A 72,089-nucleotide genomic window follows, 5' to 3' on the forward strand; every position below is an offset into this window, starting at 1 on the left:
TTCCTTTTGTAGAGTATTCATTGCTTCAGCTGTGTTATCCAATTTGTTTAAACAGGTGCATTTAAAACTTAAGAGTTCAAAGGGAAAAAATAAAAGAAAAAATTATCCTCCACTAGCAGGGGTCAGCATTTGCTCATTTTTCATGTCTTTCTGGTTATTTCCCTTCTCTAAAATAGCAAATTTCACCACCCAAGTGTGGGAGAAGAAACAAAGTCCCCCTCCCCCTTTTCTTCTTCAGAGAACTCTTATTTTGGGGATTTTCTTCTTCAGGAAAGTAGGTAGGATAGAGAAAAACAACATTCTTACCCAGATTCAAGCATGCTGCTTTGTTCACTTAGTTTAATCGCTTGTGACTTCCCTTTGGTTCAGCTATGACTGGACAGGGCATTGGCCAGCCTTTTCTTCCATTGGTTTCTGGGAGGCGTCTCCTGGAGTGTTCGGAGAGACTGCCATCTCTCCTAAGTCCCTGGGATTTCCTTCCTTCAGTCCACCCCTCCAGGGTGGATTCTGGTCCCTTAGGGTCCCCAACAAAAAGAAATTTCAGCCAGAAGATCCGACGTTTCGGATTCTCCAACTGCTATGCTGAAAAACGGAACAGGAAGTTGCTCTTTTATTGTTTAATCCAGCCTTACCCAAACTAATGTCTTCTGGGTGTCATGGACCACAGTTCCCATCATCCTGTGGCTATGCTGGTTAGAAATTGAATGCCTTATTTTCTCTGCAGTATGCACCTAGGAGGTGGTGGGTCTGTGGGATTTAAATGTATTTAAACATTTGTTTCTTTTGCCTAATTTATTAAATCAATGTCTAATTCAAAATTCAACATTTCTGAGAAATCCAGGGTGATTTACAAGAAAACCCTCAAATACAGCTATTGTAAAGCATCACCAGCACTGCTTAAAACTATTAAAAGTGTATATGTTAAGAAAGAAATGTATTAGTAATAATTTCTTTTTTTTATTGAAAAGTTTTACAGTACATTTTTAAAGCCTGGGCGCTCACCCCCTCCTCTTCTCCCAAGGAGCGGGCTTCCGAGCCGTCAAAACAGCTGATAGGCACTGTTTTCGGCGGCTCCACGGAGACGGCGGGGCTGACAGCCAGAATGGCTGCTGGCGGCGGAGCCTTGCCACCCGGAACTTAGTAATAATTTCATTAGAGCTGTTTGACCATGAAATTTGTTGTTGTTCTACATATGCTTGGCTGAACAGTGTGTTTGGAGTTGCCTCTAAATGGGTGAGGGATGCATTGTTCATATTTTCCTTGAGAGAAAGTTCTATTATTGGGGTGCTGTCTCTGAGAAGGCTCTGCTCTTGGCCATTGTTCTATAAACAAAACCAGTGGGACCATATGATCTTAATGGATAGTAAACAAAGATGATTAGGGGGATGGAGGCTAAAACATATGACAAACATTTGTGGGAATTGGGTATGTCTAACCTAGTGAAAAAGACCAGGGGTGGTGACATGATAGCACTGTTCCAATATTTGAGAGTCTGCCACAAAGAAGGGGCCAATCTATTTTCCAAAGCACCAGAAGGCAACACAAGAAACACTAGATGGAAACTAATCAAGGAGGAAACCAGCCTAGAACTAAGGAGTGAAAACAACTAACCTAGGGGTATCCAACCTTTCTTGGTTGGTGGGCCAGAGGGAAAGGGAGGGGGAAGAATTTTACTCATGTGTGTACACAAACACAAACAGGGCCGCAAGTATGCATGATGCAAATGGAGCAGTACTAGCCCCCGCATGACGCTGCCCTATTTTTGCCACGTGGTGCCCCATTTTCACCATGACAGAGGCACTAGTGTGAATGGGGGTGAGCACGCATACACACGTGTGTGCCCTGGCCAGCCTTTTGTGTCGCCTGATGGCCAGCAAGCCATGGTCCAGTAGTGGGCCACGGCCCACAGGTTGGGGACCCCGAACTAACCAATGGAAGGCTTGTCTTCAGAAGTTGTAGGTGCTCCTTCACTGGAGGCTTTTAAGAAGAGATTGGACATTTCATTGTCTGGATGGTATCGGTCTCCTGGTTGAGCAGGGGGTTGGTCTAGATAGAAGACCTCTAATGGCTCTGTCATTCTTTGAGTGAAGTGCTGCCAACCTCTCTCCCTCCCCTCGGCCCTTCCTTGGCAGGGTTGAATATATTATAGAAGATTCTCAAAATGAACATGATAATACAGTATATTATTTCTTTGGTTTGTCACAAGTTCACCAAAGATAGTAAAAACTTCCTATTTTATATTTACATTTACATTTCCAACATGCATCTGAAATACCTTTATACATGCTTGACAATTTATCAGGTATTAAGGACCAAACGTACATCATATTATAAATTTTTTCTTTCAGATTGTAATTAAGTGTAATTAAACCCTTTAGCCACATGTTTTCCCATTGTACAAGTTTTATAGTATACCCTGAATTTTTTGTCCATTTAATCATATACTGTTTCATATATTCATTTTCCAAATTCAATTTAAGTCACACTTTATAAACCTTGGCAATAGCATGTTCATCATTACCACATAATACAATTTCAAATTCATTTTTACAAAGTCAAACCCAAAATTTTTTGTCTACTTTCTTTCTATTGTAAGTATGTAAACCAGTGACAGACAAATCCTCCTGACTCCAACTCTTCTTTGGACTTCAGAGTAAGTTCACTTATTTAACCATAGATCCACCAGTCTGGCCTCACTATCATTTCTTTTCTAAAAGAAAGCTTCCTAAGGTGACACCCAAAGCGTTAACTTCATAGAGAACTTTATTTTAGATTTATTCCAGAACCTTAGGATGGCACACCTAACAAAAAGATTCTTAAAGTCAACATTTATTTTAATCTTGTCATATCATAAGTAAGCATGCCATCCAAATCTTAGTTCATGACCTTCTAATTTGAGTAATCTCTTATTTTGGAGAGTCACCCACTCTTTCATCCAGATCCAACAGCAAGTATCAAAATACAGTTTCAAATATGGCAAACCCAAAGCTCCTCTTCCTTTACCATTTTGCAGTAGTTTACCTAACCCTAACCCTAACCCTAATTCTCATTTTCTCCCCTTGCCATCTGAATTTAGATTTATTCTTTTGCCATTGGTTAACTGCAGTGTTACTTGTCAATATCAGTAAAGTCTGGAATAAAAATAACATATTTGATAAGACATTCATCTTACTTACACAGATTTATCCAGTAGGAATAACTGCAAATTCTCCATCATGAGAAATCTTTTCTAGTATCATTCCAAACAGGTACATTTTTTAGTTCTTTTTAAATTTTATTCATTTATAATGTAAAATATGAAAATACAAAAGCAAATAGTAAAGGACAACAATAGGAAAAGGGAAAATGAAAAAGTGTGGAAAAGTGGAGCAGGAGAAGGAAAAAAAAGGTATTGACTCCCTGTTGCAATAAAATAAGATATTAAAATCGAATCTCAACTTTTTACATTTCTATAGTATTATTATTATTATTATTATTATTATTATTATTATTATTATTATTATTATTATTATTATTATTATTATTATTTGGATTTACTCGCCATTTCTGTATCAACAAATCAGTCTAATAAGTAAAACCCAAAATCATCGTATCATTTTTTCCACCTCAAGCAGAAAGTCAGGAAGTGGTTTCCCAGTAGAAACAAAAGTACTTATATTCTTCTCAAAACAGTCAATTGGGCCATCTTTGCTAATTCCATCAGCTTTTGTAAACATTCGTCCATGGTGAGAATGGAAGCCTCCTTTCATTTTTGTGCATAGAGCAGTTTTGTTGCTGTCACCATATATAAAATCAGAGTTCCAAATTACTTTTCCAAGTACAAATTGTTTTGAAACAACTTAGACTTTGTACTTGTAAATGTAACCCCAGATATTTAACCTTTTTCTTTGCCATGAAACCCTAGTTTCTTGCCAATGTTTTTTTTTTGTTAGCTGCGAAGTCGTGTCCAACCCAATCGCAACCACATGGCCTTCCTGTCCTCTACCATCTTCTGGAGTCTATTTAGGCTCACGTCTACTGCTTCAGTGACTCTATCCAGCCACCTCATTCTCTGTCATTCTCTTCTTCTTTTGCCCTCAATCTCTCCCAGCATTAGGCTCTTGGTACTGTCCATAGGGTTTTCATGGCAAAGTTAATGGAGTGGGTTGCCATTTCCTTCTCCAGTGGATCACGTTTTGTCAGAACTCTCTGCTATGACCTGTCCATCTTGGGTGGCCCTGCAAGGCATAGCTCAGGGGTCAGCAACCTGAAACAGTGAAAGAGCCACTCGGAACCGGTTCCCTCACAAAAGGAAAAACTGGGAGCTGCAAAAAAATGTGTGCACATGCGCGTACATGCGCGCATGCACAGAACAGGGTTTGACTGAAGAGTGGAGCCAAGGTGAGATATGCACCTACCCTACATATTTGAATTGATTGGTTGAACTTTTTTAGTCCCACTTATTTTTTTTTGACTGCACATGGCAGAGGACTGGGAGCCAAAGGAGATGGCTGAAAGAGCTGCATGCGGCTCCGGAGCCGCGGGTTGCAGACCTGTGACATAGCTCATAGCTTCATTGAATTACGCAAGCCCCTTCACCATGACAAGGCAGTAATCCATGAAGGGGGCCAATGTTTTATAATCTTGAAAATTGAAATTCTTAACAAATATTTTTGTTTTCTGTTTATCCAATCAGGAACTGACATCTGCTTTGTGTATTTAACTTTCTTTCCCAATTTCCCTGCACCCACTTCATTCACTCTGTCAATATGCATAGTTTTCGTTCCATTTACCCCTCTCTGTACAATTATCAAAATAACAATGATTACTTCATCTTCCACTAAAGCCTAGGGGACTTCTTTCACCCACAGTTATTTTGAAATAAGGTAGGTGTTAGAAACCCTCATCAATGGATTTCACAAATATTTAGTAATTCTTATAAAAATCTGAAAATCTGGTCCACAAGGACCTCAAGGTTGATGAAGAACACACAGACTCCTGTAGGCACAAATGTACAGGTCAGAATTTTAATGCTGTCCTTTTAATGTGCCAGATTAAACATTACCTTGCTTGATCAAGTCAGTGGAACTGTGTTCTTTGGCAAGAGAAGTGTGCTTCTCCTTAGACAGATCTGAGCCCAAAGACAGTGGGCATGTGTCTCACAGAACTACAGAAGATCTTCATCATGATATCTGAAATACTGCTGACGCTGCTTCTCCTGGTATCCCATTTTCCATGTGGGATGCAGATGACCAAATGTCCATTGAACGTAGAAAAAGAGGGAGGTAACATATTTAATTATTACAAGTTAGGAGATTTCCTGATTAGTGGAATCATTTCTACATCAAGCACAGTATTTAAATCATACCTCTTCTTCAAAACTCCATATCACAGATTTCAAAGGTAATTCCTGACATGTACTTAACACTAGTGATTAATTTTATCTTTTCCACTATTTTCCATTTAATAGGGATGGTTAGCTGATATGAATGCTACAATTTTATGTTTTAATTTTTAACATTGATATCTATGATTCTAGTGGTCTATTGTTAAAAACTATTCTGAATTTTGCAAGCTGATCCACAAAGTTCAGAAATATGATAAGGTATTGTTGGAAAACATTCTGAAAGAAATAAAAAGGCGTAAAAGACATCAGAATTGGTTGGCGATCTAGTGAACCTTGGAGAGATGAGAGTTATATAATCGTGCTATTAATTGAATGTTTGATGTGGTGGTTAATGTTTCAACTTAGAAACCAGGAAAGCATGACCTCTAGTCCTTCCTTGGATAGAAATTAAACTGGCTGGCACGGGGCCAGTCACTTTCTCTTAATCCTAGGAAGGAGACAATAGGAAACCACTTCTGGAAAACCTTGCCAGGAAAACTGCAGGAACTTGTCCAGGCATTCTCTGAGAATCGGACATAATCAAACAGAAGGAAAAAAAATGTAAGCGAGTAATAAAGAGAGACAATGTTGGAGATTTTCCAAGATGCATACTATTATTCAGGAAGAATCTGCTGCATTTCCCAGGTTATTATTCCAGAAGAGAACTCTTCCTTTTTTCCCCATCAAACACAGTCAAAGAAGAACTTTATATCTCCCAAGTTGAAGCTCCCCTTAGCCTTTGAAACTTCTAGCTGTCTTAGATGGGGCACTGGTGTCACTAGATACTTTGGATGATATTGTTGTTATTAAGGGCTATGATGTCACTGCTGACTTATAGCGACCACAAGGATAAAATTTCTCCAGGAAAAGTCTTTTAGTTCTTCCTCTAAGGACATAAGAAATTCTATTAAAAGCAAACAAACACTTAGAAGTGCAATCCATCCAAAACCAAAGACAATTAACTCATGGAATTTAAGGTACCCTTTCAACTAAACTGAGTCATCAAGGCAGAAACAATAAATAACAAGGAAATACCTACACTTTTGCCAGAATAATTCCACTTAAATATTCCTCCAATTAGGAATCAAATTAACATAAACAGACTTATTTCACAGAACCCTGTTTTTTAATATGGAAATGATTTTCCAAAGTGAATTTTTTTAAAAAATGTATCCAATTGCTAAGACAGTTGATCCATTACTATAAAATGCATCTCTAAGTTGCCATTTGGAGAAAATAATGGTTGGGATCAGGTATAGAGTTTCCATTTGATGTTTTTGAGCTTGAAGAAAACCATTGGAAAGAAAGTCATTTGTGGCCAATAGGACTGTGCTTCTAATACCCAGATCCAAAGAAGTCCATCACCTGGCAAGGTCCAAAAAATGAAGGATATAGGCATCTCACATTATTTTTTTGAGGAATTAATTTCTGAGAATATTTCCTGCATTACAATATAGGGAGTGAGCTTTTGGTCTGATCTTTTCCTGCTTTCCCCTTCACGGGGTCAACCAGAATCCAAAGCTGTTACCAAAGATCACCCTGGGCTATAGCATTAGAGATACATTGCATTCCATAACTGACTTCAGATTGTTAGATTGTCAAATTTGTGCACTAGACATATAATACAGCAATCCAAGTGATTAGTTATAAATGTCCTTAAAGGAACAGCTTCAGGAAATATGATGTGATTTTATGAATTGAAGATGAAAACCAACTGCAGTCTCTTATCTTGCAGTATACAGAGTATGAGCTTCTGGCACGTCCTGCCCTTCTTCTTTGCCACTCATGAGATCAACCAGAATCCAAAGCTGCTACCCAACATCACCCTGGGCTACAGCATCTATGAGAACTTTTTCAATGCAAGGATAACATACGAGGTCATGATGGACTTGCTGTCTACAGGACAGGAGAATGTCCCAAACTACAGTTGTGGAAGACCAAATAACCTTCTGGCTGTGCTTGAAGGGACCGATTCGGAGCTCTTTCCTTCCATTTCAACTATGCTGGGCATCTACAAAATTCCACAAGTAGGAATGAACACTGAAGCTAATTTCATTTTGTAAAGTCTAATGATAGTCTAAAAGGGGTCAGATCATAAATAAAATGATTTAGATGACAGAGCTTAAAGGACGCCTGAACTATTCTATTTTCATCAGGCGTTCAAATACCTTTCTTCATTCTTACATCATTGTACATCTTGATTTTTTAAAAAGATACACAGGTTACAAAGAGATTTTTCAACTGAACGAACCTCCACCCATAGCTCAAATGAAGTGCTGTCAATCATCCTTTGCATGAAATTTGCATCCTCTTTTCCCACCCTTCTGCCTCTTCTCCCTGTCTTCTGGTCACTGCAGTCTTGGGAGAAAAAAAAATCTTTTCACCCTTATTCCAACCGATTCCAAATAAAATCTCTAAGGATTGGAATGAAAATAACATAGGCAAATGTTAAGAGAGTTTTTTTTTCCTATTTGCACCTAAAGACAATGAAAATATACCCAGTTGTCACTTTTCTTCCTGCTGCGTTCACATGACGTTCCATTTTCCCCAATCTACGATCAAAGCAAATCAAATTATATATATTTTTAAAGCCTTTACAATAAAAGAGCACAGCAAAAAGAGAAACAGTGTAATACAGCAATTTGTTATTGGGGAAAGGAAAAAAAAGAATAGGACAAGAAAACAGCATATCTAATGAATAGTTCTGTGCAGTTGTATAACTTGGTGAATATAATTGACCAGCTGATAATGTGAGTAGTGGGTTAGGATCAGAAAAAAAAATCCCTTAGAGGTAAGGGCTTATTTTTGTCCTTAAGAGCAAAGCAATCAACCATCTCCTCTGTTTCACCTTAGATCAACTATGGGGTCATCAGCCACATTCCAGAGCAGAAATATAATTTCCCTTTTTTCTACCGGGTGAGTCCAAAACAAGAGCCTCCTCACTTGGCAATTATCAAGTTGCTTCTGCATTTCCGATGGACATGGATCGGCCTCGTTGCTCCGGACAATGAAAATGGAGAAAAGTTCAGAAGAGCCTTTGTGCCAGAAGCCTTAAGAAAAGGTGTCTGCGTTGCCTTTTCAATAAGATTACCCACGGTTCTTAGAGCAGGGTGGTTAACGGACATCCTTGAATATTTTAGTGACACTAAAGTGAAAAGTATTGTTTGTCAGCTGGACTCTCAATCCTCATTAGTACTAGCATTAATAATACAAACCATTGAAAAGACAAAAATCCTGTTTGAGGGAAAAGTATGGATTGCTACAGCTTTGTCAGATTTAAATGTGAGATTATTTTACCGATTGGTTAATCTCCAGCATAACCATCTTTTATTATCCTTCTCAACTAAGGCAAAGAAATGGACACAATATCATGATTTTAATTCACATTATTCTGCTACAGGGAAGTTTGGGAAGGAAGCATTTCAGTGTTCTTATTCAAGCCCTTTGTTGTCTAAGAAAGTTTGGATCACATGCCTGGAAAAAGAGACCTGGGAAATCCCATCCCCAGATCTGGTTGCAAGAATCTTGTCTGAGGATGGCTCCAGTATTTCCACAACAATCCAGGTTGTGGCCTCGGTCTCCAATGCTGCCTTTTCCTCCCAAATGAGTAAGAGGAGGATGCCTTCTGGGGACCACCAGACACTCCAGATGGTTCAACCGTGGCATGTAATGCTTCTTCAATATTTTAATAATGGTTCCCTTTCAATTCTTACAAGTTATCATAAAGATAAGCAGAGATGATGGGGATAAGCCAAGAACAATTGCTTGTTTTTAATATTTGTTCTGATGAGACATTTTAGAGAGAGAGAAACAGATAGATTGTGCTGCTGAATCTTCTAGATTAAGCCTGGTGTGCTGATTGAGGATGCTTGTGAGAATAGGTTATGATTTCTGAAGAGACTGGAAGGTTCTTTTCACAATTGCTGAATAAATAAGCAGTAGGATGGGACAATAACCATCATGTTCTACTGAACTTCCATCATTGTTGCACAACATGTTTGGGATCTGAGATTACCAATTTCATCAAGCAGAACAGGCTAAAATAATAAACTAAAAAGATCTGTATGTGTGTGAGAGGGAGAGACAGACAGACATAGACAGAGAGACAGAAAGAGTGAAAAGAGCCTGGGAGAAACAATGGGAGTGGGAAAGAAAGAGAGGGAGAGAGGTAATTAGAGAGAAAAATAGAATCTTCCTACCACATTTGCATACAGAAGCACTGCGATAAAGTACCTCTGTTTTGACTTAGTGCTCAAATGAGAATGTATACATTGCAAGGATGATTCTCCATGTCTTTTCAGCTCCATCCATTTCTAAGAAACTTCCAGATTTACAATTCTTCTGTAAATGATGTTTATTTGGATGAGTATGGAATTTCCACTGCTGACTTTAATATCATGGACTGGGCAGTATTTCCCAACAAATCTGCTTCTGGGGTGATAATTGGGAATATTGAAAAAGAAGTCTCTTCAGACATCAAGATCTCAGTCGATGAGAGCGCCATCATATGGCCAACATCTTTTAACAAGGTAACCAAGTCTATGTATCCATGTGATTTTGTGGTTTATCAGTCTTTTAACTTATATGGAGAGTCACCACATCTAAAAGGACAGGTTGAAGGAGACACTATTTTTCCTGTTCCTATCAAAAGATCTATTCTTATGATAAGGGATATCTGGTTTGATGTCATAGCAATATAGATGTGGGAAGAGCAGAGCTTCATACTCCACAGCTAATTTCCTTCTGCTAGAGAGCCTCAAAGGGCCAAAGGTCACACCAGAGAGGCAACAACAAAGGAGGAAACCCTCATTGATCATGGGCAGATGTCAGTTAGCCCATCTGATCCAAGAAAATCCCTCCAAACCGACGGAAGAAGCAGTCTGTCCAAGAGCTACTGACAGCATGGAAGGATGAGGACTAGCCCAACGAGAGGATCAATAACAGCATGTCGTGGAACTGGGTGAGAAGATCCTCTTTCTATCTACTATTTTTGAACACTATTCCCTGGAATAGGTAACAGGAAAATATTGGAAAGGGAACATCAAAACATTTGCTTGATAGGAGATTTTAATACAATTGTAGATAGAAAATTAGATTATAGAAGGAGCAAAGGATGAAAAAAGGGAAGAAAGACAGAACGACAGAAGAAATTTCCATACAGGATACTTGGAGAGAAAGAAACCCCCCAAAGACCCAGTACACATTTTATTTGAATAGACATAAATCTTGGCCTAGAATTGACATGATATGGATGTCCCCTGAGCTAAGTACTAATATATATATGAGATTGAGGTAAAACCTAACATTTGGGCAGACCATAATCCAATAAAGCTGACCCAGAAAGAGATAAAGAAGAAATCAAGATGGAGTTTGAATCAATCCTTGTTAAAAGAGAAACACTTTGTAGAGTTATCAATAAAGGAAACAGAGTTTTTCTTTAAAAGAAATAAAAAGGAAGAGATTTAAATTCAGAATACATGGGACACAGCCAAAGCATATTTTAGAGCAGACATGTCAAACACAAGGCCCGGGGGCCAGATCCGGCCCGCGAAGTGGTTTCATGCGGCCCGCGAAGCCATCCTGGAAACAGTGAGGGAACGGCCCCCACTGCCTTGGCCCTGGCCCAGAAACCCTCCTCCTGCCAGAGACCCTCAGATCTGTCCCACTCCTGCCCAGGCCCCCATAGGCACCCTTGATGCGAACGATGTAGAGCTGGCCATGCCCATCCAGTAGGCCACGCCCACCCAGGCCATATCCACCTGGCCCCTTGAGGGCAACCGCAATGCTGATGCGGCCCTCAATGAAATTGAGTTTGACACCCCTGTTTTAGAGGATTAGCTATAATATATATGGCTAAAAAGAACAAAGAAAAACAACAACAATTTACAGCACTAAGAGAAGAATTGAAGAAACTGGAATTAGAATTACAAATACATCAAGAAAAGAAAATTGTGAAAAGACAAATGGAGACAGTGAAACATAAATTAAATTTAATACAGTCAGAAGAATTGGCTCTACAAATAAAAAGGGTAAAACAAAACTTTTTTGAAAATGCAAACAAGCCAAGAAGGTGGTTGGCATATAAACTGAAAAAAGAAAGAGAGAAGAAACTGATAATAAACTACAAGATGAGAAGGGTGACTTACAATTTCAAACTGATGCAATTAAAAAAAGAAAGACTTTTATGAAAAATTATATAGAAGGAATTTCTCGAGAAAAAATGATACAATACTTTGAAAATGCAAACCTACCAAAAATACTAGAAAACCTAAAAAATATATTAAATGAAAAAATTACAATGATGGAAGTGATAAAAGCTATTAAAAAACCAGAAAAACGATAAAACCCCAGGACCGGATGGGCTACCCACAGAGGTTTACAAATGTCTGCAAGATACATTAAGTCTACCAATGAAGGAAGTGTGTAACGAGGTATTATTAGAAGCCAAACTACCAAACACATGGATGGAAGCAAGTATTACTTTAATATCAAGAGAAGATTCAGATTTGACACAGATAAAAAATTATAGTCCAAAATCATTATTAAATGTGGATTATAATTTTTTTGCCTCAATAATAGCAGAGAGATTGAAAAGATTCTTGACTGAAATTACTACTGTTAGTTTAGCAAAAATGTTTAAAAATATGTCTAGCAAATGTTGGAAATGTAATCAAAATCCCGGTAAATATTATCACTGGTGGTGGACATGTGTAAAATAAAAAAAAAGTTGGACTAAAATACATACTTGGTGAGAAAAGATGTTAGGAAAACATGTAGATTTTAAACCTGATTTTTTTTTACTAGGCATAATGCCAGAAAAGTTTGATAAACAAAATGTATATTTAACATTATATGTATTAACCGCAGCAAGGATTGTATTTTCACAGCAGTGGAAAAATGAGATAACACCATCGAAGGAAGCAATAATTAAGAAAATATTGGACTGTGCAGAAATGGACAGACGCACATTGAGAATCAAAGGGAAAAAAAAGATACAGAATACTTTCAGATATAGAACTTATTTTATCAATGATTGGGAAAGCAGGACAGAGACTAAGAATTTAACCGTTATGATTAGGCAAAAATCAACCCAGACATGTTGTTCATTCAGCACAAATGAATTGTAATGATAGAAAACTAATAAAATACTATAAATACTATAAATACTATTTTATACAATAAAATCTATTGTTTATGATGAGAATACCAGCATTGTTCTGATGTTGAATGGAAAACATGTTGTTGGCTAGCCCAAAGCTGCCTGTAGCATGTAAGGAAACTTAGGAGCATCACAAACCAGGGAATTGGCCTTTGACACTGAGGGACTTATAGGTAAAGGTTCCCCCGCACGTGCGTGCTAGTCATTTCCGACTCTAGGGGCCGATGCTCATCTCCGTTTCAAAGCCGAAGAGCCAGCGCTTGTCCGAGGACGTCTCCGTTGTCATGTGGCCGGCATGACTAGACGCCAAAGGCGCACAGAATGCTGTTACCTTCCCAGCGTAGTGGTCCCTATTTTTCTACTTGCATTTTTACGTGCTTTTGAACTGCTAGGTTGGCAGAAGCTGGGACAAATAACAGGCGCTCACTCTGTTATGCGGCACTCGGGATTCGACCCGCCAAACTGCCGACCTTCTGATCGACAAGCTCAGTGTCCTAACCCACTGAGCCACTGCGTCCCAGGAGGGACTTACAGTAGGGCATTTTATTCAGCGCAATCTTTGATGTTCTCTGAGCTTGTTTACTTGTTTGCAGGTAATTTCATTGGTTAATTTCCCAACTAAGCAACATCTTCAATGCTGATGATAGCACTGATAATGTTATCTATTCAAGTAATGAAATATCTGCAAACAGGCAGTCAAAACCAGAGAGTATCAAGGAGTTTACAATTCAACCCTGAGTTACACAGATTTTCTTCTATTGAATCATTCAATGTTTTTTTCAGAACTGGAGTCTTCTTTGAGACTGAAATTGATAGTAAATTGAGATCTAAGAAATACATATTGTCAGAGGAAATGTTGTGACAGATGGTGTTCTAGCAATTGCTAAGATAAGACAAAGTAACCCTTTGCTTTCCATATTTTGGACTAAACTTTCCACAATTTTGTATCATTGACTAGTTGGCTGAAGCTGAAGTCCAAATGCAGAAAAATCCCAGGATAGTGATGCCTGGATGGGAGAGTCATCAGCTTTTTCTGAACATTGAGTGGACTCTGGAATCATAGCCTGCTGAAATGAAACTGCTAGTGGAAACTTTTCACTAAAACAAAAATATTTTCATTGTATTTGGAAAAAGATCTTGAAAGTACCCTCTTGAATTCATGAACCCACTTTGTTGCTCACTTCCATTTTTAGAAGTAATCCCCTCATTCATACATTTCTCTGATTTTTTCCCCTGTTCAGAAGGCCCCCTTTTCTAGGTGTACAGAAAGTTGCCTCCCAGGATATACCAAGCTGATGAGAGAGGGAGAACCAGTTTGTTGCTATGACTGTTCTTCATGCATGGAAGGAACTATCTCTGTGCAGGAAGGTAGGTAATTGAAGAATAAAGAAGCAGCACCAGTCTTTTATTCTAAGGATAATATAGTAGCAATAGGAATTTCATTTAGCCTTATATATTGCTTCAGAGTGCTTTACAGCATGCTCTAAGCAGTTTACAGAGTCAGCATATTTAATTTAATTTTAATTTATTGAGATTTCTATACCGCCCTTCTCCCTAAGGGACTCAGGGCGGTTCACAGGGCATATATAAATAACAATACAAAAATTAAAAGACAATTAAATCAATGCACAAGTTAAAACAAGAATGATAAAATGCCCCTCAACAATCTGGGTCCTCATTTTACTGACCTTAAAAGAATGGAAGACTGATTCAACCTTGAGCTGGTCAGTATCAAACTCCAGGCAGTGGGCTGATTTAGCCTACAATACTGCATTCTAATCACTTTGCCACCACAGCTCTAGTATTAGCAAGATTTGTTCTCATATACCAATATACCATCTAGATTCATGCTATAACTAGACTCAGGAAACAGACTAAAAACACTGCAAGAACTGTTCAGTGAAGGTAAAATTCACCATGGTGCATGTTTCACAAGTTGCTGAAACAATAGCAAGCAAACTTGAAAAACATTGAGAGACCTTAAGAAACACGACAGCATTTGAAACACATATACAAAACAAGATATATGATTAACAACCATATATAATTTTTTTTGAAATACAACATGGAGATGGAAAAAAATAAACATTTTTATGATAAAATGGATGCAAAATGTCAAACAATCACAATACAAAAATGAGAAGAGCTTTCAAAAAGAGAAATACAGAAAATTCATTTCAAGTTATAATTTAAGGGTTAGCTCTTGGCTACTTGAAAAACGCGTGTTTTTCAATTGTTCTACAACTACATCAACAATTGCAAAATAAACAAATAATAGAACATTTAATGTTGGAAAAGCCATGAGAAGAAGGAATAGTTTATCATCTGTAGTGGATATGCAAAATAACCTCAAAAGCATTGGAATGAAATACATCAAATTATTCAGAAAAATCCTATACAAAATGAACTGAAATCACAAATATTCTTTATAGGTATAGTTTCAAAAAGCAAAGAAAATGCTAACCCTAACCCTAACATCAGACTCTACTAAGATATTTTTTCTGGCAGTTTCAAGAACAATTTAGGAGAGAATTGGAAAAATAGAAATTTTGTCAGTGATGTCAGATTGGGAGGTGAATTTGGAGAATATGCAGCAATGACACAACTGACAATATATACAGATTCTTGGCAACATTAAGTAATGTGGACATGAACTCCCAGAATTTCTCAGGAGCCATGGAATTCAGGGAATTAGGGAATTCTGGCTGAGGAATTCTGGGAATTGAAGAACATGTCTTAATGCTATGAAGGCTGAGAAACACTGATCTACAGGATCTGTGATGAAGTTTAAGCAACTGTTAAGAAGAATAGCTCTCGTATGTGGAACACATTGCACAGTAGGATATATTTAAAGCTTTAGAACATGATTTTTTACCAGAAAGTTGTGAAATGAATAAAAACTAATATCAGATGCAAGCAAGAATCTTCATACTTTAAAGTTAAAAAACACACACAGAGAGAAACAAATAGATTATGTGTGGAAATGGTGTGTTTGTTTGTCTCTCTCTGTGTGTTTATTCTACTCATAACTTGGGGAAAACAAAAGGTGGGAGAGGAATGTTTTCCATAAACATAATTATCTACTTTATTCATGCTTAGTAATTAAGCATTTTCCCTTGTATTTCATTATTCTAATAATATCATTTTTAAAAAAAATAGAGAGAGAGAGAGAGAGAGAGAAATCTTCATTGCTCTGTCTACATCCTGCTTCTGGTCAGTTGGTCATGATGTGCTGAATGTCATTGAATCACTATTTAAAAGCAGTTGTGTTTTCCAGATGTTGCCCAATGTGCAAAATGTCCAGATGACCACTTCTCCAACAAGAACCGGGATCAGTGTGTCCCCAAAGTTATAACTTTCCTGTCCTACAAAGAAAACCTAGGTCTCATCCTGGCTGCCTTTGCCCTTTTTTTGTCTCTTACCACTGCCTTAGTTCTAGGAATTTTTATTAAATATCGAGAAACTCCCATAGTCAAAGCTAACAACCGTGATCTCACCTACATTCTGCTGATCTTTCTTCTGCTTTCCTTCTTGACTTCCCTTCTATTCATTGGTCAACCCAAGAAAGTGACCTGCCTTCTTCGACAAACTGCCTTCAGTGTTGTTTTCTCACTTGCTGTGTCATCCTTGCTGGCCAAGACTATCATGGTGGTGATGGCATTTCTGGCCACAAAGCCAGGCAGCAAAATGAGGAAATGGCTGGGGAAGTCTTTGGCCAATTTCATCATCTTCTCCTGCTCTGGTGTTCAGGTGGGCATCTGTTTCATATGGCTGGGAATCTTTCCCCCATTCCCAGATTCTGATTTATATTCCCAAAAAGGGCAGATCGTACTGCAATGCAATGAAGGTTCAGTCATCATGTTCTATTCTGCCCTTGGCTACTTGGGCTTTCTGGCTTTCATTTGTTTCTTGGTGGCTTTTCTAGCCCGAAAACTACCAGGGGGCTTCAACGAAGCCAAGTGGATCACCTTCAGTATGCTGCTTTTCTGCAGTGTTTGGGTTTCTTTTGTCCCTGCCTACCTGAGCACCAAAGGAAAATACATGGTGGCTGTGCAGATCTTCTCCATCCTGACCTCCAGCCTGGGCTTACTTGGCTGCATCTTTGTCCCCAAATGTTACATCATCATTCTGAGACCTGAGATGAACTTGAAGGAGCATCTAATGAAGAAAAACAATGAGTGAACGTGATTTTGGGAGTTATATTTTATCCAAATTATTGCTAAGTTAAAATAAGACATTGCAAACAGTTATTTGTTCAAATAATTTTTCTTCCTCCCATGTGATTAGTCTTATTATCAATAAATAGCATAGTGAAAGTTATTGATGTTTTTTCCACTAATTTAAAACCATGTTATTTGTCTCCTAATCTACATTTCTTCAATATCCATTTAATGTACAAGATGAATAAATAAGCAAGGAGAGCACAGTGTTGCTGATTTCTTTACTGATCTGGAATCATACTGTTTAATGGTGAAAAACTGTGAACTTGATTTTGGCAGTTATGTTTTTATTCAAAATATTGCTAAGATAAAATAAGACATTGAAAACTCTTTGTTATTTGTTCAAAGATTTTTTTTCTTTCTCCCATGTGATTAAACTTACTATCAATAAATAGCATAGTGAAGGTTATTGATCTTTCCTCCACCCTTTTAAAACCATGTTATTTGGCTTCTCATCTACCGTACATTTCTTTAATATCCATTCAATGTATGAGATGAATAAATAAGAAGTGAATGTACAATGTTGTCCCATTTCTTTACTGATCTGGAATCATACTGTTTAACTCTGTTTTGTTCAGATTTTGGCTTCAAGTCCTTGTATAATTTTTTTTAAAAGGACATAGAGATATTGTCAGATTGTCATTTCTTAAAAACATTCCATAGCTCAACATAATTTCTTTTAATTATTCATTTATTTTAAAAGATTTGTATGACCACCTATCTTAAGACATATTTTATGTTTTAATCAGGAAGTGACATCTACTTTGGGTACTTCTTATCCTTTCAATTTCCCTCCACTCTCTTTCTGCTGTCTCTCCAAATTTTAAGCTAGAGCAGCCAAATGCATTTCCCTCAGGGTTCTAGTCCTTAACAGCATCATGAGGATATGAGTCCCCTAACATCTATATACTAGGCTGGCCCAGTGGGACTGCTTTCTCCAAAATCAGCAAGCCCTCATGACAACTGAACTGACCTTCAAAAATAAAGACTGAATTGCTTTTTTTCCTTTTACTGACTACAAAGGTTGGCTCATAGAAGCAAAATAACGAAAATGCCAGGCAAATAAAATGTAAGTGCCACAAGTTTCTGAAACCAATTTAGAGATGTTTTATCAAGATTTGCTCATAATAATTTTTAGATGAGATGCAAATCTCTTGCCAATGAAAACAATGATAAAAAAACAGACCCAGGAAACTACAGACTAATCAGTCTGATATCAATATCTGAGAATATCATGGAAAAGATAAAACAGATCTGTGAATATCTCAATGCAAATAAAGTTATAACTAGGAGCCAGCATGGGTTTATTAAAAACAGTTCATGCCAAACCAATCTAATTTCATTCTTTGACAAAGTCACTAAATTAGTAGACCAGCATAACGCTTTGGACATAGTATACTTAGATTTCAGTAAGGCACTCGACAAAGTAGATCACAACCTACTTCTTGGTAAGCTAGAAAAAGATGGGACAGACATCATCCTCACCAGATGGATTTGTAACTGGCTGATAAACAGATCAATGAGTAAACCTTAATGGTATTGTAGCTATATCAGTGGTGGGATTCAAATAATGTAACCACCAGTTCTCTGCCCTAATGACTGTTTTAAGTATTAAAAACGATATGCCAAAATGTAGTTTATTATTTCATGCATTTAATACAAATAAGAACAATAAAAGAGGTACACAAAACTAGATTATGTTATAAGAAAGTGTTTTAAAATATTAATGAAAAATATTAATACTTGACAAAAACAATATAACTCTTATTTAAGATATTTCCATACTGCTTCTTGATTGCCCTCCTCAAATGCAATTTTCTTTGCTTTTATCCCAGCATCATCAGATGTGTGATTTATCCTTAACCATCTTTTCACTGTAGGAGTAGGATCCCATTCCTTTAGAGGTAGGCTAATAATAATAATAATAATAATAATAATAATAATAATAATAATAATAATAATAATGATGATGATGATGATGATGATGATGATGATGATGATGATGATGATGATGATGTTGGAAGGGACCTTGGAGTTCATCTAGTCTAATTCCCTGCTCGGGCAGGAAACCCTATACCATTTCAGACAAATGGCTGTCCAGTCCCTTCTTAAAAACTTGTTCCACTGGTTAATTGTTCTAACTGTCAGGAAATTTCTCCTTAGTTCTAGGTTGCTTCTCTCTATGGTTAGTTTCTATCCATCAATTCTTGTCCTGCCTTCAGGCGCTTTGGAGAATAGCTTGACTCCCTCTTCTTTGTGGCAACCTCTGATATATTGCGACACTGCTATTGTGTCACCCCTAGTCCTTCTTTTCATTAAACCAGACATACTGAATTCCAGCTACCATTTTTTATAAGTTTTAGCCTCCAGTCTGCTGATCATCTTTGTTGCTCTTCTCTTGTAAAGTGGTTGTCAGTGCTGCTAACATTGGATTGTCTTGCTTTGACAAAAGATGAAGAAGCAGCTATTTTATATTTCTAACTGTGTATCACTTTTAGAGTTAAAGTTAGATGAAGAAGGGAGCGGGAAGCAAGAATGCATGGGGGGATTAGTTAGACATAATATCACAGTAGCAGAGCATTTTCAAGGTTGAATGTAATAAGAGGCGTTAAGAAACAACTGGGGGTTAAGCTAAGAAGGGAGAAATTTCTCTTCAAACTAATTGGAGAATGTGATTTATGACGGCAACAAAAGGAGGGAACTATGTTTTAATATTATTGTGCTTAGGGAAGGGAATCCAGATTTCGGCTTTACCCAAGCACTGCCAATGTTATATTGCTCTAATAAAAGGTAAACAATGTTATATTGCTCTTTTAAGGTAAACAATACCTCAGAGTTCTTTGAAGAGCTCATCCGTCAGAAACTTGACATTGGTAGTAACACTTCATGTGATCTTGATTCTATCCCTCTGTTAATGCAGCTGGAGCACACTTCTGGCTCATTGTTGTTGTTAGTTGCAAAGTCATGTCCGACCCATCGCGACCCTATGGACAACGTTCCTCCAGGCCTTCCTGTCCTCTACCATCTGCTGGAGTCCATTTAAGCTCACGCCTACTGCTTCAGTGACTCCATCCAGCCACCTCATTCTCTGTTGTCCCCTTCTTCTATTGGCCTCAATCTTTCCCAGCATTAGGTTCTTCTCCAGTGAGTCCTTCCTTCTCATTAGGTGGCCAAAGTATTTGAGTTTCAGCTTCAGGATCTGGCCTTCTAAAGAGCGGTCAGGGTTGATCTCCTCTAGGACTGACCGGTTTGATCGCCTTGCAGTCCAAGGGACTCACAGGAGTCTTCTCCAGCACCATAGTTCAAAGGCCTCAATTCTTTTGCCCTCAGCCTTTCTTATGGTCCAACTTTCACTGCCATACATTGCAACTGGGAAGACCATAGACTTGACTATACACACTTTTGTTGACAGGGATGTGTGAGATAGAGATAGTGAAAGTTGGAGCTTCAAAAAAATTAAAGTATAGCCTCAGAAATGGCAAAGTCCTCAGGTTAGAACACTGGTTGTACAACAAAATGTTTGTATTTTCAAGTTGTCATGGGTACTAAACTTATCATTGACAAAAGGTGAACTATTCAAGTATTTCACAAGGCATATCTAGATCTAGGTTTTCTTGGAGAAGTAAGGAGAGACATTTCCTTGAGCTGCTTTCCAGACAGAAGCACAAAGCTGAGGAAAATGAGTTATTCAGACTATCCCAATCCATAATAATACAGGCAATCAACTTACGACCAGAACTGAGCCCAAAATTTCTGTTGCTAAGCAAGACAGTTAAGTGAGTTATGCCCCATTTTATGACCTTTTACCACAGCTGGCAACTGAATCTCTGCAGTTGTTAAGTGAATCAGGCTTCCTCCATTGATTTTGCTTGCCAGAAGCGAGCTGGGAAGGTTACAAAGTGGTGGTCACATGACCCTGGGACAGTGCAACTGTCATAAATTCAGTTGCCAAGAGCCCACCCAAATTTTAACCTCTTGTGACCATGAGGATGCTGCAACGGTCTTAAGTGTAATACCAGTCATATGTCAGTTTTTCAATGCCATTGTTCCTTTGAATGGACAGTAAATTAATGGTCGTAAATCAAGGATTACCCATAGTTGTGAAAACAGTAGATTAAGGCTCAAATTGGAATGTGTAAATTACAGGTCTGATTTTATGTGTCATTACAGCTTCATCTGTTCCTGAAAAACTTCCAGCTTTCCAATTTTATTGTGGGAAGAGGATATTTTGAGAAGAATCAAGATCCTGCTATTGGCTTTGATATCATGCAGTGGGCGGTGTTTCCCAAAGCATCTACCTCTGGGGTGAAAGTTGGAAGTGTAGAAAATTAGGGTCCTCAGAAGTCAAGGTCTCCATAAATCAAAGTGTCATTATGTGGCCAACATTATTTAACAAGGTACTTGGTACTGCTTTGCTTGTTTTTTTATTTATGTATCTGTACATCTTGTGTACATCTGCTTAAAAATAAGTCCCACTGAATTCAGTGGGGATTAGCTATCCTTAATTCATTTTAAAATTTCATTAATACATTTGACATTATGTAGAAATACAGTTTCTTAGCTACTATGAATAAATACATCAGTTGAAATCTATGTAAGCTAAGACTGGAAACACAATAAAGTTGTGAAGGGTTGCCTCTTTTATACCAAATACAAAGAAATATTCATAATAGGAACACTATAGAGGTGTTTCCCTTTGCCAATTATTCATCATGCAAAACAAGCATCTTTACATTATGAGATATTTTTCCTGATTTATTCTCAGAGATTTGGTTTTCAGAACAATTTCATGCAAGTAAGGAAGACACACCCACCCACAGAGAGAGAGAGAGACAGAGAGAGTTTAATGAGAGATAGTACGGTGTTAAGGCTAATAAGAGGAAGACCATGAAGACCATTGGGCACAATGCCAGGTGAGTGACCTTGGGCTGATTGATCTCTTTCAGCCCTAGAAAGGAGAGAAGGAGAAACCACTTCCAAAATCTTATCAAGAAAACTTGATAAGGAATAAGGGATTTTTCCAGACAGTCTCTGAGAATTGAGCAGAACTTGATGAAACTTGATGAACCTTCATTCTCTCCTGAACTTTAAGAGGACTATGGGAAAAAATCCTGCTGGAATGGAAGTACTTCTGGAGAGCTTTCTGTAAAGGAGTATGATGTTAAAAATGAGTTTCTGAAGAAAGAAAATATCCATATTAAACTTGGAAATAAACCTTGAAATATATTCTTGAGTTTTGTGATAGAGGCATAACTGGCATATAAGATCAAGAGATTTGGCAAGTATAGTTCCTTTACCATTTTTGGATTAAGAAGGAGTCAAGAATGAGCTGGGATGCTATGCTGAACTGAGACCATGGGACGACCTGATGAATTGGACGAATTCACGCCAGAAGTGAGCTGTGAACTGCACCCCCTGGTCCGAGATGATTCTTCAGGGTATTCCATGCAGGTGGTATACATGTGTGATGAACAACCTGGCCAGCCTTTGGGAAGATGGCAGCCCCTTGCAGGGCATGAAGTGTGCCTGCTTGGAGAAAAGATCGACCACTGTCCAAATAACGTTGTAGCCACAGCTCTCTGGCAACTCAATGATACAATCCATCACAATGTCCTCCCAGGGCCTGGTAGGATCTGCCACTGGTTGGAACAACCCCAAGGGCTTCCCCATATGGGGATTTGCGGTGGCACAGACGTTACATCCGCTTTCATTCGCAGCCACCAAAACTGCCACCTTGCCAGATGTAGAGTCTTCAGGAACCCAAAGTGGCCTGCCTGTTTTGGGTTGTGGCACCATTGAAGCACCTCTTGCCGCATAGTTTGTGGGACATAAAGTTTATCCCCATAACCAGGGAATGTCTGTGAGTGCTGTCTGCAACTCTTGCACCAGATCTCCCATTACAACACGGGATACCGCTCTCGCCACAACCTGCTGGTAAGGGGGAAAAATCACCTGCACCACCTCCTCCCTCTTGCTATTATATTGTGGCAATCTCAAGAGGGCATCGGCCAGAAAGTTCTTTTCCCCTGGCACATATTTCAGTTGGAAACAGAACTTTTGGAAGTACTGCACCCATCTAATGTGTTTTGGGGACAGGCGTATTGGTATCTGTAGTACTTCCAGGTTTTTGTGGTCCATCCATACTTTGAATCGTTCCTTCACCCCTTCCAGGAGGTGTCGCCATGTCACGAGCGCCCATCGCACAGCGAACGCGTCCTCCCAGATGGCCCATACACGTTCAGTGTCTGTTAGCTTCCTCGACATTTAGGCACAGGGTTGCAAGGAGCCCCGACTGCAATGTCGCTGGCATCAACCTGCATCACAAATGGTGTGTCAGGGTCTGGGTGAAGTAGGACAGACTCCCTTGCAAACAAGGCCTTCAGGGTCTACGGCTGACATGCCCTAGACCATGCCAGTGGCTGACCAGGATGTGGCTTCATCGTGGCCTGTCAGGTGCATAGCAGGTCCATAAGGGGCAAAGGTATTGCAGCAAAGGATGGGATAAATTGCCGATAGAAATTGGCAAACCCCAAGAAACTCTGTAGCTGATGGTGGGTCTAGCACCATTTCCTTTGTTTTGCCGATGTTCAGGTGCAAGTTGTTCTCTAAACACCATAAGGATAGTTTTTGTACCTCCCCCCTGTATGCTGCTTCATCTCCACCTGCAATACCCTGCTATACCCTGGCCTTTTCCTTTTTGCTCCTTATATAAAGGTAAAACCTCTGAAAAAGTAAGCCTACAGCCTAGACTGCTACGTTCCTGCCTAAGCTCTGGAAATCATTCTGCACAGAAAGTAAATCTTTTGGGGACTGATCATTAGTACCAAGATGTACAGCAACATCAACATCACAAAACCTAACAACATGCCTCTTTTCTCTGTAAAAGATGTCCAAAATTGACATCTTTTACAACTGAATCATCAACCAGAGGGTGACTTCGCTTTTTAGATATCTTGCTCTTCTTGCATGACTGATGTGTAATACCTGATTCACACCTTCCTCTATCCAAAACAACTTCTTCATCTTGCATTACTAACTGCTTGTTTAAGTTGTCATTGTCATCACAACCAGCTTGACCTGCCACTTTTGTACCCCTATTAAGGACAGAAAGGGCACTGCATCTGTTATGCAGATACACAGTGAAAGCTTTATGTTTATGGTTCACAGCTCTCCCTCACAGCCAGGTCCCACAGTTGTCCATATTGCCCTTCTCCTGCAGGATCTTTGTGGTAGAGGGGGTTGATAGCAGACAGCTCAATAGAACAGAATGGCTGAACTGGACTCCAAAACTTATTTTGGAGATGCTACTTTGTAATTTGTTAAGAAAACCGATGCTTGCTTCTAACTAGTTAGAACAATACATTTCCTCCCTTCCCTGTCCTTGTAGGGATGATACTCCTTGCTACCTTCAGGTTAAATAGCCATCAAAGTTTAACCAGAAAATGAGATTTTATTGTGGTCAAACATCAGAGGTACCTATCATGAAATCTTCTCACTTCTGCAAAAGAGAAGACCAGTAACAGCCACATTTATGATCATCATAAAATCAGGTCATTTCTCCCAGATGTTCCTTTATTTATTTATTTATTTATTTATTTTTGGGACTTATATGCCGCCCTATCTCCCGAAGGACTCAGGGCAGCTAACAACAATAAAAACAACAATATAAAAGTTAAAAGAAATTAAATAAACAGCCCCAATAAATAAGTTAAACTAAACAATTAAAATCAAAAACATTTTAAAAAAACCCTGTCGTCATATCACAGGATATGCATGATTTTGACTCAGTGGTAAATTTAGAAGTTTGTAAGCTTTTTATGGCCATCACAAAATGACTGCTATGGAGGATATAGCAAGGCAGAAATCTGTTTCCCAGAAAACTAAAAATTTTCTCTAAATGTATATGGAGATTCTCAGTCATCCAGGTCATAGTTATCCCAAAGATGCTTTTTCACAAGGCAACTGGACTTTCTTGTTTTTCTTTGAAGATGTTTCATTTCTCATCCAAGAAGCTTCTTCAGCTCTGACTGGATGGTGGGGAATGGCAGGATTTATACTCCTTGCAGACAACTGGTCATTTGCATTCTTTTGGGGAGTTATTAATGCTACCTGGAGGCTTATCTGAGTCTTCAGGGTCACCTGAGTAGTGCAAATGTGTGTGTGGAGCCTTCTTGGAACTGTTGAAAGGCTGTATTCTAGACTGGAGATAGATGATATTGTATCCCTCCCCCTCTGCTGAGAGAGGGCTGTTCAATTTTTCAAAAAAATATTGATTCTTTTTCAATTTCTCAAAAGTTTTCTCCAGTTTTGACTAACTAGAGCAGAAGCATGCACTGGCAACCCTATTTTTTCCTCTTGTCCCTTGTAATAATGCATGTAGTTTGCATATATGGGAAGCACATGTGTAACATCAAGAATCCTACAAATGTAGTGACCTCTTGTTCATTGAATTTATTTACATACAGGTTGGGCAAACATCTATCTGAGATTTTCTTTGATTTATTCTGAAAGGCTTTAATCCAGCCACAGCAAAAATCCCATTAAATAATCTTCAGCTGTTCTTCCAAACAGGTTATGTTACATCTCAAGGGGCCATGTCAAAAGAGCTGCAATTGGGGGAATGTAATGGGGAGAGTGACATTCCCCCATTCCATTCATAGTGAAATCTGTAGGAAATTTATACTTTCCCCAGGCTATCTCTCAATTGCTTGGGAGAAGAATAAGACCTGCATGCTGTTTAGAGGACTAAAGAGGGAAATTACACACTTCAGCTACAGTAGAATGAGGCACACATTTTCTCCATCCACCCTGTGTGTATGAAATACTGTAAATGTATATATCCACTGCATCCTTAATAGAGCATCAGAGCAACTCATATATATGTGGGACTTTTCACAGATAACTGAGCTGTGTATGCTTCTTTAGTGGGAATCATTGTGTATATCAAAATAGATCTGCAGCTAGGAAGGCTCTATTCTTCTGCCAACTCTCAAATATATAAAGGGAAAAAAACATTTCCCCCCCTTTGGGTTTTTCCTGCAGTGTTTCTTTCCCTAAGGATCTTAATATGGGTCTGAAGAAGGCAAGAGGTAGACACATTTTCCCCTACTAGAAGGCACACTGAATACAGAATGGGAGAACTCACCGTGGCCAACTCGCCATGGCCAACTCATCACAGCCAACTTGCCATGGCCAGCTAGCTTACCACAGGATAACTCACCACAGTCAACTCACCATGGGACAACTCACTGCAGAACAATTCAATAATTCAATTTAATTATTTAAAATAATTTTTTAAAAAATCTTTTAATTTTTATTATTCACATTTTATTTTGTTCCTTATTTGGCATCCTTTTTAAAAACGATTCTATTCCATCGTTTCTTCAATATTAGTGTAACTCTTATCCCATGGCAAGTTGTCCCATGGTGAGTTGGCCATGGTGAGTTGCCCTAGACCCCACTGAATGTTCCACTGTAGAATGATCTGCAAAATATTTGTCTTACTCTCAACATTGATACTACTTCTCTTCAGTGTGATGATCCACAGGACATGCCAGTTGAGGAACATATTTCCCATACTGAAAACATTGCATGGTCAATCCAGTTGGATTTTCTTCTCAACTAAGCAGTTTGGCATGATAGAAATACTGTTCTTGCATTCCAGGCCTCTCAAGAATCAGAAATATTTATTAGAACACATAAAAAGAATTTTATTTCCAAACTATTTTATTTTATATTACAGTAATTATTTAGGAAAAAGTACTATTAATCAATACTTCTCACAGTTTTTCATCCTTAAGTGCTGTTTGGTATTCATGTGAGGGTTCAGAATAATGATGTAGCATTTGGGAACAAAAATGCAGACCAGTAAACCCAAGCTGGAGGCCAGGATGGAGAAAATCTGCACAGCCACCATATATTTCCCTTTGGTACTCAAGTAGGTGGGGACAAAGGAGATCCAAACACTACAGAAAACCAACATGCTGAAGGTGATCCACTTGGCTTCATTGAAAGTCCCTGGCAGTTTTCGGGCTAGGAAAGCCATTAAGAAGCAGATGGTAGCCAAAAAGCCAAGGTAGCCCAGTGTGGTATAGAACATGGTGACAGATCCTTCATTGCATTTTAGAAGAATCTGTCCTGGTTGGGAATGCAGGTCAGAATCTGGGAAAGGAGGAGAGATTCCCAGCCATATTATACATATACCAATCTGAATACCAGTGTAAGTTAAGACAATCGAGTTGGGAAGACTTTTCCCCAGCCATTTCCTCATCCTGCTGCCAGGCTTTGTGGCCAGAAATGCTACCACCACCATGACAGTCTTTGCCAGCAAAGAAGACACTGCCACTGAAAAGACAACACTGAAGGCGGTTTGTTGAAGGAGACAGGTCACTTTCTTGGGGAGACCAATGAATAGAAGGGAAGTCAAGAAGGACAGAAGAAGAGAGACCAGGAGAATATATGTGATGTCCCGGTTGTTGGCTCTGACTATAGGAGTTTCTCTGTTTTTAATAAAGATTCCCAGGACAAAGGCAGTGGTAAAAGACAAAAAAGAGGCAATCAGAGCCAGACTGGAACCTAATGTTTCTTGATAAGACAGGAAACTAAAAACCTTGGGGACACATTGATCTCCATTCTTGTTGGAATACTGCTCATCTGGACATTTTTCACAGTGGGGTCTATCTGAGAAACATAAGTAATTGCTGTGTAAGTAGTGAATCCAGTAATGTTTAACACATCATAACATATTTACCAAAAAAGACAGTGAAGTATAGGTAGAACATTAATTATTTATCCTAGGTTCCCTGTTTGTCATGCTGCCAATTCTGAACCTAAATGATTTCTATGTTTTGCCTAAACATATATTTCCTATAATTAAATATTTGTCTTATGCTGACAGAACATATTTCAATAATCACAAGAAAGACCAAATACCTAGTTTTAGGAAGACCTATCTGCATCCACAATTATCTGGATCATGGGGCATTTAGAGAGAGAAATAGTTTGATAGGCACAAGTAGGTTATGTCTTTCAGCAGGTGGCAGGATTTAACAAACTTGATTCAGTTTGTGAGATAAGCAGGGTCATGTGTGGTTTATACTTGAATGGGATGTCTTCTTTGGTCTTGAGCCACCCACCTTCCTGTCTGGAAATTGTTCCTTCAATGCAAGGAGAGCAGTCATAGCAACAAACCGGTGCTCCCTCTCTCATCACCTTGCTGTATCCTGGGAGACAACTTTCAGTACACCTAGAAAAAGGTGCCTTCTAAATATAAAATTAGAGAAGTATAAAAATTAGGGTATTGCTTATGAAAATAATTCAGAAGATTCCAATTTAGAAAACTCAAGTATGTATTTTTAATGTTTGTTTCAAAATACAGTGAAAATACCTTTGTCACAAAGTCACTGAAAATATCATCCTTTTTCCCCAAGAGCTTGAAGTTCAGCATGATTTTTAGAATAGAATAGAGCTGGAAGGGGTCTTGGAGGTCTTCTAATCCAGCCCCCTGCTCAAGCAAGAAAACCTATTCCATTTTGTCCCAGAGTCCACTCAAAGTTCAGATGGAACTCTGAACATATGCTATGGATACCACCTCATCATCTTCGGCATGAATGAGCAACAATAAAAAAAGTGGGGAGTGTAATACAAAGCAGGTAATGCAAAAGGTTGCTTGCTCGTATCTCAGCAACTGCTAGGACAACATCCACTATAACTTGTTGTATCTGTCTCCTGAATTCAAGTCTTAAAGCAGGATCCAGCATGGAAGAAGCCATCTGCCTTAAAATGGCTTTATTGGCCTGCTTAACTTCCTTACATACAAGTAGTATTGGACTAACCAACCACATGATTTCCATCCTGCCCAAGAACAATTCTGGCATCCACACACTTAACAATAGGGATTTTGTGAGTCCTTCAACCCAACCCTCTTTCAACACGGACCCTCCATCAGAGTGGTAGGACTTCAATTTCAATCTATAGGAGCAGATAAATAATAAAATGACAACAATAATAACAGTTTAGCCACCTGGTTAAATGATGTTGGCCATTTGATGGCACTCTGATTGATGGAGATCTTGACTTCTGAAGAGGCCTCTCTTTCTATATTCCCAATTTTCATTCCAACAGTAGACTTGTTGGGAAACATTGCCCAGTTTATGATATCCAAGTTAGCAACAGGATTTCCATCCTCATCCAAATAAATATTATCCATGGACAGATTGTAAAGCTGAAAGTTTCTTAGGAAAGGATGAAGCTAAAAAGACAGATATTACCTTATGAATCCTAATTCAAAATAATCTGCTTCAACTCAGTGCCTCTGTTTGTAAATGTTGGCAGAAAGAATTCAAATAAGGGTTAACTCTCTCTCCCCTTTTGCTTTATCACTCTGGCCTGATCCCTTTTATAAAGTTGCTAGTTTTAGGTCACAAACATATTTTGACTCCAGCTAGCTGACTCTGGGTAAGCTGGCCATCTAACTATGGCTGGTTCCCCAATACTGATTTAAAGTGCCAACCATCTTTGGTGATAGATTTGGCTAAAACACCAATATCTGAAATTTCTTTACCTGGATCATTGATTCCACTCTGTCTTTGAATCATCTTCAGCAACCTGATGCTGAATTGTTCTATCTTTGTTGGTAGGTATGCCAAAGCAATCTTTCCACTTCATCCCTCTCTTACCTAACTTTCCCTTCTTCCTCCTCTGCTTGGAGATTGTTCTTCATCCCCTTGTCTATGTCCTCTGAAACAAAACCCTCTCTCCCACATCAATTCTCTGTATTGTAAGAAGGAAGAGGAGAACTTCAGCAATTGACCTGGTTGTTCCCTGAAGATATTGAGAAGATGCACAAATTTGAGATGCCCAGATCTTCACAGAAGACAAAGTCAAGTTTGGATTATCAAGGAGAATTTGAAGGTTATTGTGACATCCTGGTGGTTATTTAATCTACAGATGTGAATGGGACTCTCTATTGAGGCATCATTCCTTTTTCTTACAGCATTGTAAACCAGCAAAAGTATTCAGTTTAAAAGATGTAGACATAGGAAATCTCTCTCTCTCATTCTTCTCACCCTACATAGAACACACATGAAAAACTGGGAAACTGTACAGCACTCCACCCCATGTCCTGGTCATTTTTTCCCCATCATGAAACTGAAGAATTGAATGGTTTGTCACTAGAACTTTAAATAAGGAAAATCTTACCTGCCATGGCTGTACTACCTGAGATACCAGATGATTGCCAACCTGCATCTTTCTCTGACTCAGGTGAGAAGAAAAGACAACATGAAGGATCCAGGAGACAGCCTGGATTGCAGTGGAGATACTATGGCCATCCTCAGATAAAATGTCTGCAACCACATCATGGGATGGGATTTCCAAGTTCTCTTTTTCTGTGCATCTTCCCCAAATTCTCTTTGACAATTTTGGGCTTGAATAGGAACACTGAAATGCTGTCTTCACAAACGTTTTTAGAATAGAGAAAAATGAGTTTAAATCATAAGATCGTGTCCTTTTGTTTGTCTGGGTTAAGAAGGATAACAAGAAGTGTTTATGCTGGAGATTAACAAATTGATAAAAATATCTCACACCTATGTCTGTCAATGCTGTTGTAATCCACACTTTTCCCCCAAACATTTCATTAGTCTTTTCAATGTCATGTATTATTATTGTTAGTAAAAATGAGGCCTGAAAATCTAATTGACAAACAATAACATTTACTTGGCTATTGGTAAAATATTGAAGAAGGTTCTTTGTTTTCTTTTTATTTAACACAGGGAGGATTTCTGAGAATGCAACACAGATCCCTTTCTTGGTAGCCACAACTGTAAACGTTCTTCTGAACATTTCTCCATTTTCATTGTCTGGTGCAGCAAGACCAATCCACATCCATTGGAAATGGAGGAGAAGTTTCACAATTGCCAAGTGAGGAGGTTCTTGTTTTGGACTCATCCGGTAGAAAAAAGGCAAATGATGTTTCTGTTCAGGAATGTGGCTGATGACCCCATAGTTGATCTAAGATGAAATAGAAAATATGAGTGTTTATCTAGCTCTTGGGAACAAATATGAGTACTAATTTAAAGTTATTTCCAAGTGCAAAGGTGTGCTTTTCATGTGTCATTGAGAACCATGCAGTTAATATATGGATAGTCTGAATCCAGTTCAGCGCTATAGTTGAAGTACGGCTAGCCTGAGTCTATTTCAGCAGTAAAAAGGGGAACTCTGAAAAATCAATCTATCTTTCAAATGCTGTAAACTGACCCCAGAGTGAAGAAAAAAATATTTAGGTGTATAATGGAAAAGCATTATTTTTAAAAATGTAGCTTGAACTTTCATTCATACCTGAGGTACTTTGTAGATGCCCAGCATGCCTGAAACATGACTGAAGAGATCAGAATCAGTCCCTTCAAGCACAGCCAACAGATTTTTTGGTCTTCCACAACTGTAGTTTGGGACATTCTCCTGTCCCATGGACAGCAGATCCATAATGGAATCATATGTTATCCTTGCATTGAAAAGTATCTCATAAATGTTGTAGCCCAAAGTGATGTTTGGTAAGAGCCTTGGATTCTGGTTGATCTCATGAATGGCAAAGACAAAGGGCAGGACATGAACAAAACTCACAAACTTACTGCAAGATAAGATGTATTAATAGATCTTCACTTTTTTATATGATTTTTTTTATCTTTGGGTCATAAAGGCATATCTTTTTTGGGTGACCTTTTAAGGGAATCTATGAATCATCAGCTATATTTCTATCTTTTACATGTACAGTTGAAATCTACTCTGAAGTCAATGGAAGAGTGATGGGATGGGTCATTCTAAAAGCTCATCTGTGTCATCTCATAAAGGGCTGAAGAGGTTAATAGGTTATGAGATCCTCACTCTCACTACATTGCAATGTAGGAAATATAGTCAGATGTTTATTGCTGTAAATTGCCCCATGATTTAATATGCAAAATAAATTTACAAGTGAACAGTTGAGGACTACGTCCAGGAGAAGAGAGACAGACAGACAGACAGATAGACAGACAGACAGGCAGAGACTGAAGTGTATCATAGAAAACATTGTAGGGAATAAGAAGATGTGGTGGAAAGGACCTCCTCTTTGCCTTCAGCTACCCTTCAACTATTTTGTGAGAGTGACAGTGGCTGTCAGGAGTTTTTTTAAAAAAACCTGTCAAAATGCGTGATAATGCCTTAGAATAAGTGTTTTCTTTAAAGCACATGGGGAGAAAAAAGGGTGACAGTGATATTGTACTAGAAAGCAGGAATCTGTACTAAAAAGATGATCAATTCACCAGAATTCAGTGCACATCAGTAATTACCTTACAAATCTGTTGGTGGGAGGCATGCAGAAACTATATGGTTGAACTACAGAACTGGATGTAGATATGATTCCACCAATCAGATAATCTCCTGGAATGTAATAATTTAACATGTATTTTTCCCCTTCCAACACATTTAGTTGACATCTGATCATAAGTGCTGCACAGGGAAAATGGGATACCAGGAAAAGCAGCAGCAGCAGCATTTCCCATACCAGGAGGGAAATCTGCTATATTCTTTGAGAGAGAAGCCACTGTCTTTGGTCTCAGAGTAGGAGAAGCAATATTCTCTCACCAAAGATGATTGACATGGGAGACATCCTGATAGCAAATATGAGGAGAGAAGCATAAAATGTCATGCTAGCATAGGCCTGTGACTACATAAATCCCATCTGACATTCTTAAAGGAATGGAATTATTTTCAGGATTTTTATATGAAAAGTTACCAAATATTGGTTAAGTACTGTTGCAGGGAAATTGTTGAGGATTCTCAGTTTGCTTTCTGAGCAGGTGAATTCCAGGGGATTTTCTGTAAACAGAATAAATCACCATCATTTTGTTAATCATAAAGAGAGAATTGATCACAGTGGGTTCTCTGTAAGAAATCTCTGTGACCCATGGGCATAGTTTCAATTTAAGTGTTTATGTGTTCCCTCAAGGGACCAGCTCTGGAAAAATTGACTGCTTCTTACTCACCAAAGTGATTCTTGATATACTAAATGTTGCAATATGCTAAGACAAGTGAACAGTTTTTAACTGAAAACATTACATTCTTTGCTAGCTACTTCTGGTATGGATGAGGCCTCTTCCTGCATTTAGGACAACTCCCTGGAATATCTATGTTCAGGAGGTGATATTTTAGTCTAATTATCGGATTAAACTAAAATATCACCTTTAAATACCTCCTTTTTTGAATTCTACAAAAAACCCCAAACCAGTCACATTGATGTGTGTAGTCACCATGAAGGCTTGGCCCATTGCAGAAGTATTATGTGTTATGACATGATAGAAAATTACTTAACTAACTTGCAAAAAAGATAAAACTCTGGCTTATGCCTATGTAATTGTCTAGAAACAGTATGGAAGTACTTTGTCTCTCTCCAATATGTTTTTCTCAACTTCCTAGTCTAGCATATAGCCCTAGTCTTTTCTGCTAACATCCTTTGAAGTAGTCTCCATGCTTGCTTCTGACAAATCAGTATTTCAATTGGGTAATAAAACATCTGCAAAAATACAACCAAGCTCAGAGAGCACCAACTATCCCTCATTTCTTTTTTAATTTTTGTATTCTCTATTTTTATGTGCCCTGTTCACCGCCCTGAGTCCCTCGGGAGAAGGGCGGTATATAAATATAATAAAGATAAAGATAAAGATTTCAACTCTGGGCTATAAATATGCTCCTTTGTTGGTAAAATTTTGAAATCAATTATATAAAAATAATGAAATAATATTCAAACAATAAATTTGATGGGGTCAGATATACAAAACAATATTTCAATTCTACCTATAAAGTAATCAAATAAGGAGTAATAATCTATGAGAAATTAACACGTTTGTCTATTCAATGAAAAAAAAAATCCATAAGAAGTAGCATCATATGGACTGGGATCGGAGTTTAGGAAAGTTCTGAAGCTGAAATTCTGGATTTAGCCATAACTAACAATCTGAATGGGATTCTCTCTGTGTGTGTGTGTTTGTAATTGTGTGTGTGTCCCTGGTAAACAATGTGAGTTTTTTGTTCCAAAGTATTAAGATGTTCATATCTATTTGGATTATATGCTGACTATTTACTATGTGGGTGACCCTTAGAGTGTTAGGGCAAATGTGAGCCTTAGTTGTTGGCAGCAAATTTGCTCCACTGCATCCACTATATTAGTTGCATGGGTAGAGTTTCACCAGAAGGATGTACTTGCATGAGGTTCATCCATGAGGATCACTGACAAATTAGGAGAGAGCTCCCTAGCATCAAAGGGAGGGAACAGGACAAGAGATGAAAAAAACCAAGGGAACTAAAAAGTTTCATGTAGATATGGTTTTCTGTAAACTTCTCTCAGCAGTGGCTCTTACATTTAAACATCTGATTTTATCATTAAAAGTGACACAAACTACCAAACTACCAGAGCCTTGGTGGAGCAGTGGGCTAATGCCTCCTTCAGTAACACCAGCTGCCTGCAATTAGTGCAGGTTCGCATCCCACCAGGCTCAAGGTTGACTCAGCCTTCCATCCTTCCGAGGTAGGTAAAATGAGGACCCAGATTGTTGGGGGCAATAAGCTGACTTTGCAATAATGCCGCTTGGGGGGGACCGAAAGCCCTAATAAGCAGGCATATACATAGAATGAAGGCTACTGCTAAGCTTGTAAGCTGCCCTGAGTCTTCGGAGAAGGGCGGGATATAAATGGAATAAAAATAAAAAAATAAAATAAATATACATAGAATGAAGGCTACTGCTAAGCTTGTAAGCCGCCCTGAGTCTTCGGAGAAGGGCGGGATATAAATGGAATTAAAATAAAATAAAAATAAATATATTCTCTTTCATCTTAGATCAGCTATGGTGTTATCAGCCACATTCCTGAGAAAAATCATCATTTTCCTTTTTTCTACCGGATGACCCCAAAACAAGAACCTCCTTGCTCAGCCATTGTCCAGCTGCTCCTGCATTTCCAGTGGACATGGATTGGCCTTCTTTCTCAGGACAATGAAAGAGGAGAAAACTTTAAAAGAAGCTTGGCAACTGTAGCTATAAAAAATGGGGTTTGCATTGTCCTCTCAGAAACAATCCCTGCAACAAATAAGGATATAAGTGTCGGAAAAATGTTTATGAAAAGAAAAAGGCAAAAGCTTTTTTTTCTTATCAATAGTCAAATAAAAATTATAGTTTGTCAATTGGATTTTCAGGCCACAGCAATACTATCAGGACTAATACAAACTTCTGGAAGGAAGAATGCATCCGCTGGGGGGAAAGTGTGGATTGCAACAACTTTGACAGATATAAGTATAACAATGTTTTACTATGGGGTGGATCTTCAACATAAACATGCTTTGTTTTCCTTCCTCACCCAAAAAAAGGCAAAAAAACAATACTATGACTTTAATTCATATTCTTCTGCAGTCTTTCAATTTGGAAAGGAAGCATTCCAGTGTTCCTACTCAAAGGCTGTGAAGTCTAAGAAAGTTTGGGAAAGATGCAAAGAAAAAGAGAACTGGGAATTCCCACTCCATGATGTGGTTGCAAGAATGCAGTCTGAGGATGCCTCCTCTATTTCCAAAGCTATCCAAGCTGTGGCCTTGGTCCTCAATGCTGCCTCTTCTTCCCAACTTAGTAAAAGGAAGATGCAAGTTGGAGGCTATCAGTTGCTCCAAATTGTAGAACCATGGCAGGTAAGACTTCTTCAAGGTTCTACTGATGCTCCCCTTTCAATACCTTAGTATTAAATTGTAAATAGAAAGGATGAGAGATTCTAAATACCATTGCCCTGTTTGCAGTATTTGAGAGTGTTGAGAAAGAGATTATGGGGATAAATCTTCTAAATTTAAACTACCTGTCTGATCTGGGATGCTATAATAAAAGTGATACTTCCATAATGACAAAGCAATTTTTTTCATTTACAAATTAAATATGCATCAGGATGCTTCATCAATCTTCAGTTCTCATCCCAAGATAGCACATGCTGATCTTATCTAGTTGTCAAACCAAGGAGTTAATTCTAACTTTTTATTTTGGATTACTTCAGATGCCTCAATAGTTAGTCTTTGAAAGAGACAACTTGCTATGAAACCTTTGTCCCATTCATAGCCCAAAGCTAAGCCCCTCTAACTTCTTATAGATATGAACTAGAGGGCTTCCAAGGTCCATGCCATCTCTGTTATTCTATGTTCTGTGTTTTAAACTTTCAAATATCTCAGATTGTCCTGTCTCAAATGGGGTTGTGGTGGTGAAGCAGCAGAAGCTTGGAATTCTATTATCCCCTCTCAAATCTGATGGACAGTGTCTTCTGTATATGATTTTCTAGGTTTAGACAACAAGAGAATCTGACACTCAGTGTCTCCCAATTGAAATTAGTATTAGTAGTAGTAGTAGTAGTAGTAGTAATAATAATAATAATAATAATAATAATAATAATAATAATAATAATAATAAATGAAGAAATTGCAGCTTCCTGCAATAACTCCAGCAAAGCTACAAAAAAGTGCACTACTCGGAACATCTTATATTTTAAGGAGATACCTGGTTGATACCTAGGATGCTGGCAGCAACCCGTGTCAACCATTAGTGCCAGTCAATTTGAGTGTTCAGTTGACTGAAGTTCATGTTTAATGAATAAAAGTTTAATAATAATAATGTGGTTGTGGGGTTTGTGTACTCTGAGGAAGATGAGAGCTACACCAGAGGTTCAACCATACTGGACAGATCTCATCAGAGCAGTCAGAGTGTCTCTCCTGTAAAAAATATACGTAAATTTCAGAAAGCCATACCGGCTTGGAAGTTGCCCAGGTTAACAAGGTTCGCGCTAGATGTTGGAATTCCTGGATATCTGGTGAAAAATGGTTACAGGACTCAGGACTGTTGGCTGAGCAACTAGGACCAGCAGCTGCAGAATTACTGAAAGAAAAGGTGTTGACCCATTGCAAATACACAGTCATTGAAAACAAAGAAATAATGAACTGTTATTGCAGATGAAGTCCAAGAAGAAGAGGATATCTAAAACAAATGTGCCAGTTCTGGAAAGAACAACATCCAGAATCAGAAATAACAAAACAGAGACTAGCAGATCAACACCGATTTATAATACAAAATAAAGTATTCACAAAGACAGAATTGGATGAACTGCAAAGGTTTTACCAAGGGCAAAGAAATCAAAGCCTTGCCAGAAGTAATTCAGAATGTAGAGGCAAACCAGGGGGAGTTGGCAGTGAAGGAATCCAGCAGAGACATACAACTGTTCTCATTTGGAAACCAGTCACCTCTTCCTCTAACTAAACAACTAAAGAACAAAACCCCCTAACTAAAGAAATAAAAGAATTGAAACAAAGAATAACTGAGCATCTAGAAAAGGACAAAAACAACAGAATAAGGCTGCCTGCATTGAAGCTTGTTCCAAAGAAACAGCTAGCACAAGGATTAAAAGATGCAAATACCGCAATATCAAGTATAAGCACCAAATCACTACAAGAAACAAAGTAACTAATGTACAGCACAGCTGCAGTTATAACTGAATACCTGGGGTGCAAAATCAACAAAGAAGAAAAACAAACAAATAGTGCACCACAAAAATGGAAGGTTAGACTAGAAAATAAGATCAGTAAGTTAAGATCATATGTAAGCAAGCTAGAATAGATGAAAGAAAAGAAACTGAAGAACAAGAAGACCAAAGAATACCTAATCAAGAAATACCACTTAGAAACAAGGAAGATCAAGCAAGCCCTGGAAATAATAAAGCAGAAAATAACAGTTATACTTGCCAGGAAAATCAATAGATATTAAGCTTGAATTGCAAATTATAGGATGAACCTCCAATTTCAATCCAATCAGAAACATTTCTACCAATCCATCAATAGAGAAACCGCAATGAATCAGTCAATACCTGATAAGGAAGAAACAGTGCAGTTCTGGAAGCAGATATGGGATAACCCAAAGAAATACAACAAGGATGCAGTTTGGTTAAAAGAGTTGGATGCAAATAAAACAGAAGTTCAAATGGAAGAACTGATAATAACAATAAACATGGTAAATAAAAAAAAAGCAAGAAAGATCAAAAATTTGTCAGCACCAGGTGAAGATGAATTGCATGGGTTTGGTTGAAACATCTAACTGTTATATATCCACTCATTGCTAAGTAGTTGAACAATATACTACAAGGAGGAGAAATTGAAAAGTGGCTAACAACAGGGAAAAACTACTTAATAATGAAAAATCCAGCAAACATCAGGCAACTACAGACTAATTATCTGCCTACCAACAACTTTCAAATTGTTAACTGGTGTGGTAGCTGATGCAGTACAACAGCATCTAGCTGAAAACAATCTCTTTCCCCCAAGCAGAAAGGAAACCGCCCAAATAAGAGAGGAACAAAAGATCAACTAATAGACAAAATGATTTTGGAAAACTGCAAGAAAAGGAAAACCAACCTGAATGTGGCATGGATGGACTACAAAAAGGCATTTGACTCTCTGCCACATGACTGGATAATCAAGTGCCTACAAATAACAAGAGTTAGTAGAAATATCAGAAAATTTGTGCCAAGATTGATGGCACAATGGAAGACACAGTTGCAGGTCAATGGTGAGAGACTGAAAGAGGTTAATATGAAGAGAGGAATATTTCAAGGAGATTCATTATCACCACTATTTGTTATTGCACTGTTTCCTCTGTCAACAATACTGAATAATGCAGGACATGACTATCAAACATCAAGAACATCTGCCAGACTATCCTATCAAGATGCCCCATGAAAATAACATAAAGAGTCTGGATGAGGAAGATTACAAATACTTGGGTATCCTTCAAGCTGACAACATCAAGCACACTGAAATCAAGAAAAAGATTAGAGGTGAGTACATCAAGAGAGTGAAGAAGATTTTAAAGTCCAAACTCAATGGAGGAAATACCATGAAGGCAATCAACACCTGGGCAATTCCAGTCATTAGATACATAGCTGGAATAGTGGACTGGACTCAAGCATAACTAAAAGCAATTGGTAGGAAGACCAGAAAAAATAATAACAATGAATCATGCCCTTCATCCATGCAGTGACATTGACAGACTCTATCTACCAAGGCAAATAGGTGGGCGTGGAATGCTACAAGTACATTAGATGGTTGAAGAAGAAAAAATGGCTTTGGAAGAATATCTGAAAGACAATGATGAAAATACACTAAAATTAGTATATCAGGAATGCTTACTGACTACTGGAGCGACCAAACTGGCCTACAAGAAAGACCAAATGAAGAACAGAATAGAGGCATGGAAAGACAATGGCCAGTACATTAAAAAAAATAGCTGGGGAAGCAGATAATAACAAGACCTGGCAATGGCTAAGAGCAGGAAAATGGAAGAAAGAGACTGAGGGACTAATTCTGGCTGCACAAGACCAAGCCTTAAGGACAAATGCATACAAAGTCAAAATTAAGAAGACAGCAACAGAGAGTAAGTGTTGACTATGCAAAGAAGCTAAAGAAACAGTAGACCACCTGTTAAGCTGCTGCAAGAAGATTGCACAGACTGACTACAAGCAGCAGCATGACAAAGTAGCAACAATGGTGCATTGGAAGATCTGCAAGAAATATCATTTGCCTGTAAGCAAGAACTGGTGGATCATAAAATAGAGAAAGTCATAGAAAATGATAAAATTAAACTGCTCTGGGACTTCAGAATACAAACAGACAAGCATCTGCAACATAACACCCCGGACTTAACAATTGTCAGTAAGAAAGACAAAAATTCTGGATAGTGGACATGGCAGTGCCTGGAGACAGAATAGATGAGAAAGAACTGAAGAAGATAACAAAATACAAAGACGTACAAATAGAGATAGAAAGACTGTGGCAAAGGCAAGCAAGGGTAGTACCAATAGTAATAGACGCCTTGGGTGCAGTCCCAAAACAACTGGAGGACCACTTGAACACCATTGGCATTGACAAATTTGCCATTAGTTAATTGCAAAAGGCGGCCATACTAGGAACTGCTTCTATCCTGCAATGATATCTGTAATACCATCAAACATCTACATCTGCATATCCCAGGTACTTGGTAAGGACTCAATAAAAAGACAAAAATGCCAAATCCAATGTGAACATCTGGCTAACTGTACAATGATCAATAATGATGATGATGATGATGATGATGATGATGATGATGATGTTTGAAGCGACCTTGGAGGTTATCTAGTCCAAACCTCTGCTCAGGCAGGAAACCTATACCATTTCAGACAAATGGCTGTCCACTCTCTTCTTAAAAACTTCCAGCATTGGAGTATTCACAGTTTCTGGAGGCAGCTTGTTCCACTGATTAATTGTTCTGTCAGGAAATTTCTCATTTCTAGGATGCTTCTCTCCATCCATTGCTTCTTGTCTTGCCTTCAGGTGCTTTGGAGAATAGCTTGGTGGGATTCATCTCATTTGCATCAGTTTGGCAAAATTGGTAGCTGATTTTTTGTTACCCAAACCCAGAATGGACTTTCTGAAAGTGGCATCCACACAGAGAACCAGTTGTTCACATATCTGAATCCCACCATTCGCTTGACTCCCTCTTCTTTGTGGTAACCACTGAGATATTGGAACACTGCTATCATGTCACCCCTCATCCTTCTCTTTATTAAACTAGACATACCCAATTCCAGCAACCGTTCCTTATCTGTTTTAGTCTCCAGTCCCCTAATCATCTTTGTTGCTCTTCTCTGTATTCTTTATAGAGTCTCAACATCTGTTTTACATCATGGTGACCAAAACTGAATGCAGTATTCTAAGTGTGGCCTTACCAAGACATTGTAAAGTAGTATTAACACTTCACGTGATCTTGAGTCTATCTCTCTGTTAATGTAGCCTAGAACTGTCTTGGCTTTTTTGGTAACTGCAGTACAGTGCTACCTCATACTTAAGTGATTGTCCATTAGGACTCCAAGATCCTTCTCACAGTTACTACTATTGAGCAAGGTACCACCTAGTATACACCTATGGCAATGTCATTTCCCCCCACCTTTTATATTGACCCAAATGCATTCAAGACAGTTTTCATCATTGTTGTAGTCTATTTCTGTAGAGATGTAGTTATTTCTTATAGAGAGGTGTCCACCTTATAGAGAGGTGTCCACCTCCACTTTTATTTGGTCTGTTTAAATTAATAGGCCCTTCAGAAATCACTGGCCAGGTATTTTGTAGGCTTTTCACACACAGTTCTAAGTGTCAAGCAGGAATGCCAGATGCACATAAAAAGGAAAATGCCCTTACTTCACCTGCAAGCTTGTATATTGGAGTAGCAGTGGTTGAAGTGGGATGTAGCCATGTTATCACCCATGAACAGTCCTTTGAAAAGGAACCAGCATGACTGCCAGTGTGTGGGAGAAAAATGAGAGGCAAAGACCAGGAAGACAGAGACAATCCAGGAGACAATATGTACAGAACAGAACAGAACAGAATAGAATAGATCTGAAAGGGACCTTGGAGGTCTTCTAGTCCAGCCCCCTGCTAGAGCAGGAGAACCAATACCATCTCAGACAAGTGACTGTCCAGTCTCTTCTTAAAAGCCTCCAGTGATGGAGTGCCTACGGTTTCTGAAGGCAAGCTGTTCCACTGGTTAATTGTCCTCACTGTTAGGAAGTTTCTCCTTAATTCCAAGTTGCTTCTATCTTTGACCAGTTTTCAACCATTGTTTCTTATCCTGCCCTCTGGTGCTTTGGAGAATAATTTGACCCCCCTCTTCTTTGTGGCAGCCCCTCAAATACTGGAATACTGCTATTGTAATGTATTGGCCACAACTGTTTTAATCACTTGCTTAATGTCTGACCTAGACTGCTGTATTTCTGACAGCCAGACTGGCTGTCTCCAAGCTGATAATTAGGCTTGGCGTGGGAAACTGTTACTTTAAACCTATCAGTTGCCACCTAGAGGCCAACAGTATAAATAGCTGTGCAGCAGCTCTTAGGGCTGCTTCTGTTCTGAGTTAATAAACTTGTTGCTGTTGCAACGCTTCTGTCTCATTCAATGCTGAACTGAAGATATAACAGCTATAATGTCACCCCTATTCTTTCTTTTCTTTAGATTAGCCAAACCCAAGTCCTGTAGCCATTCTTCATATGTTTTAGTCTCCAGGCCTTTGATCATCTTAGTTGCTCTTCTCTGTACTTTTTCCAAGGTCTCAACATCTTTTTTTGTAGTATGGTGACCAAAATTGGTTGCAGTATTCCAGGTGTGAGCAAGGGAAACAGAAGGAGAACAGGAGAGAAAGAGGACTGAGAAATGAGAGAAAACAAGAAACAGAAGACAATGAGACACTTGATAGAGACAGAAAAAGAGACAAGTGAGAAACAGCCATAGAGTTAAAGAGCAAAAGAGTGAATGACAATGTGAGATACCAAGGCAAAAGGCATCTGGAAGGGAGAATAATAAAGACCATGTGAATGAGCAAATCCTACAAGAAAGATAATCAGCCTGACCTCAATACCTGGGAAGATTCTGGAAAAGATAATCAAACAACAAATCAGCGAACACCTTGATGCAAACAAAGTCATCACTAAAAGTCAACATGGGTTTGTCAAAAACAGATCATGCCAGACAAATCTTATTACATTCTTTGACCAAGTGACAAAACTAGTGGACCAGAGGAATGCTGTAGATATAATTTACTTGGACTTCAGTAAGGCATTCGATAAAGTAGATCACAACCTACTACTTGATAAGATAGAAAAATGTGGGTTAGATAGCATTACCACCAGATGGATTCGTAGCTGGCTGACAGGCCGTACTCAGCGTGTGGGCCTCAATGGAACCGCATCTACATGGAAGGAAGTGTGTAGTGGGGTGCCCCAGGGCTCTGTTCTGGGCCCAGTGCTCTTCAATGTCTTCATTAATGATTTGGATGAGGGGATAGATGGGGAACTCATCAAATTTGCAGACGACACCAAGCTGGCAGGAATAGCCAATACTCCAGAAGATAGGCTTAAGATACAGAAGGATCTGGACAGACTCGAACACTGGGCACTATCTAACAAAATGAAATTCAATGGTGAAAAAAGTAAGGTTCTACATTTAGGCAGGAAAAATCAAATGCATAGGTATAGGTGGTACCTTGCTCAATAGTAGTAACTGTGAGAGGGATCTCGGAGTCCTAGTAGACAATCACTTCAATATGAGCCAGCAGTGTGCCTGCAGCTGCCAAAAAAGCCAACACAGTGCTAGGCTGCATTAACAGAGGGATAGAATCAAGATCAAGTGAAGTACTAATACCACTTTACAATGCTTTGGTAAGGCCACACCTGGAATACTGCATCCAGTTTTGGTTACCACGATGTAAAAAAGATGTCGAGACTCTAGAAAGAGTACAGAGAAGAGAAACAAAGATGATTAGGGGGCTGGAGGCTAAAACATATAGGGAACGGTTGCTGGAATTGGGTATGTGTAGTTTAATGAAGAGAAGGATGAGGGGTGACATGATAGCAGTGTTCTAATATCTCAGGGGCTACCACAAAGAAGAGGGAGTCAAGCTATTCTCCAAAGCACCTGAAAGCAGGACAAGAAGCAACGGATGGAAACTAGTCAAAGAGAGAAGCAACCTAGAACTAAGGAGAAACTTCCTGACAGTTAGAACAATTAACCAGTGGAACAACCTGCCTCCAGAGGTGGTGAATGCTCCAACACTGGAGGTTTTTAAGAAGAGACTGGACAGCCATTTGTCTGAAATGGTATAAGGTTTCCTGCCTGAGCAGGGGGTTGGACTAGATGACCTCCAAGGTCCCTTCCAACTTTATTATTATTATTATTATTATTATTATTATTATTATTATTATTATTATTATTATTATTATTATTATCTGAACATTATCTATGGAATGAGCAGATATCAGGAAAAATAGGCCAGGAGAGTGGTTGTGTCTGGCTTTGGGAGTGGGGTGTGGGGAATTTCCTACTAAACAAACAGAAATAAAGACTTAATCCACTACACAGGTCATATTTTGACAGGTTGCTAAAATTTGTTGCTTTTAGTTGCAAAGTTATGTCTGACCCATCGTGACCCCATGGACAATGTTCCTCCAGGCCTTCCTGTCCTCTACCATCTTCTGGCGTCCATTTAAGCTCACAGCTAAAATTTAGGTTTCGTCCTCTGTGAAGACTCTCCTCCATTGCCACTTTTCCTTCCTGCAGCACACAGGTCTATGCATGTTTCCTTCTCTCAGACATTGTAATCAAAAAGGGAAGTGAGATGGATGCACTGACAGGTTCATTGAAGGAGATAGCACAATTCATGGCCCAACAGATGCCCCAAAGTTGAAATGGGGTTAATGATCCACACAATAAAATTTAGGGCATCAATGGTTTTGCTGATACAAGGAGTGGTGACAAGAAACCCTATTTCTTTATCACTAATCTCTATGTTCCCAGATTCTGGGATCTGTTCTCCTTCCCAATCAAGTTCATTCTGTCTTTTATATCTTTAGATTTGCTTTGTTCCTCCACTCCACCCAAGCCTCTGCTATTTGAACAATGACCAAAGATCATCTCTTTCATCCTTCCCTATTTCCTGCTAGGCTTGCCACATTCAGAGCTGTGTCATCTGAAGGTCAGGGGAGAACTGAAATAGGATGCAATGTGTAAGCCATTTACAGTTGGTTTGATCTCCAGAAAGGAACCATTTCAGAGAATAGGAAAAAGAGTATGATTTTGTGCTGTCTGAGTTATATACACATACAAACACACATAAGCAGGATCCTTCTAAAAAAGTAAAGCATAAGAAATCAAGAAAATCTCATACAGTATCACTAAAAAACATGGATCTGATGACATTCAATTAACTCTTGAAATTTCAGCATTGTGTAATTTTGTTTTGTTGTTGTTGTTGCTGTTAACATTGTGGTGCTAAACTATGTAATGATTCCTTCAAGAAAGTAGAAGATATAATATATGTGAAAAAGATCTGGTATTCCACAGAAAAGTAGGGACAGAAGCTTAAAATCTGGAATCAACCTCTTGCAGACCAAAGTGCTGAGTCAAAGAAGTTGAATTATTCAAAGTAATTCCAGTCCAGAATTATAGCCATAAAAACATTGAATAAGAACTCAGTGTATATGTGATTTTCTTTGTCATTCAGCTTCATCAGTTCATGAGAAACTTCCAGCTTCAGAATATTTCCAGGGATGGAATTTATTTGGATGAAAATGGAGTGCCTGCTGCTGACTTTCATGTCATCCACTGGACAGTTTTTCCTAACAAGTCTACTGCTGGGGTGGAAGTTGGGAGTGTAGAAAGAGAAGCCTCTTCTGAAGTCTATGTCTCTATCAATCACAGTGCTATCCAATGGCCAACATCATTTAACAAGGTAGCTGATGCTGTTTGGTTTTGAGACTTCTATTTACCTCCACATATGAAAACCTTTCTGCTCAGAAATAACTCTCACTGAAGATAATTGAGATAACCTCCAAATAAAGGAACCTAAAGTCCCATTAATTCATTAGCTATCATATGTCTTTAGGTGTATTTCAGTAGTTATCACAATCTGCTATACCACTAATTGTTAAACTGGAATATAGCACTATAATTAATGGCCTATCATACATTCTTACTGTCAATTAGAAAAAATCCAGAATTTAAAGAGAGCAGCCCACTGAATTGCACAAGAGAAAAGTATCAAGTTGAGAATGTGATGGGGTAAATGGGGACAGTCGAAAAAAAGACAATTCATAATACAATGTTCAGCCCCAGGGGAGAAACATAGGGACTTTTGCAGAGATAAAGTCAGAGTTTGGGGTTTCCTGCCCAAGCAAAGAGAGAGAGAATGACAGAAGATATAGCATTCCCACCCTACGTACGGTCACTCATGCGCTCGTTACCTCCCGTATATACTACTGCAATGCTCTCTACATGGGGCTGCCCTTGAAGACCACCCGAAGGCTTCAACTGGTGCAGAATGCGGCTGCGTGGGTTGTGATGGGAGCGTCCCGATACTCCCATATTACACCCCTCCTGCGTGAGCTGCATTGGTTACCAGTTGTCCTCTGGGTGAGATTTAAGGTGCTGGTTCTTACCTATAAAGCCCTACATGGCTTAGGTCTGGGATATTTGCAGGACCGTCTGCTGCCAGGAACGACTGCCCATCGCCCTGTGTGCTCACACAGGGAGGGCCTCCTCAGGGTGCCGTCAGCCAGACAATGTCAACTGGTGACACCCAGGGGGAGGGCTTTCTCTGTGGGGGCACCTGCCCTTTGGAATCAACTCCCCTTGGAGCTCCGGATGGCCCCGGAACTCCATGCCTTTCGTCGCAATCTTAAACCATGGCTTTTTCAACAGGCTGACCTGGACTGATGGAAGGGAGGTTTTCTTAATTTTGTTTTATTGTGTTTTTAATTGGACTATTTATGGGACAATTTGATTTAATACCGTTTAATGTTTGTATTTTGTGTTTTTATCGTTGTTAGCTGCCCTGAGTTTTATAGATATCTCTTTGGTCATTCGGGTTTTTTCCCGTGTAGAGTTGAAGGTGTAGGAGCAACGTTTCGACGGAATCCCATCCGTCATCCTCAGGCTGGTGGCTTCAGCTTCCTTCTTCTGCGAGAAGCATGTGGTAGTGGCTGTTTGTTCCTCTTTTTTAAACTGCCAGAGGGGGTGTGTTCTGTGGGTGGAGGTGTGCTCTGATTGGGTGGGGGATTAAGTGTGTTCTGATTGGGTGGGAGTGTGTTTTGAATGGTGGGTGTCTTCTGATTGGGTGGGGGTGTGTTTTGAGTGGATGGGCTGGTCTCAGCTGCCAGCCTTAGACCTGAGCTGGTGAGTTGTGCTGCCTTTGTTCGGCTTCGTGTTTGTGGTGGTGCTATGTTTTTATAGTGGGTGTCAGTTTGCTTATTGTGTGGTTTGGAGGGGTTTAAAGTGGCTGATGTTGCAGCTGTAGTTAGGTTTCTGTTTTGTGGTTGTGCATCGTTATTATTGTGGGTTCGGATTTGCTTTTTGAATGGTTGTGTGGTGGTGGTGTCATGTGATGTTATCATGAGTTTGGGTCTGGTATCATTCTTGGTGGTTGGGACTCGTCTGTCAATCAAGGCAGGTTTCCAAATGGCTGGTAGGCAAGAGGTATCATCTCGTTTGTTCATGCTGTGGGGGTGTTTTTCTATCTCAATGGCTTCTCTGATTATTCTGTTGTTAAAATGTTCAATTTTGGTGATAGTTTTGTTTTTTTTAAAATCAATCTCATGTCCCGTGGCTTCAAAGTGTTGGACCAGGGATGAAGTTTGTTCTCCCTTTCTGAGTGAGTTTTTGTGCTCTTCAATGCATGCACTTATTCTTCTGTTGGTCTGTCCGATGTTTGTGGTGGGGCAGGTGGTGCATGGGATTTCGTATACTCCTTGGTTTTCTAACCCAATTATGTCTTTGGGGTTTCTTAGGATGGTGGATATTTTTCTGTCTGTGTAGAATGCTGTTTTGATGTTGTGTTTTTGGAGGATCTTGCTGATTCTGTCTGTGGTCCCTTTTAAGTATGGGAGGAGGGCTTTGCCATTTTCTTGTTCTCTGTCTTGGGTTTTTGTGGGTGTCTCTCTTCGGATTAAGTTGGTAATCGTGTTTCTTTGGAATCCATTGGCTGTAGTACATTAGTGAGAGTGTGTAGTTCGGTTTTTAGGTGTTGTTCGTCAGCTAGGTGTTTTGTTCTGGAGATGAGTGTCTTGGCTACGGAGTTGATCTGTGCTGGGTGGTGGTGTGAGAGTGCGTTCAGATAGCGGTTTTTGTGTGTTTTTTTATGGTAGATAGTGTGTCCTAGGGAGCCGTTGGATTTCTTGTAGACTAAGACATCAAGGAAGGGAAGCTGATTGTTAGCTTCTGTTTCCATGGTGAATTGTATTTTGGGGTGTAGGCTATTGAGGTTTGTGAGGAAGTTTTCTGAGGTTTTCGCGGGTGTTTGTATGTGGGTCTTTGGTCATTCGGGTTTTTTCCTGCATAGAATTGAAGGTGTAGGAGCAACGTTTCGACGGAATCCCATCTGTCATCCTCAGGCTGGTGGCTTCAGCTTCCTTCTTCTGGGAGAAGTATATATATATATATGCCATAAGGAGGAACACCTTTTGCAATGGAACCACTTTCCTATGAATGGAGAAGTAAGACAAAAGGAATGTTTCTAGATTGAAACAGATTGAACTAGAAAGAGAATAATCTTTATTTGCTACTGGCACACAATGTCATTTTCCATAAAGGTTCATGTTAAATGGTGTGAGATACGCAATAAATGTACATGTTGTAATTTTCCATTTTTGCTTAAGGAATAGGCATGCAGAGGCACTTAGCTAAGGCACTTTTAGAAAAGGAGATGTAGTAAGCTGGAGGAACAGAAAGGTTATACACTGACTCAAAGCATACTTTTAGAATAGTGCATATTATTATAGAATAGCATATAGTTTATGAATGACATATTATCCAATTTATATAAGGTTTATTCTTTATTCAAACTACCTAAAGCTAGTATTTTAAAGTATTATATTAGCCAAAGAACAACCATGTTTAACTGAAGCATGAACTCTGTTACATACATAGCTTCTGGATGAAAAAATATGCCCTCTTACAGGAAACAAATAATTTGTAATTGTCGAAATTGTCTAGTTTACACAAACAGGCTCACTTTATAGATAAGCTATATCCTGTGTTAGCAGGATGTCATGAATCATGCCATAGACAAAGAAGGGGAGATAAGACATGAGCAAAGTGACTTTTGATCATATAATTGGAGGGTCTGGTTACTAGGCAGTCAAAAAGCATGTAATTAATCCAGACCTATCAAGTAGGTTGGGAAAGGAAGGATGTGGCATAATTCTATGGGACAGGGTATAATAGTTTATGCTGAAATGATTCCGGGATATTCAGAATATTCCCTCTCTTTCTATGGGGGGTGAACTATTAAACCCCCCCCCCGTAGATAGGGCTCGCAACTTGGGAGTCCTCCTAGATTCACAGCTTTCTTTAGAAGACCATATAATAACTGTGACTAGGGGGGCCTTCGCCCAGGTTCGCCTGGTGCGCCAGTTGCGACCCTATCTAGACCGGGATGCCCTGCGTACGGTCACTCATGCGCTCATGACCTCTCGTTTAGACTACTGCAACGCTCTCCACATGGGGCTGCCCTTGAGGACCACTCGGAGGCTCCAACTGGTACAGAATGCAGCCGCAAGAGTTGTGCTGGGAGTCTCCCAATACTCCCATGTTACACCTCTGCTCCGTGAGCTGCATTGGCTCCCAGTTGTCTTCCGGGTGAGATTCAAGGTGCTGGTAATGGTCTTTAAAGCCCTACATGGCATGGGTCCGGTGTACCTTAGGGATCACCTGCTGCCGGCATCAACTTCCCTCCGCCCTGTGCGCTCCCACAGAGAGGGCCTCCTCAGGGTGCCACCGGTCAGAGAATGTCATCTGGTGGCCCCCAGGGGGAGGTCCTTCTGTGTGGGCCCGCCGGATTTGTGGAACCGTTTGCCGGTTGAGCTCCGGATGGCGCCCGACCTTCGCTCCTTCCGACGCGATCTGAAGACCTACTTGTTTGAACAAGCCGGCCTGGCCTGATGGGTGATGGGTTTGGATTTGGATTTTAATATTGTTTTAATGTATTTTAACTTATTGTTGTTAGTTTCTGGGCACCTTGTTTAATCTCTTTTAATATTTGTATTCTTGTATTTTTATATGTTTGCCCTGTTCACTGCCCTGAGTCCTTCGGGAGAAGGGCGGTATACAAATAAAATTATTATTATTATTATTATTATTATTATTATTATTATTATTATTATTATTATTATTATTATTATTATTCAAGTGTGGCTTCTTGTGCATATAGTGGTACAGCAGCCTTTGCAAACACTTTTAATAAAACTTGCTTTCCAACAACTTTGGAGTTGAATTTTATTCCTCACAAATGATATCTCCAAAACCTAGAATGGAAAGGAATGGTGGTCCCCATCAGTAACTGCTAAGCCACTAATCCTTGGCTGAGCTGTCTCACTGTGCTACCTGGCTACCAGAAACCTGTTCCTTGAAATAAAACCCACTCAACCCCAATTCATAGGTTGCCCTAACTGATCTTTATTTTTATGTTTAGATGGTGCCTTCTTCTAGATGTTCAGAAAGTTGTTATCCAGGATATGCCAAGCTCATGAGAGAGGGAGCACCAATTTGCTGCTATGACTGTTCTCTGTGTATGGAAGGAACATATTCTATGCAAGAAGGCAAGTAGCTCTGGGAAAAAAGTGAAATTGCAGATGCAATCAATATTCACTCTTGTTTTTCTGGGCAACAGTTACTAAAGTTGTTTACTTTCCTACCAGCTGTAGATCTAATTAGGAACATAGTAGTTTCATAATTCTACAAAGCAATACAATTTAAATTTCTGAACAGAATCCACAGCCTTTTCAAGGATTGGGTACCAACCATCCAATTTTGTGTAATGATGTGGCTTTTAAAATACATAATGAAAGGGAGATGAAATTTATCAAGTTGTTACCTTCTTACCTGGTTTCAGGAAAGAAGAAAGATTTTGCGAGAGTTGATAATCTCATTGGTCCCTTAGTTTTTAAAACAAGCATTTATTATTTCTAATTAATGTTGAGACCTACAAATTTTCATGATTCTACAGCTGCAGAACTTGACAGGTGATTTTTTTTTCAGATGCAGGCCATTGTGAAAAGTGTCCAGATGACCAGTATTCCAATAATAAGCGAGATCAGTGTCTCTCCAAAAGTATAAGCTTCTTATCCTATGAAGAATTGTTGGGATTCATTTTGGCTTTCTTTGCCATTGCTTTGTCCCTAACCACTGCCTTAATTCTGGGAATCTTCATTAAATACCAAGAAACTCCCATAGTCAAAGCTAATAATCAGGACCTCACCTACATTCTTCTGATCTCCCTCTTGCTTGCTTTCTTGACCTCCCTTCTGTTTATTGGTAATCCTAAGAAAGTGACTTGTCTTCTTCGGCAAGTCACTTTCAGTTTTGTTTTCTCAGTTGCTGTGTCTTCCTTGCTTGCAAAGACTATCATGGTGATAGTTGCATTTTTGGCCACAAAGCCAGGAAGCAGGATGAGAAAATGGCTGGGAAAAACTCTGGCCAACTCCATTGTCTTGTCCTGTTCTGGGTGTCAAGTGGGAATCTGCATGATATGGCTAGGATTCTTTCCCCCATTCCCAGATTCTGACTTTCATTCCCAACCAAGACACATCCTGCTGCAATGCAATGAAGGCTCTGTCACCATGTTCTATTCTGTCCTTGGCTACATGGGCTTTTTAGCTGCTATCTGTTTCTTGGTGGCTTTCTTGGCCCGAAAGCTTCCAGGGACTTTCAATGAAGCCAAGTGGATCACCTTCAGCATGCTGGTCTTCTGCTGTGTTTGGATCTCCTTTGTCCCCACCTACCTGAGCACCAAAGGGAAATACATGGTGGCTGTGCAGATCTTCTCCATCCTGACCTCCAGCCTTGGTTTACTAGTCTGCATCTTTATCCCCAAATGCTACATCATTATTCTGAGATCTGAGTTGAACACCAAGGAGCATCTAATGAGAAAAAAGAGTGAGGGCTCCAGTTTTTAGAGAATATTTTTGTATAGCTTAATTTTTTAAAAAATTCCATTTATATCCTGCCCTTCTCCGAAGACTCAGGGTGGCTTACAAGCTTAGCACTAGCCTTCATTCTATGTATATGCCTGCTTATTAGGGCTTTCATACACCCCCCAAGCGGCATTATTACAAAGTCAGCTTAATTGCCCCCAACAATCTGGGTCCTCATTTTACCTACCTCGGAAGGATGGAAGGGTGAGTCAACCTTGAGTTTGGTGGGATGCAAACCTGCACTAATTGCAGACAGCTGGTGTTACTTAAGGAGGCATTAGTCCACTGCTCCACCAAGGCTCTTATTAATTTTGTTGCTTACTTTCATTATAACATAATATACCTTGGCAGTAATCTTCTTTTTAGATATTCAAATCAATCTTTGTCTGTCCATGTGTGTTCTGAATTATAATGTTTAACTACAAGTAGTCCTCCATTATCAACCATGTGTACAGTGACTATTCCAATTTCGAATGATGTTGAATAAGTGGTACTTATGACTGGTTCTCATAGTCAACAGTCCCCAACCTTTCCAGCTTGATGGCCTGGCATGGCACAGAGAGAGGCAGGTGAGTGGCAGGTGCACATGCACAGGCACAGCTCTATTTGTGCGAGTGGCACATGTGAGGACCCTCCACTCACACAAATGGAGCTTAGCACATGGGTGGATAATGCTTGTGCACAAAACTCCACTTGTACAAGCAAAGGGCTCTTGAGCAGAGGGTGCTTGTGCTCGCATACTAAGTTCCATTAACATAAGCACAAGCACCCTCCTCTTGTGGGAGTGGAGCTTCAAGTGCTTGCGCTTGCCTATCTCTCCTGCAGCCCAGTTTTGAACAGGCAATGGCCTGGTGGTGGGCATTTCAGCAAGCCCACAGTGACATGATTGCAATCTGGTTGCTAGGCAAATAGTTCTCCCTTACAATGGTTGCAACATCCAGCAGTCCTATGATAATCATTAGCAAGCTTCCCTGCTGGCTTTCCATAAGCATAGTCAATAGGGCAGATGGTAGGGAAGGTTGCAAGTTAGTCTAACAGCATTTCCCCCCAAGCAGCTTCACTATGGAGTACAAGATTCACAGATCTTGTTCTTCATAGTGTGCACTTGGGATGCAGCATCCCATTACTTGCCCAGGGGCACTTGTGGCTCAAAACAGCACTCCTTTCCCATTACACATGCACTCGTGTTCTGCCATAGCAACCTCTCCTCAGCCTTCATGCACTCATGCTTGACTTCACCACTTTTTTCCACAGAGGAAAGGATCTTTTGTTTGATGTCCAGTAGCCTTTTGAAAAAGCACCTTTGGAATCTTTGGTTTATTATGAATGGGATCTCTGGTATCCTGAAAGGAATGTTAACCTGAATGGGCTGTCACCTTTCACCACTTTCATCCTCTATTGAAGAGGTGGGGAACAATAGACACTTTATGACTTGCGGACTTCAACTGGCTGGCTCAGGAATTCTGGGAGTTGAACTCCACAAGTCATAAAAGGGCCATCATTCTTCACCCCTGCTCTACTGTCTGTTAGACACAGATATTCAAACAGAACATAATAACCCAATTAAACAATTACCAAAGAGAAAACCATACCCCCAGACCTACTGCATATCACAATTATAAGAAAAGCCTTTTTCAGTGAAGTGGAAATTCTGTCAGACATGAAAGTGTTGCATAATTATTTATCTTCATTAGAAAATCATGACTTCCAGTTTTGATGTCATGGTGATGCAGGAAGATAGGGCTCCGTCTTTCATGTTTGCTTTTGCCCTGCTGGGGGACCCTGGAAAAGGTCAAAAGTTGCCCTGTAGAGGCAGCAAGCAAGAAGGGGACTGTCATTGATCTTGTGGGGGGCAGCCCTCCCATTTGATATGAGGAAGTTCTCCAAACCAGCGGGGGAAAGACTGGTTGAATTCATGTAGCCAGCTGACAACGAAAGTCAATATGCACTAACAAGCAACTTTACAGCAATGTGGAAGAAACTGGGTAAGACCTGATCCTTTCCTTACGATTTTAAGACCTCTTCCTGAAAATCTGCCCAAAGCACTCCCCTGATGAAAAAGGGAAAGGGAATTTCCACCTCATTCCCTTAGAAAAGAAAAGTGGTCAATTAATTACTTGGGGGAAATGGTGAAACCCGTAAGACCTATTTGGAATTAATATAATACATATAGCTTGAAAATTTGGGGACTAAAGTGTTTTTAAGACCCTTTTTTAAAAAAAGAAAATGACTTGAAAAGTTTACAATACAAGTTCTGGATCTAAGAACTGAAAAGTGGCGTTGATTACATTTAGTGGTGAATTATGAGAAAAAATTGAATTTTACCTATATCTGCTTAGGGGAGACTCAAGAATGGACAGTTGGTTGGATAAATCTATAAAGACTACTTTTTTAAAAAAAAGTAAAAATAAAATAAAATGGATGTTCCATACTCAATGTTAAATAGTAAAACATCTTCTTTAACATCTGTTCCCAGTAGCCTTAAATTGCCTTATCACCAAGAAAATACTGCTGAAACACAGAAAGAAATTCTCTCCATGATGAAATTAATACAAAATACAACTACTTTAGCTTGTGCACAGATTAATAATAACACAAAGGAGATAAAAGAACAATTTTCTAACCTAAATCTACAAACTCAGAAAACAAGTACAAAGAAGGAACCAGCAACCCAGGAAATAGAAGGAAAACTAGAGAATGTTGACACAAATATTGACGATCTAAAGAAGAAACTAATAACCAGACTCAGATAAGTGAAAACTCAGAAGACACAACATTAATACTGGAAACAGAAAAGACATTTTATAAACCAAAGTTTCAGAACATACTGGATGACAAGGAAGGAGAGTTGATGGAATGGAAGATAAAATCATTAACAGAACTGTAGGGAATTGGAGAAGGAGGGAGGCGGTTTAATGAATATCAATGGGCTAGCTTTTCCAAAAATACTTTAACTAAATTTATTTATTTATTTATTTATTTATTTATTTGTTTGTTTGTTTGTTTGTTTGTTTTTATAAACCGCCCTTCTCCCGAGGGACTCGGGGCGGTGTACAGAGTAAGGTAGGCAAACATAATGAAACAGTACTGAAAAACAATAATCAAAACAAACTGGGACCCCAATTAGAGCTATCAGGCCAGGCCGGACTGCTGGAACAGGTAAGTCTTTAAGTCACGCCAGAAGGTGCGGAGGTCGGGGGCCATCCGGATTTCAGTTGGTAAGCAGTTCCAGAGGGCTGGCGCACCCACTGAGAATGCCCACCCCCTGGGGGCCACCAGCCGACATTCCTTGAGCGGTGGTACCCTGAGGAGGCCCTCTCTGTGGGAGCGCACAGAGCGGTGGGGTGTTGACATTGGCAGAAGGTGCTCCCGTAGGTAGTCCGGACCCATGCCATGTAGGGCTTTGTATGTCATTGTTAGCACCTTGAACTTCACTCGGAAGGCAACCAGAAGCCAGTGCAGCGCACGGAGGAGAGGTGTGATATGGGAGTATCGGGAGGCTCCCAAAAGTGTCCGTGCCGCTGCACTTTGCACCAGTTGAAGCTTCCGAGTGGATCTCAAGGGCAGCCCCATGTAGAGAGTGTTACAGTAGTCTAGGCGAGAGGTCAAAAGGGCATGGGTGACTGTACGTAAGGCATCCAGGTCCAGATAAGGCCGTAGTTGGCGCACCAGTCGAACCCGGGAGAAGGCCCCCTTGGTCACAGCTCCTATGTGATCTTCCAGGGAAAGCTGTGAGTCTAGGAGGACACCCAGGTTGCGGGCCCTATCAACAGGGGGTAGTAACTCATCCCCGATGTTAAGGGGTGGGATGCTCTGAGTATCCTGGCTTGCCGGTACGTACAGCCATTCAGTGCTTCTCTTGTTACAAATAATATATACAAAAATAGAGGAAGAATTATTTGATGATCCAAATGCACTGACTTGGAAAATTAGTTGGGAAAGAAAGAAAGCTAGAGTAAGATTGAAGGAAACAGAAGCTTTGACCTATTAGAGGGGATACCATATTATTAATTAGAGGTTTGAATATGGTTAAGAATAGAATGTTAGAAATAGAAGTATTACTATAACTAGATAGTTAGGATTTATAATTAGAATATTATATCTTGGTATGAAAAGGGAAATAAGAATATGTTAAGAATTTTGAATAAGGGATGCTTTTGGTTGCCCAAATACAACTTGTTTCAAAATTATAAATGATTGAGATTTATTTTATTTTTATTTATTTTATTTTAATCCCATTTATATCCCGCCCTTCTCCGAAGACTCAGGGCGGCTTACAATTTAAGCACAAACCAATGTGCTTAGCAATAGCCTTCATTCTATGTATATGCCTGCTTATTAGGGCTTTCGCCCCCCCAAGCGGCATTATTACAAAATCAGCTTATTGCCCCCAACAATCTGGGTCCTCATTTTACCTACCTCAGAAGGATGGAAGGCTGAGTCAACCTTGAGCCTGGTGGGATGCGAACCTGCACTAATTGCAGGCAGCTGGTGTTACTTAAGGAGGCATTAGCCCACTGCTCCACCAAGGCTCTCGAGATACTTTGAACATGTGTGGGAAATTAAAATTGAAAAAATAAAAAATAGGATATAGATTAAATAAGTGGAAATTGAGTACAAATGCAATTAAGATATGCTTTGGCTAGAAAAGATATTTAAAATTGATATTATTGATATTATAAGAAAAAATTAACAAATGTTGACATACAATTGTATGTTTACTAACAATAATAAGAATTGTATTTGCTTGATGCAGAAAAATGGTTATTGCCAGAAGAAGAGAGCATGTACTGGCAGGTGTAATAGTGGACTTAATTGGAAGAAGCTTATATGTACCACAGAATTACTAATGGACTCAATCATCATGTTCAATTCAGTTCAATTCAGTTCAATCATGTTGTCTATTGAGCACTTGTATGTGAAAATAGAAAATTAATAAAACATTTATTTTAAATAAACAAAGTCATGAGAAGAAAAGTTATCATGATGTTTATCAAAAATTAATATATCAACTTGCCCATTAGTATTTTTTCCCTTCCCTTTTGAAACATGTTGGTTTTGGGATTTGAAATGATTAAAAGCAAATAATAAGTATCAACTGAAAGCAAATTCAGGGAAAGCCAGGTTTGTAGGATTTCTTCAGATGTATTATATCTCTACTATTGCTTAATGGTTTCCACTCTTTTTTTAGGTGAAGAGTGGCAAATCCAATAAATATTTTGCTTGGAAAGAGGCCCTGCTTTTAAAAAAAATTAATGGAGTTTCCAATAACTTATCTTTATGATCATTATATATTTAAATCTCATAGCCAAAAACATCTGTTCTCCTCCATTTTTCTTACAGAAAATGAGAGAAATCCTAAATCCAAACTAAGCCAAAACATACATACATACATACATACTTCACATATCTGGGAACCAGAAGTGTGTGACTCTTGCAAAGAAATGACAGGATTTTCAATGATGTGCAGACCATCGCTTCTGAGATGGTGTGCATGGGACAACCACCAAGTTCATTCTTATTGAGTGCTGGGCACTGGACAGTGGATACTTTGATTTGGTAAACAATTGGAGGGAGTAAATTTTTCTCATCTTGGCCTATAACCCAGAAGTAACTAGGATAGGTAAGAAGCTACAATGACAGAAATCAAAATTAGGATAGTCTACAATCCTGACTTAGCATAATGAGTAAAATTGATCAGTATGGGAATAAAAAGACATATACTGAAATTGCATTTGAGAGGGCTTTGCTTTTCCAGTGCTTTCTGAATGTCCAAAGAGAGATAGTGAGGTAATGGCAGTGAGGCAGAGGTAATGGCATTACCAAGAGAAGATAAAAAAGTAGTACTGACTTACATGACATAGCATTCCTAATCTGTTCTACATTAGACAAAAAAAAAACAAAGACAAAGAAAATACACATGAACACCAAGAAAAACCTTATACCGTATTTTCCGGCGTATAAGACGACTTTTTAACCCATGAAAATCACCTCAAAAGTTGGGGGGGTCGTCTTATACGCCCAGTCGTCTTATACGCTGGAAAATCAGTGGGTGGCGTCTGGTGGGAGCCGGCAGGGCAGTCCTGCGCATGCGCGTACACCCCGGCTGCTCCTTAGCAGCTGGGGAGTGCGCGTGTGTGCAGGACTGCCCTGCCGGCTCCTGCCAGACGCTCTTCCCTCTTGAGGCAGCATTGCTCCCCGGCTCCTAAGGAGTCCTCGGGGATGCTGCCTCAAGAGGGAAGAGAGTCGGACGGGAGCCGGCAGGGAAGTCCTGCACACGCGCGCGCACACAGGACTTCCCTGATGGCTCCCGTCCGACGCTGCCTCAAGAGGGAAGAGTCGGCTCCCGTCCGACGCGGTTCCCTCTTGAGGCAGCTGCTGCCTCAAGAGGGAAGAGCGCCGGACGGGAGCCGGCAGGGAAGTCCTGCACACGCACGCGCACGCAGGACTTCCCTGCCGGCTCCCGTCCGACGCGGTTCCCTCTTGAGGCAGCTGCTGCCTCAAGAGGGAAGAGCGCCGGACGGGAGCCGGCAGGGAAGTCCTGCACACGCACGCGCACGCAGGACTTCCCTGCCGGCTCCCGTCCGACGCTGTTCCCTCTTGAGGCAGCTGCTGCCTCAAGAGGGAAGAGCCGGCTCCCATCCGACGCTGTTCCCTCTTGAGGCAGCTGCTGCCTCAAGAGGGAAGAGCCGGCTCCCATCCGATGCTCTTTCCTCTTGAGGCAGCAGCTGCCTCAGAGGGAAGAGCATCGGACGGGAGCCGGCAGGGAAGTCCTGCTCCCATCTGATGCTGCGCTTCCGCCGGGCGGTGCTGGCCGAGACGAGCCAACAGGCGCTGAGGGGCAGCGGCAGGACGGCCCAGCGCCTGCAGGACGGCCAGCAGCCTCACGTGCAGCAGCAGCCGCCGGCTCAGCAACAGGTCCGAGCACAGGAGCCGCACCGCCAGGCTGCCCAGGAAAAGCAGCCACACCGAGAGGCTGCACGCCCAGTCCAGCTCCATGAGGGGCAGGGCAGGAAGCCGGCTGGGAAGAAGGACTGGGAGCCCGGGCCGAGCGCGCCTCGGCCGACGGTGAGAGGGAAGCGGCACATGAAAAAGAGGCTGCGGGCAGAGCTGCCCCGCCCTGCACCGAATGGGAGAAGTTCAAGGCCTGGGGGGGAAGCAGGAGGGGTGCCGGCCATGGCGGGGTAGCGGCTGCCCTCTGGTGCTACCTGCCACCCGGGAAACACTGTGCCTCGGGGGCCGGCAGAAGCGCGGGAGCAGCGGGAGGGCTGGCGGGGCCAGTTGGGCCTTCGCCTCCTCTGTGACGGACAGGGAGGGCAGGGCATGTAAGTATTTTCCAGCGTATAAGACAAAAAACCTTGAAAAACTTCTTAAAGGTAGGGGGTCGTCTTATACGCCGGAAAATACGGTATGTTTAAAGATAAAACTTTAGGTAGGTATAGCTAAAGATTTCTTCTGTCAGTCTTTACCAACCCAAGGACTGGTGCATATCTTCGATTCACAAATGAAAAACCAGCTTTGCCTGAAGGACAGTGTTATTTTCCCACTGAAGTGGTACCCATTTATCTACTTATGTGCTTTCAAATTGCTAGGATGGCAACACACACACACACACACACACACACACACACACACACACACTATATGTATATGGAAATGGTTATGCATATGGACATAGGGAAAAAACAGGAATCTGTTTTAATACTTCTCATAAGCACACCTTCATTGTCACATCAGGTGTCTACATGACTTTTTTTTCAAATCATTCAGAGTTGTACATATTTTTCTTTTGACTGAAGACAGTCTAAAATAATAATTTCTCATTAATTTATTAAAAAGTATGGAGAAAAGCATCTAAAAGTTACCCCAGTGTTCATGTTGATATTTTATCTATTCTTAATATATAGAATGTTATCTGTCTCTGTTTTTCTCTCTCAATATCCCTTTATATTCTATCTATCTATCTATCTATCTATCTATCTATCTATCTATCTATCTATCTATCTATCTATCATATGTCAATTATCTTTCATTATACAGCCAGAAGAGATCAATCAAATACACATTTGAAATTACCTCATTTTTTTTCTATTGAAAAGTTTTAAAATACATTTTATCTTTAACAATCCCCTCTCCCCCTCCCCTACCTATCCCTCCCTACCCCTCCCCCCCTTTCCCCCCTCCCCCCCCGACTTCCCAGAGCTAAGTACAGGGTATAAAAACAAAGAACAATCATAAACATCCATATGCTACCAACAATAAATTCTTAAATCTATCACTCTCTAGCTCATATAAGGTAACTACAAACAATACTAATATTTCATATAGAAAAAAAAGAAAAAGAAAATCGAAAGGAAGACTTATTCAAATGCTAAGTGAAACTTTTTAGTCCCATATTTCTTCTGAATATACTCAATCCATTTTTTCCATTCCATAATATAGCGTTCTTGCGAATGATCTTTCAAATAAGCCGAGATCTTTACCATTTCTGCCAGGTCAGAAACCTTTAAAGTCCATTCCCCTATAGTCGGCAGTTCCTCCTTCTTCCAATACTGACCTATTAAAAGTCTTGCTGCCGTAATTAAATTCAACATCAGCTTAGTGTCCACAACAGTAGCTTCTGTAATTATACCCAACAAAAAGAATTGCGGACAAAACTTTATCTTTTGCTTGAAGATCGTCTGCATATTCCACCAAATTTTTATCCAAAAAGCCTTAACCTTTTTACAAGTCCACCATATGTGAAAATAGGTTGCATCTTCACCTCCACACCTCCAGCATTTTGGCTGATAGTTTGGATACATACTTGCCAGCTTTTTAGGATCTAAATGGCATCTATAAAACATTTTATAAAAGTTCTCTCTTAAGTTTTGAGCTTGTGTAAATTTTACGTTCCTCACCCAGATTTTTCCCCACGTGTCCATTGTAATAACTTCTTGGATGTTCTGGGCCCATTTTATCAAATGTGTCAAATTGATCCAATCACTTATCCCTGCTAACGCAGCAGCTTCATAATATAATTTAAGATTGGGCATTTTAAGACCACCTCTTTCACGAGTATCCTGCATAATCTTAAGTTTAACTCGAGGCCTTTTCCCTGCCCAAACAAATTTATTAATACCCCGTTGTCATTCTTCCAAATTAGAATCTTTCTTAAGAACCGGTATCATTTGAAATAAGAATAAAAACTTAGGCAGGATATTCATTTTCACTGCTGCGATTCTTCCCAACAAAGACAATTGCAGTTTTTCCCAACTCTCCATTTCTTTTTGAATTTCCCCCCATAGTTTTTCATAATTATTTTTATATAACTTTGTATTAGAGGGTGACAAAAACACCCCCAAATATTTGACCCTTTTAGCAATCTCAAATCCAGTTAATCCTTCTAAAAGGGCCTTTTGCGATACTGTCATATTTTTGGCCAGAATTTTAGTTTTTTGTACATTAACTTTAAATTCAGAAACCCTCCCATATTGCATTATTATCTCCATCAGGTCCACAACAGAGTTTTCTGGCTGGGTCACTGTAACAACCAAATCGTCTGCAAACGCCCTCAATCTATAGTCCTGATCTCTAATTTGTATACCCTTAATTCTTTCCGAACTCGGTATTTTAACTAGTAATATCTCCATTGTTAATACAAATAATAAAGGCGATAACGGACACCCTTGCCTTGTGCCCTTCTCAATATTACATGCTTCAGTCAAACTATTGTTAACTATTATTCGGGCAGTTTGTTTTTGATACAATGCCCTAATTGGTTGCAGAAATTTATCCCCAAAATTCATTTTATCTAAAACTTTCATCAAAAATTGCCAATTCAGTTGATCAAAAGCTTTTTCAGCATCTAAAAAAATTAGCGCCGCAGGGATCTGGTTGTTCCTTTCCAAAAACTCTAACACATCAACTATATGCCTCACATTATTTTTCATTTGCCTACCACTAATAAACCCAGTTTGATCCCCATGAATCACCTGTTGCAGAACCCTCATCAGTCTGTTAGCCAACACCTTAGCAAATATCTTATAATCTGTATTTAAAAGTGATATCGGTCTATAGTTTTTAACTTGAGTAGCATCTTGATCTTCCTTCGGAATCAAAGAGATAAAAGCAGTTCTCCAAGACGGAGGCACCTTTCCCCCTCTCTGAATTGTCTGGAACAGTTCCTTTAACGGCTTTATCAACTCCATTTGTAAATTTTTGTAGTAAACCGCAGTCAAACCATCCGTACCTGGTGCTTTATCCAACTTCAATTCTTTAATTGCTATGAGAATTTCTTCTTCTGTTATCAACTGGTTAATCTCCTCTTTTTGTGCTTGCGTAAGAACCGGGATGCTAGCATTCTCCAAATATACATCAATGTCTTTTTCATTAATCTTCTCCTTAGCATATAATTTAGAATAAAAATCCACAAAGGCTTCCTTAATAAGATCCTGTTGAAACACAACCTTTCCCTTATGTTCAATTTTATCTATATTAGAAGCCCTTTGCTTTTTCCTTAGTCTATAAGCTAGCCATCTACCTGGCTTATTAGCATTGCAAAAAGTATTATGCCTAGCAAACCGCAAGTTGGTTGCCACTTGATCAGCCATCAATTTATCAAATTGTCCTCTTAATAGCTTAATAACCTCCTTAGTCTTCACATCCGATGGATTCAAAATTAAGACCTTTTCTTTTTCCCTAATTTCATTCTCCAATTCTTTCCTTCTGACTTCCAAAGTACATCTGTATTTATTATTCATATATATCAACACCCCTCTCATGTAGGCCTTGCTAGCATCCCAAACCATGTCCATAGAGGTATCCTTATTCATATTAATTTCAAAAAAATCCTTCATCCGCTGTTTACATTCTTCCACATTTCTCTGATTTCTAAAGAAATTCTCATTTACGCGCCACGAGCGCCTATCCCTATTGTCCTTATTGATCTCTAACCAAACTGGACTATGGTCCGAAATAGTTCTTGCACAAATCTTTACCTTCTTAATCCTAGAAAAAAAATCGTTAGTCAGCAAAATAAAATCAATTCTAGAAAAAGATTGATGTCTGTCAGAAAAAAAGTATAATCCTTTTCATGTAGGTGTATGTCACGCCAGATATCTCGCAATTCCAAGTCATCCTTCATTTCAAAAAAAGATTTAGGCAATCTAGCATGGCTCGGAGCACGCTTAAAAGAACCAGCCTTGTCCATCTGTACATCCAAAACTCCATTCCAATCCCCCATAAAAATAAACGATTTGTAATCCAATTGAGTAAGCTTTGTATGAAGTGAATCAAAGAAATCAGCTTGTTGTTGATTAGGAGCATACAGTCCAACTAAGAGCGTTTTTTTACCTTCTAACAACAAATCTATCATAACATATCTTCCTTGCTTATCTGCTTCAATTAGTTCCACTGTTAGAGTACTTTTAACATAAACTACCACTCCATTTTTCTTATTCATCGCAGAAGCAACAAATTGCGTGCCCAACCTTGAGTTCGATAAATACTTTTGGTCCATAACCTTAATATGCGTTTCTTGCAAACATATAACATCAATCTTAAATTGTTTTAAATATTGAAAAACTTTCTTTCTCTTCTGTGGTGAGTTTAATCCATTAACATTCCAGGTTAGAAACTTAGTCCCCATGCGTGGCATCCCGAAGCTTTTGCAGCACATCTTTAATAGCCCCTATATTTTCTTTGGGCCGCGCTCCTCCCATAGCTTCGCTGTAAGTACGCTTTGAGATCTCCATAAACCTCTGCTGGTCTTGCTCTTGTACTTGTCTTGCTCGTTTTACAGCGGCACGCGTCAACTTCTGCTCTCCAGCAACAGTCGATGAAGCTGTTAGATCCCCTCCAGCACCATTCTTCTCTGTCTGTCCATCTTCAGCCTCTTGAGGTTTTCCCTCTCCATATCCCTTTGCAGCTTCCAGGAGTGATAGAGGAGTTGCTTTTAAAACATCATTGTAGAAATCACGCGCCTGGGTCACAGTAACCAGACGGTATCTTTTACCTTCGTGCATCACCACCAATCCAACTGGAATCTCCCATCTAAACTTAATATCACGTTGCTTAAGTTCCTGTACGAGAAATGCAAAATCCTTCCTTCTCCTTAAAATCTTTGGAGGAATTTCTTTTAGAACCAGAACTTCTTGCTCAGAAACCACAACTTTAGTATCATAAGCAGCTTGAATAACTTCATCTCTAGTTGCTCTCTTTGTAAAATAGACCACCACATCTCTAGGTAACTTCCTCTGCCTTGCAATCCATGAATTAACACGAAAAACTTTATCCATGCATCCCTCTATTTCAGATGCTGGCTGGCCCAATACAGCTTCCAAAGCCTCAGAAATCAGCTGCTTTAAGTCTTCTTTAGGATTCTCTTTTAAACCCCTGATTCTAATAGCATACTGCATCTGATGATACTGAACAAGACTTAATTCTCCTTCCATTTTGTCCCTTAAATTTTCATTCTCCAGTACCTTTACTTCCAATATAGTGTTCTTTTGACTAAAATCCTCCATTTTTTCTTCCAAACATTGCACACATTCAGCCACACTTTCCACTGTAGACAAGATGTCTACCCTCATTGCACTAAATCTCTCGTTAAACTTCTCTTCCATCCTCTCCTCCAATTTCTCCAATTTCTCCTCCAACTTTGCCATCTTATCATCCAGCATTTCTGACATTACCTGGGATTGTTTTGCAAAGGCATCTTATAAGTCCTTAAGCGTCAATGCCACAGGAGGTGCAGGAGGAAGCAAAGCTTGCAACGATGTCTGCTGCACCGGGGAAGTTCCCGCACTCCGAAGAACTTTAGAGGAAGATTTAGCCGCCATCTTTCCTCACTTTCACTTATTGCGCACTTTCACTTTAAGTTTATAAAGTCCATTAAGCTAGGGAGTAAGAATAAAAATCCTCTTCACCTCGAACTCCTGTACCGCTCTGCCTGCTCCTTTTACTCCCAAGTCTTTCCTTCTGGCAGGGGTGGTCGCAAACACCTGGCTCTGCTCCAAAAATCTCGGAGCAGAGACGCTAAGCAGTTGGGAGCAACCCAGGCTACGGGGGAGTTCAATCCTTCAGCCGCCCAAGCTTTCAGCTCAGGCGGCCCTGGAGAACTCAACCCCTACCTGGGGCCTCACCCCCTCCTCTTCTCCCGAGGAGGGGGCTTCGAATCCACCTAAACAGCTGATCGGCGCTGTTTTAGGCGGAAAAACTCAGCTGTGGATAGCCCGAAATCGCCGCGCCGCCAACAGAAGTCCAGAAATTACCTCATTTTAAAGTCAGAATATCATCCCAGAAAATAAAATATAACACTCACCTATATATCAACAAAAACACACATCATCATTAACCATAGTCTTTAATTTAATCTAAAACTATGTCAGAACATCTCTGGTAACATATCTGGCCTGGTTTCAGAAATTTTATTAATGACATTCATGATACTTATGATTTAACATGAATTCAGATTGTGGCAATTGAAGGATATGATTATTTCAAATAGTTTGAGTTGTTTTAGCAAGTTAACTACTCAATTATTATAATACAAAATTCATATGAAATGAAGAAAGATAAGCTACAACACATACAACATGACTTCAAAATATGTGATTTCATACTGAATGTAAACTGTACAAAAATAAAGACCAACATCAGGAGACTTAATGATTTTTTATCATCAGATTTTCTTTGGTGTTCATGGCAGGTCTCAGGATAATAATGTAGCATTTGGGGATAAAGATGCAGACTAGTAAACCCAGGCTGGAGGCCAGGATGGAGAAGATCTGCACGGCTACCATGTATTTCCCTTTAGAACTCAAGTAGGTGGGTACAAAGGAAATCCATACACTACAAAAAACCAACATGCTGAAGGTGATCAGTTTGGCTTCATTGAAGCTCCCTGGCAGCTTTCGAGCCAGAAATGCCACCAAGAAGCAAATGGCAGCCAGAAAACCCATGTAGCCAAGGGCAGTGTAGAACATGGCAACTGAGCCTTCATTGCACTGCAACAAGATATGTTCTGGTTGGGAATGAAAGTCAGAATCTGGGAATGGGGGGGAAATTGCCAGCCATATCATACAGATGCTTACTTGAATACCAGAGCAGGATAAGACAATAGAGTTGGCCAGACTCTTCCCCAGCCATTTCCTCATGCTGCTGCCTGGCTTTGTGGCCAGGAAGGCCACCACCACCATTACAGTCTTGGCCAGCACAGAAGATACAGCAACTGAGAAAACAATACTGAAAATGGTTTGTCGAAGAAAACAAGTCATTTTTGTGGGGCGACCAATAAATAGAAGAGAGGTCAAGAAAGAAAGCAGGAGCGAAACCAGGAGGATGTAGGTGAGTTCACAGTTGTTAGCTTTGACTATGGGAGTTTCTCGGTATTTAATGAAGGTTCCCAGAATTAAGGCAGTGGTCAGGGACAAAGCAATGGCAAAGAAAGCCAGGATGAATCCCAACAATTCTTCATAGGATAAGAAGCTTATACTTTTGGGGACACACTGATCTCGCTTCTTATTGGAATGATGGTCATCTGGACACCTGTCACAGTGGGATGCATCTGAAAAAAATTCTTAGCATGAATAGGTTTCTGCAGCTGTAGGAGCATGAAAATCACAATAAAAATCAATTACTTCATTTTCAAGGAATAATATATTATTTCTGCCCAGAGATATCTATATGACACAATTTTTTTAAAATAGTCAAAATTCTTTTTTTTAAAGGCTGAAGATAAATGTGATTATCAGCTCTCAAAGACTTGTCCTCTTGCCTGAAACCAAACAAGAAAGTTACAACTCAAGAGAAATCAACAACCTTTCATTATTTATTTTATTATTTACATCATCATTCAAAATTTGGTGATAGTGCCCAATATTTGAAAAGTTTGTGCATGCCTTCAAGAAATTTAATGTTTTTATTGCTTCTTTATCAAATACCCCCCCTTCATGGATTACTGCCTTGTCGTGGCGAAGGGGCTTGCGTAATTCAATGAAGCTATGAGCTATGCCATGCAGGGCCACCCAAGACGGAAAGGTCATAGCAGAGAGTTCTGACAAAACGTGATCCACTGGAGAAGGAAATGGCAAACCACTCCAGTATCTTTGCCATGAAAACCCTATGGACAGTACCAAAAGGCAAAACGATATGACACTGGAAGATGAGCCCCTCAGGTCGGAAGGTGTCCAATATGCTACTGGGGAAGAGCAGAGGGCTAGTACTAGTAGCGCCAGAAAGAATGAAGCGACTGGGCCAAAGCCGAAAGGATGCTCAGTTGTGGATATGTCTGGTGGTGAAAGGAAAGTCGGATGCTGTAAAGATTCTTTCTCCATAGAAACCTGGAATGTAAGATCCATGAATCAAGGAAAGCTGGACGTGGTCAAACAAGAGATGACAAGACTAAACATCGACATCTTAGGTATCAGCGAACTAAAATGGACAGGAACGGGTGAATTTAATTCAGATGACCATCAGGTATACTACTGCGGGCAAGAATACCTCAGAAGAAATGGAGTAGCCTTCATAGTCAATAAAAAAATAGGAAAAGCAATACTGGGATACAACCCTCAAAATGACAGAATGATCTCAGTTCGAATCCAAGGCAAACCATTCAATATCACAGTAGTCCAAGTCTATGCCCCAACCACCGGTGCTGAAGAGGATGAAATTGACCGGTACTATGAAGCCCTACAGCACCTTATAGAACTAACACCCAAAAATGATGTCCTTATCATCATGGGAGATAGGAATGCTAAAGTAGGAAGCCAAAAGATAACTGGAATAACAGGCAAGTTTGGCCTTGGAGTACAAAATGAAGCAGGGCACAGGCTGATAGAATTTTGTCAAGAGAATATGATGGTGATAGCAAACACTCTTTTCCAACAACCCAAGAGACGGCTTTACACATGGACATCACCAGACGGTCAACACAGAAATCAGATTGACTATATGCTCTGCAGCCAAAGATGGAGAAGCTCTATACAGTCAGTAAAAACAAGACCAGGAGCTGACTGTGGCTCAGACCATGAGCTTCTTGTTGCAAAGTTTAGGTTTAAATTAAAGAAAGTAGGGAAAAGCGCTAGGCCAGTTAGGTATGAATTAAATCATATCCCTGTTGAATATACAGTAGAGGTGACAAATAGATTTAAGGAATTAGATCTGATAGACAGAGTTCCTGAAGAATTATGGATGGAGGTTCGCAATATTGTACAAGAGGTAGCAACCAAAACCATCCCAAAGAAAAAGAAATGCAAGAAAGCAAAATGGCTCTCTGAGGAAGCTTTGCAAATAGCTGAGGAAAGGAGGGAAGCGAAAGGCAAGGGAGAACAAGAAAGATACGCCCAATTAAATGCAGAATTCCAAAGAATAGCTAGAAGAGATAAGAATGCCTTCTTAAATGAACAATGCAAAGAAATAGAAGAAAACCATAGAGTGGGGAGGACCAGAGATCTTTTCAAGAAAATTGGAGAGATGAAGGGAATGTTTCATGCAAAAATGGGCATGATAAAGGACCAAAATGGCAGGGACCTAACAGAGGCAGAAGAGATTAAGAAGAGGTGGCAAAATTACACAGAAGAACTATACAAGAATGAGCTTAATGTCCCTGATAATCACAATGAGTTGGTCACTGACCTCGAGCCATACATCCTAGAATGTGAAGTGAAGTGGGCCTTAGAAAAGCTGAGCAACAACAAAGCTAGTGGAGGTGACAGTATTCCAGCTGAGCTATTCAAAATCTGAAAAGACGATGCAGTAACAGTGCTACACTCAATTTGCCAGCAAATTTGGAAAACTCAACAGTGGCCACAGGATTGGAAAAGATCAGTTTACATTCCAATTCCAAAGAAAGGCAGTGCCAAAGAATGTTCAAACTATCGCACCATTGCACTCATTTCTCATGCTAGTAAAGTTATTCTTAAAATTCTACAAGCTAGATTCCATCAGTATGTGGATCGAGAACTACCAAAAGTACAGGCAGGATTTTGAAGAGGCAGAGGAACTAGAGATCAAATTGCTAACATATGCTGGATCATGGAGAAAGCTACAGAGTTCCAGAAAAACATCTACTTCTGCTTCATTGACTATGCTGATCATAACATACTGTGGCAAGTCCTTAAAGAGATGGGAGTACCAGACCATCTTATTTGTCTCTTGAGAAACCTATATGTGGGCCAAGAAGCAACAGTGAGAACTGGACACGGAACCACTGATTGGTTCAAAATTGGGAAAGGAGTCTGGCAAGGCTGTATACTGTCGCCTTGCCTATTTAACTTATATGCAGAGCACATCATGAGAAAGGCAGGGCTAGATGAATCAAAAGTTGGAATTAAGATTGCCGGAAGAAACATCAACAACCTAAGATATGCAGATGATACCACTCTAATGGCAGAAAGTGAAGAGGAACTAAAGAACTAAAGAGTGAAGAAGGAGAGTGCAAAACTTGGGTTGAAACTAAACATTAAGAAAACCAAGATCATGGCATCTGGCCCTCTCAATTCCTGGCAAATAGATGGGGAAGAAATGGAGGTAGTGACAGATTTTATTTTCCTGGGCTCCAAGATCACTGCAGATGGGGACTGTAGCCCAGAAATTAAAAGACGCTTGCTCCTTGGGAGGAAAGCCATGGCAAATCTAGACAGCACACTAAAAAGCAGAGACATCACCCTGTCAACAAAAGTGCGTATAGTCAAGGCTATGGTCTTCCCAGTTGCAATGTATGGCAGTGAAATTTGGACCATAAGAAAGGCTGAGCGCCAAAGAATTGAAGCCTTTGAACTATGGTGCTGGAGAAGACTCCTGCGAGTCCCTTGGACTGCAAGGCGATCAAACCGGTCAGTCCTAGAGGAGATCAACTCTGACTGCTCTTTAGAAGGCCAGATCCTGAAGCTAAAACTCAAATACTTTGGCCACCTAATGAGAAGGAAGGACTCACTGGAGAAGAGCCTAATGCTGGGAAAGATTGAGGGCAGTAGAAGAAGGGGATGACAGAGAGTGAGGTGGCTGGATGGAGTCACTGAAGCAGTAGGCGTGAACTTAAATGGACTCCAGAAGATGGAAGAGGACAGGAAGGCCTGGAGGAACATTGTCCATAGGGTCGCGATGGGTCGGACACGACTTCGCAACTAACAACAACATCAAATACCCCCAAAAAACAAGAGAGGATATTGATTGTACACTGATTTTTTCTTTCTTTTTTAATTTTTGGAGCCACCTACTATACCTTCTTGCACAGAGAATGTTCCTTTCATACACAGAGAACAGTCATAGCAGCAAACTAGTGCTCCCTCTCTCACAAGCTTGGCATAACCCGGGGAGCAACTTTCTGTACATCTTGAATAAGGCACCGTCTAAACATAAACACAAAGATTAGTTAGGGCAATATATGAATTAGAATGGTTTACTGAAATCAACTGGTTTCCAGAAGCTCAGAAACACACTGAGCAAAATTAGTCAAGGACTGGTGGCATGGGCTTTAATTACTTTGCTTGCAAGTGGCAAATGAAAGGTGATTCACTTTCTCTATCAATCTCTATTGCAGATCCCAAAAGAGACTCATTGCCTTATTCTTATTTTTATAGTATTGCCCTGTACACCGCCCTGAGTCCTTTGGGAGAAGGGCGGTATAGAAATTAAATTAAATAAATAAATAAATAAAATTCTTCTTTCCAAAGGAAAGTAGTTCCATTGCAAAAGGTTTTTCTCCTTAGGGCATTTATGAGAATGCTATAACTTTTTTTCCCCATCTTTGCTTTCTCAGGAATCCTCCAAAATTCAGCTTTTTCTTGAGACATTATTTTTTTCTCTTACAATTGATCATTGTGTAATTTTATGTAAATGACTTTTTTTAGTTTCCCTCATTTCCCTCATCACATTCTTAATGAAATCTTTCTCTTATGCAGTTCAGTGGATTAAGTTCTTTATATTCTGGATTTTCTCCCAAACGTGCTTTTTCAAAAGGCAACTGATCTTTGTTTTCCCTTGAAGTCATTTCACTTTTCATCTAAGAAGCTTCTTCAGTTCTAACTGAATAGTGGAGGATGAAAGGATTTATATTCCTTGTAGTCATCTGGTCATTAGCAGTCTTTATGAGAGTTGTTAAAGCTACTTGGAGGGTCACCTGAATAGTGCAAATGGGTGTGGAACCATGGAACTGCTGAATCTATATCCTGTTTAAAACATAGTCCTTTCAGCAGTTGCATATCATTCCATCCTCTACCATTCAGTCACAACTAAAGAAGATTTTGTATGAGAGGTGAAATGTCTTCAAGGAAAAACAAACTCCAGGTTCCTTTGAAAAAGCACGTTTGGCAGAACAATGACTTGGATGACCGAGAATCTCCCTAGACATTTTGGATTTTCTCTTACTGAACACAAGATTATTTGATATATGGTAAATTATGGCTTTATATTCCAGTTTAATAATGTAGATTGCAAATCCCATAATACAATTGATGGTACAGTAGTTTCCAATGTGTGATAGATTACTGAAAAACCTCTAAAATAAAATGACATCTTATAAATTAATGAGGCTTATTTGGAAGTCACCACAATTGACTTCAATAAGTATTATTTCTGAGCAGAAAAGTTTATAGAAGTAAATAGAAGAGCAAAAACCACGCAGCATCAGCTACTTTGTTAAATAATGTTGGCCATTGAATGGCACTCTGATTGATGGAAATCTTGACTTCCAAGGAGGCTTTTCTTTCTACACTCCCAATTTTCACCCCTGCATCAGACTTTTCCAAAAATGATGTCCAGTGCATGATATCAAAGTCACCAAGAGGAACTCCATTTTCATCAAAATAAATCCCATCTCTGGAAATATTGTGATGTTGGAAGTTTCTCAGGAACCTATGAAGCTGCAGAAAGAGAGAAAAAACATTACAATTTGAGCCTTTATTCAATGTTTTTCTTGCTATTATTCTGGATTGGAAATACTCTGAATAATTCAACCTGATCAGATCACCACTACGGTCTGAAAGAGATTGATTTAGCATTTCATGGGAAGCTTTTATCATCATTCTCAAGGACTGCACAACTCTCTTTTTTTAGATATTTATATCACATTCTTGAAAATGTGGGATAGACAACACTGCCACGAAATGGTTTATAGCTGGCTGACAAATTTTACTCAATGTGAAGACCTCGAGGGAACTACATCCATATGGAGGGAGTAAGCTGTGGGGTACCCCAAGGCCCAGCACTCTTCAATATCTTCATAAAAGTTCTAGATGAGGGAATTGAAAGGGAACTCATTAGATTTGCAGATGATACTACACTGGCAGCAATAGCCATCTCCCCAGAAGACAAGCCCAAGATCGAAAAAGATCTTGACAGACTTGAACACTGAGCCCTATCTAACATGATGAAATTCAACGGAGATAAAAGTAAGGTTTTGCACTTAGGCAAGAAAAACTAACTGTATAAATATAGACTAGGTGAAACTTGGCTTGACGTCAGTCACTGTAGAGGGATCTTGGAGTCCTAGTGGACAATCACTCAAATATGAGGCAACAGTGTGTGGCAGCAGCCAAAAAAGCCAATGCTATTCTAAGCTGCATTAATGGAGGGATAGAATCAAGATCATGTGAAGTTCTAGTATTGCTTTACAAAGGCTTAGAAAGAACACACTCAGAATACTGCATCAAGTTTTGGTCATCATAATTTTAAAAAGATGTTCAAACTCTGGAAAGCATGCAGAGAAGAGCAGCAAAAATGATCAGGGGGCTGGAGGCTAAAACACACAAAGAAAAGTTGCAGGTGTTTGGTATGTTTA

The 72,089-nt window shown here is 39.7% G+C and overlaps 2 protein-coding genes across 2 annotated transcripts; one reads left to right on the forward strand and one right to left on the reverse strand.

Moving 5' to 3' along the window:
* Positions 1–7,110: 7,110 nt before the first annotated feature.
* On the forward strand, positions 7,111–16,706 carry LOC310634774 (vomeronasal type-2 receptor 26-like; the record flags this gene model as incomplete). The annotated part of the gene is made up of 5 exons (XM_083353310.1): positions 7,111–7,392; positions 8,219–9,031; positions 9,667–9,894; positions 13,766–13,892; positions 15,802–16,706. 5 exons carry the CDS (start codon positions 7,111–7,113, stop codon positions 16,704–16,706), a joined length of 2,355 nt encoding a protein of 784 aa, XP_083209436.1.
* A 9,807-nt stretch (positions 16,707–26,513) lies between these two features.
* LOC310634776 (vomeronasal type-2 receptor 26-like) lies at positions 26,514–31,225 on the reverse strand (the record flags this gene model as incomplete). Its single annotated transcript, XM_083353312.1, has 5 exons — positions 26,514–27,424; positions 27,880–28,006; positions 28,767–28,994; positions 30,461–30,754; positions 31,082–31,225. 5 exons carry the CDS (start codon positions 31,223–31,225, stop codon positions 26,514–26,516), a joined length of 1,704 nt encoding a protein of 567 aa, XP_083209438.1.
* Positions 31,226–72,089: the final 40,864 nt, after the last annotated feature.

This window comes from Vipera ursinii (genome assembly GCF_947247035.1).
Source record: "Vipera ursinii genome assembly, chromosome: 2".
In the NCBI taxonomy this organism is placed as follows: Eukaryota; Metazoa; Chordata; class Lepidosauria; order Squamata; family Viperidae; genus Vipera; species Vipera ursinii.